At 36.3% G+C, this 71,442-nt stretch overlaps 5 protein-coding genes and 1 non-coding gene across 6 annotated transcripts; 2 read left to right on the plus strand and 4 right to left on the minus strand.

The window, feature by feature from the left end:
- Positions 1-12,778: 12,778 nt before the first annotated feature.
- LOC135147193 (uncharacterized) lies at positions 12,779-13,900 on the minus strand. The gene has a single exon (XM_064080045.1). The coding sequence runs from the start codon at positions 13,898-13,900 to the stop codon at positions 12,779-12,781; it is 1,122 nt and encodes a 373-aa protein (XP_063936115.1).
- Positions 13,901-20,086: 6,186 nt separating this feature from the next.
- LOC135147427 (small nucleolar RNA R71) lies at positions 20,087-20,193 on the plus strand. Its single transcript, XR_010285004.1, has one exon. It is a non-coding gene; the product is annotated as a small nucleolar RNA R71 (small nucleolar RNA).
- A 3,481-nt stretch (positions 20,194-23,674) lies between these two features.
- On the minus strand, positions 23,675-26,805 carry LOC108225887 (uncharacterized). The gene is made up of 8 exons (XM_064080521.1): positions 26,534-26,805; positions 26,178-26,457; positions 26,004-26,103; positions 24,671-24,779; positions 24,449-24,603; positions 24,269-24,380; positions 24,004-24,201; positions 23,675-23,923 (listed from the first exon to the last, which is right to left on the minus strand). The coding sequence occupies exons 1-8, from the start codon at positions 26,786-26,788 to the stop codon at positions 23,864-23,866; spliced, it is 1,269 nt and encodes a 422-aa protein (XP_063936591.1). The 5' UTR covers positions 26,789-26,805; the 3' UTR covers positions 23,675-23,863.
- A 311-nt stretch (positions 26,806-27,116) lies between these two features.
- Positions 27,117-29,278, minus strand: LOC108225888 (uncharacterized). The gene is made up of 9 exons (XM_064080046.1): positions 29,129-29,278; positions 28,747-29,033; positions 28,382-28,503; positions 28,224-28,305; positions 28,008-28,131; positions 27,760-27,931; positions 27,555-27,697; positions 27,274-27,480; positions 27,117-27,200 (listed from the first exon to the last, which is right to left on the minus strand). The coding sequence occupies exons 1-9, from the start codon at positions 29,276-29,278 to the stop codon at positions 27,117-27,119; spliced, it is 1,371 nt and encodes a 456-aa protein (XP_063936116.1).
- Positions 29,279-33,251: 3,973 nt separating this feature from the next.
- LOC135147022 (uncharacterized) lies at positions 33,252-39,415 on the plus strand. The gene is made up of 3 exons (XM_064079219.1): positions 33,252-34,231; positions 35,147-36,707; positions 37,188-39,415. Exons 1-3 carry the CDS (start codon positions 33,286-33,288, stop codon positions 37,819-37,821), a joined length of 3,141 nt encoding a protein of 1,046 aa, XP_063935289.1. The 5' UTR covers positions 33,252-33,285; the 3' UTR covers positions 37,822-39,415.
- Positions 39,416-65,405: 25,990 nt separating this feature from the next.
- On the minus strand, positions 65,406-67,021 carry LOC108192486 (uncharacterized). Its single transcript, XM_064080591.1, has 6 exons — positions 66,759-67,021; positions 66,600-66,681; positions 66,402-66,510; positions 66,000-66,334; positions 65,735-65,932; positions 65,406-65,654 (listed from the first exon to the last, which is right to left on the minus strand). Exons 1-4 carry the CDS (start codon positions 66,898-66,900, stop codon positions 66,143-66,145), a joined length of 525 nt encoding a protein of 174 aa, XP_063936661.1. The 5' UTR covers positions 66,901-67,021; the 3' UTR covers positions 65,406-65,654; positions 65,735-65,932; positions 66,000-66,142.
- Between the last annotated feature and the right edge of the window lie 4,421 nt (positions 67,022-71,442).

Raw genomic sequence — 71,442 nt, forward strand, 5'->3', positions numbered from 1 at the left:
GAACAAGCCACAGCTTAATTGTTTAAATGACAAGGAATATTTAATGGAGCTAGTTACAGATGAACCAGACAGTACATTTGTGTATCAGCTTATCAGATTAAATATTCTACGTCAAAAGAAGGTGATCGTTCAATCAAGTCGAAGATCTTAATTGTTTAAAGAAGACTGAAGACTCTCCGGAAGAAGAAAAGGGATAATTGATTATCTAATTATTTATTTCACTTCTCAAAATAATTATATAGGATGTGTAATTTATTTATTAAATTAATTCTATCTCGAATTAATTTAATTTATGAACTTATGCATTTAATATAATTAAATGAATATTAATTGGTTAATTAATTAAATATATAAAAGTATTGTCTTGTTCGACCACAAGGAAAGACAATCCATTTGATTGTCTAAGTTAAAACAACAAGGTAAGACAATCCAAAGGATTGTCTTACCTTCCCAAAGATTGTCTAAATCCTTAGCTTCCAAGACAAGCCATTAGATTGTCTAATCCTTAGCTTCCAAGACAAGCCATTTGATTGTCTTACCTTCCCTTTACATTGTCTTGCCTTGGCTCACATTGTCTTACCTTCCCTTTTCATTGTCTTGCCTTGGCTCACATTGTTTTACCTTCCCTTTTCATTGTCTTGCCTTAGCTTAGATTGTCTTGCCTTGCTTGTTTTGGCAAGACAATGCATTCTATTGTCTTAGCAAGCTTTGCATTGTCTTGTCAATCTTTGTCTTGCCTTGTTCATGGGATTTGCCTATGAATATGGTCTTCCCCCATTCATTTGTTCTTGTTCAAAGTCATTGTAAGCTTTCAAGTTGTGCTAAACTTGCTATTCGTTAAATCCACAATTTACTGTGCTTTGATCATTCGGTTGTTTTGTTCCGCTAAGTTAGAATACTTTCTGTCAAATTTATTCTACGAACTAGTGACATTAAAACGAAACATATTAATTATATAACGACTTTCACATTGTTATATTAATTAATTAAAATTTGATTAACAAATTTATATTCAATCAGATTATTCCGCCGCGATTATTTTTTAAGTGACGATTGTATTCAACCCCCCCTTCTACAATCGTTCCAGGACCTAACACAAACTTCTCAATCACAGAATAATTGAGCTCTGCTCCATGCAAAATCTTACTAACATAGTAGACGAGTTTCTGGATTTTTCGATCCTCTCGAACCAAGACCGCACTTAGTGCTTTCTCAGATAAATAGACATATAATGTTTCTCCATCTATGGGCTTTGACAAGAGTGGTGGCTCTGCCATATACTTCTTCAACTGCTCAAAGGCCTCCTGGCTCTCACTTGTCCATTCAAAATCTTTAACTTTCTTCAAAGCCTTAAAGGAGGGCAAACACTTATCCCCGGACTTCGAGATGAAACGTCCTAGTGTCGTGATTCTTCTTGTTAACTTTTGAACATCCTTTATAGACTTAGACAGTTCCATATCAAGAATGGCCTTTATCTTCTCGGGGTTGGCCTCAATCCCACCTTTTGAGACCATCAGACGCAAAAGTTTTCCAGACCCAACTCCAAAGGCACACTTGGCTGGATTCAACATCATCTTACGTGTCCTCAGGACTTAAAAGCCTCTCTCAGGTGCTCAAGGTGATCAGCTTTGTTCAAGCTCTTCATTAGCATATCATCAACATAGACCTCCATGGTTTTGCCAATCAGATGTTTAAACATCTTATTTGCTAGGCGTTGATACGTGGCTCCTGCATTCTTTAAACCAAACGCTGTTACATATTTGATGATGTCACAGGTATTTAACTTGTTTAGAGTGCAGATTCAAAGATCAGAGTTTATCTGGAAATCAGAGTTTAATGACTGCCAGCTGGACCAGAGTTTATATGAAGGTCAGAGTTTGCAGGCGGCTGATTTCTAGGAGAGGATCTGAATAAACAAGAAAGGAGAATATTAAGGAAGATACGCAAATCAGAACAAGAAAAGGATAGCTACTGATTAGATTATTTTAGGAAGCAGATAATTGTAAATCAATCAGTAGATATCATGAAACTGTGTATATAATCACATCTTAGGGTTTACTCTAGAAGAGTTATCAATTGAATATCATTCGTGTAACCTAGCAGCTCTTAGTGATAAAATATAAATCACTAAGAGATTATTTGTAAGCTACTGTGATTTGTGAATAAGAGTTTAGTGATTTATTCTCTTATACTTGTGTTTTGATATTGATTGTGTTCACTATATTATCTTATATAGTGAGTTTATTCGGCCTAACAAGTGGTATCAGAGCCAGCTCTGTTGATATACCTACAGTGAGATCTTATTCACACAATCATGTCTGAGAAATCACAAACTTCAAACAGTAGATATGAGTCACTTAGGGTTCCGGTCCTCAGGGCATCTGAATATCCTATCTGGAAGGTTAGAATGGCTATGTTTCTGGAATCTACAGATCCAGAGTACCTGGACAGGATTTATGATGGTCCACACATGCCAACAAAGCTCTCTGTTGCAGTTGGAGATGAACCTCAGAAGATGATCCCCAAAGAAAAGAAAGACTATACTCCTGAGGACATCTCATCAATCAGTAAAGATGCAAAAGTAAAACACTTGTTGCACAGTGCTCTGGATAATGCTATGTCAAATAGGGTGATTGGATGCAAAACTGCAAAAGAAATATGGGATGCTTTGGAAGTCAGATGTCAAGGAACCAAAGCCATCAAAAAGAACAGAAGAACCATACTTACTCAAGAGTATGAACACTTTGATTCAAAATCTGGTGAATCATTGACTGATCTTTATGACAGGTTTGTCAAGCTGCTGAATGACTTGTCTCTTGTGGATAAAGAATATGATTTAGAAGATTCAAATCTCAAATTTCTGCTTGCTCTTCCTGAAAAATGGGATATGAAGGTAACCACTATAAGAGACAATCATAATCTTGAAGAGATGTCTCTGGATGATATCTTTGGAAGATTGAAAACTTATGAACTTGAAATGGAGCAAACGACATGGTGGGAAACCCAAACCAGTTGCTCTAAAAGTTCAAGAAGAAATAGCTGTGAAAAGCAAAGGAAAAGCACATGTCAAAAAGTCTGATACTGAGTCATCAAACTCTGATGATGACTCAGACACTGATATACCATCAGACTCTGATGACAGTGATACTGAGATGTTGCAGCTGGCAGCACTGATGGTGAAAAGCTTCAAGAAGATGGCATACAAGAACTTCAACAAAGGGAAGAAGTTCTCAAGGAAAGACAGAAACTCTGATAAGAAGGCCTTCAAAAGGAATGAAGGCAAAGAAGAAAAATCTGGAAAAACTGATAAGTCTAAATACACCTGCTTCAATTGTGGTGAGAAAGGCCATTTTGCAACTGAGTGTAAGAAAGCCAAGAAAGAAAAGGAACAAGCCTTTATCACAAAGAAGGGAAGCTGGGCAGACTCATCAGAATCAGAGGAAGAAGTCAACTATGCCTTGATGGCAAATATGGACAACAGCACTGAGACTGTTGAAACTAAGGGCAACAGGAAAAATATCCTAGTCCTGGACAGTGGATGCTCAGGACATATGACAGGAAATAAAGCCCTGCTATCAGACTTTGTGGAGAAGGCTGGCCCAAATGTTTCTTATGGAGATGGCAACATAGGGAAGACTTTGGGATATGGCAATATCAATCTTGGAAATGTCATCATTCAATCTGTAGCTCTGGTCTCAGGACTTAAGCATAATCTGTTAAGCATAAGTCAGATCTGTGACAGAGGATATCATGTCGATTTCTTTGAAGAACATTGTGAAGTAGTTAGCAAAACCACTGGAAAAACTGTTCTGAAAGGATTTAGACATGGTAACATCTATGAAGCAAAGCTCTCTTTAAACTCTGAAAGCTCTGCAATCTGTCTACTTGGCAGAGCCAGTATTGAAGAAAGCTGGAACTGGCACAAGAAATTATCTCACCTGAACTTCAATAATATAAATGAGCTAGTGAAGAAAGATCTTGTGAAAGGACTTCCCAAATCAGTTTTTACTCCAGATGGACTCTGTGACTCCTGTCAGAAAGCAAAACAGAGAAAGACCTCATTCAAAAGTAAAACTGAGTCCTCAATTCTTGAGCCATATCATCTACTTCATGTTGATCTTTTTGGTCCAGTAAATATCATGTCAATTGCAAAGAAAAGATATACTCTGGTTATTGTTGATGAATTCACTAGATACACTTGGGTATATTTTCTACACAGCAAGGATGAAACATCAACTCTGCTAATTGAACATGTCAGACAACTGGACAAAAGTTCTAAAGATGCAGTCAAGATCATCAGGAGTGATAATGGCACTGAGTTCAAGAATTCAAAAATGGAAGAGTTCTGTAAAGCTAATGGTACTAAACAAGAATTCTCAACACCTGGAACACCACAGCAAAATGGTGTTGTAGAAAGAAAGAACAGAACTCTGATTGAAGCTGCTAGAACCATGTTGGAGGAAGCAAAGTTACCAACTTACTTCTGGGCTGAAGCTGTGCAAACTGCTTGTTTCACACAGAATGCAACTCTGATAAATAAGCATGGGAAAACTCCATTTGAAATGGTCAAAGGCAGTAAACCAAATCTCAAATACTTCCACATATTTGGGTGTAAATGTTTTGTTCTGAAAAATCATCCTGAACAGTTAACCAAATTTGATTTAAAAGCTGATGAAGGAATCTTTGTTGGTTATCCTCTATCAACAAAAGCCTTCAGAGTTTACAATCTGAGAACAAGGGTAATCATGGAATCCATTCATGTGTCCTTTGATGATAAGAAAATTACTGGAATGGAAGATTTTGCTGATCATGAGCAACTGAGATTTGAAGATGAAGATGCATTCTATGATTCCATAAACTCTGACTCTGAGATCATATCAGAGTATGTCACTCCAACACATCAACCTCAAGCACATGTTGAGGGGGAGCACTTTCACAATGAAAATCTGGATGAAAATGTTGCAGACTCGGCAGAAAACTCAAACTCTGATTCTGACTCCTCAAACTCTGATCATTCTACATCAAAGAATCATGAGAACACATCTTCAGGGGGAGCATCAGAAACTCAGAATGATCATGGAGATAGCATGAATAATGGGGGAGAGGCATCAGAGAATCAAAATCATACTGGCATGGATTATGGGGGAGGATCTAGTTCCAGAAGTCAACTGCCACATGAAAGGAAATGGACAAAGTCTCACACACCAGATCTGATAATTGGAGATCCAGATGCTGGAGTACAAACCAGAACTGCAACAGCAAATGAATGCTTATTTCACTCATTTTTATCTCAGACAGAACCAAAGAAAGTGGAAGAAGCCTTAAAAGATGCAGACTGGGTAACAGCATGCAGGAGGAGTTAAATGAATTTGAGAGAAACAAAGTCTGGACACTAGTACCAAGACCAAAGAACAGATCAATAGTTAGTACTAAATGGGTGTTCAGAAACAAAACAGACAGTGATGGTGTAATCACAAGAAATAAAGCCAGACTGGTAGCCAAGGGATATTCTCAACAGGAAAGAATTGACTATGATGAGACCTTTGCTCCAGTTGCCAGATTGGAAGCAATCAGAATTTTCTTGGCTTATGCAGCACACAAGAAATTCAGAGTTTATCAGATGGATGTAAAGAGTGCTTTTCTCAATGGGGAGCTGGAGGAAGAAGTATATGTTGAACAACCTCCAGGATTTGTGGACACAAAATTTCCAGATCATGTCTACAGACTGGATAAAGCACTGTATGGACTAAAGCAAGCACCAAGAGCATGGTATGAAACTCTGGCTCAATTTCTTTTGGACAGTGGTTTCAACAGAGGTACTATTGACAAAACTTTATTCTATCTCAACCATGGTAATGATCTGCTTTTAGTTCAAGTTTATGTAGATGATATTATTTTTGGATCTACTAATCCTAAACTCTGTGAGAGATTCTCAAAGCTTATGCAGTCCAGATATCAGATGAGCATGATGGGAGAGATGAGCTATTTTCTGGGACTTCAAGTCAAACAGACTGATGAGGGTATTTTCATTAATCAGTCTAAATATACCAGAAACTTGCTAAAGAAATTTGGCATGCAGGATAGCTCAGCTGCTACCACTCCAATGGCAACAGCCACTAAGTTAGATAAAGATACTGGATCACCAGTAGAAATTACTAACTACAGAGGTATGATAGGCTCACTGCTATATCTGACTGCTAGTAGACCTGATATCATGTTTGCAACCTGTCTCTGTGCAAGATTTCAAGCAGATCCAAGAGAGCCACATCTTGTAGCACTCAAAAGAATTTTCAAATATCTCAAAGGAACAGTTGAGATGGGACTCTGGTATCCCAGAGAATCAGACTTTACACTGATTGGTAACTCTGATGCAGATTTTGCAGGGTGCAAAATAGACACAAAAAGCACAAGTGGAAGCTGTCAATTTCTTGGAGGAAGACTGGTTTCCTGGTTCAGTAAGAAACAAAAATCAATTTCAACATCTACTGCAGAGGCAGAGTATATTGCTGCAGGAAGCTGCTGTGCTCAGATTTTATGGATGAAGAATCAACTACTGGACTATGGGTTAACTCTGACTCAAATTCCTATTTACTGTGATAACCAAAGTGCTATTGCTATGACAGGAAATCCAGTACAGCATTCCATGACCAAGCATATCAGCATAAGATATCATTTTATCAGAGAGCATGTGATGGAAGGGACAGTAGAACTTCACTTTGTCCCAACAGATCAGCAGTTGGTAGATATCTTCACCAAACCTCTAGCTGAAGCAACATTTACAAGACTTGTAAACGAATTAGGGATGATTTCTGGTCCTCTCTAAACTCTGACACATTGCATAATATTATATCTGTTAGTAATTGTTGTTTTAAACCTGATCTACAACTGCATCTGTTATTCTCTGATCTAAACTCTGATATTTAAACTCTGACCCGACAAACTCTGATGGTATAAATTTTCACTGATATGAGATATCCCTGTGTATAATATGTTGCAAATACTTGAATTAGAGTCTGACTTTTGAGACATTACATATGTGGAAATCCTTGCTACACAAAACATGATTAAAATTTGTTACTTAGACTGCCTTACTTCTTGAATATTAGATAAGTATTCAGTGAAGAATTTGCTTTACTCCCCTTATGAGCTAAGAGTAATTAGGTCTTAGATATGGATCACAAATATGTTTCCTCTCAGAAAAGAAAAAGAAAAGAAAAGACAAGAAAAGAAAAGAAAAGAAAGAAATTTCAGGTACTCCTTTGAGATCTTAGAAATTCTGTGAAAGGAAAGATCCATGTGCACTGCTGGTATTAAGCAAAATGCATCAGAAAACTGTATTTTTTCTTGGTGACCTTTCACATTCTCTGATTACTGGAGAAATACACTGAAACAAAAATCTGATGGAGGTTATGACTCACTTACCCTGAGAAGTTTCCTTTCAAGAGATACTTGTCTTACAAACGAGAGAAACTCTAAACTCTGATCCAATGTGTGAGACACTCGGCTTATGAGGTGGTTAAAACATCTTCTGTACATCTGATTCTTTCTAATTTTATTCAAGAAATTTGTCAATCTCTGTTGCAATTAGAATAATCATGACAACACACACCTCTCATTCCACATCTGTGATTAACAAAAATTTATGACATTGAGTGATTTTTGATTAATTTCAAATAATTGTTTGCAAACTCTGAGGAAAAATTGGCTGTCAGATTTTCCTTATTTATCTCTAATTAATGCAAGATTTTATAACTAATCGCTGTTTTGTCTCATAATCTGCAATTTATTTAAACTCTGGTCAATGGTCAAACTTCTGATTCAAGTCGGAGTTTAAATTAAATGAATATTGGTCAGGTGAATATTAGAATTTACTGTCAAACGGTACAAAATCCTTTTGAATTCCTGAGTGGAGAAAAACACGGTGAATAATTGTGTCTTCTCGGTAAATGTTACACAGTTGTACAGATTCACACGCTTACTCATAATTACTGCTCCACTACCATTTTTGTTACCGTTCAGAGTTTGCCACGTGTCCCACTAACACTGAGAGTCAGTACGTCGTGTATACACACATATATATCGATCTTGAAAATTATTTTCACTTTTTACACACGATTTCTACTCTCTCTCTCTCTCTCTCTCTCTCAAACTCTCATCTCATTTTCTCATCAGAAATTTGTCAAACACCTTACCTGCACTCTCATTTTTCAGAAAATGTCGACCACTGCATTTGAATTCGATGGTGCCAAGTTCGTGACCAACAACTATGCAGCTATTCTTGATAATACTGAAGCCCCGTCAGAGTTTCACTTGATTCAGGACTTCCTCGCTCATAGTGAGCTCATGTATGCTCTGACTCAGCCTGAGTCTTTCAGCCCTTCTCAAGTGCTCACTTTCTGGAGGACTGCCAGATATGATGATGGAGGTGATCATGGTTCACCATCTCTGACCTGTGAATATGAAGGTCAAGAATATTTTGTGTCCCCAGCAACAGTTAGGAAGGCTCTTCATCTTCCTAATCACAACAAGTTCAACTCCTCTGTATCCACTCAGACTTTAAGAGATATGATGATATTCTTTGGGTACTCAGGGAACACTGACAAAATGGGAGAGCTCAAAAGTCCACACCTATGCAAGGAGTGGAGTTTCTTTTATGACTGCATCACCAGAGCATTTGCCAACAAATACAGCAATTTCGATGCCATACCCATCTTCAGTCAACAAATTGGGTATTCTCTGATCCACAATCTCAAGTTTGATTTAGCAACTTCTATTTTGAGATCTATAGGTGATAGGAGAACAGAGAATATGAACATTGTTTACTATGCTAGATTTTGTCAGCTGATATTCTCTTATTGCTTCCCTACTGTTCCTATTCCTGAAACTGGTAATGAGTTGCCTTTTAAAATTACCAAGCGTGCATTTACTGATTTAATTAAAAAGGATTGTAAGAAGCCCAATGCTCCTGTATTTGCTATTCCTGTAACTGTACAGGACAAATTGAAGCTGGTAATGCCAGATAAATATGAACCCTTATTCTCTGATGAGAATATACCTTCTTCTTCCCAACAGCCACAAGATGTACCATCCTCTGGTCCTTCCCAAAAAGGGCCAGTTGTAAAATCTGACCATCAACCATCCTCTGGTCCTTCCCAAAAAGGGCCAGTTGTAACATCTTCACCAACCAGAGTGTTGAGATCTTCTAAATCCCCTTCTAAATCTTCTCCTCCACCCAGGAAGAGAAGATTCTTATAGAAAATCTCAGACTCTGACTCAGATCATGAAACTGTACCAACACCTCTTGTCTCCAGACCAAGGAAGAAGGTTAAGCCTACATCAATCACTGATCTAACTGTAGATCCACCTCTGAAGTCAGCGGTTAATTCTCTTGAAATGGTCACAGTCTCTGATCCTGTGATGGTGGAACCACTCTCTACAGTTCCTCTGACCACTTCATCTCCAGAAGCTGATATTCATATGTCAGACGCCATTCCTGATACTCTGGCTCAGTCAGAGGACACCTTGCCTCCTACATCACCAACAACTGCTGTGCCCTTATCAGAAGAAGCTCCAGAACAACCTGCACCTAAAATTCCAGAGTTTGATCAAGAACCTCTGATTCCAGTTGAGACACATGTTGCAGCTCCTGTTCAGGAGGTCTCAGACAAGGTAAACTCTGAAGAAGCTACAGGTACTCTGGGTTCTCACACAGTAAGCATCATAGCAGAAGATAATGATTATTATGATGATGATACAGAGATAACCTATGTTCCAACTGTTGACTTACCATCTCTGATAGCTGATATTTCTGCTCAACTCAGAGAAACCAAATCTGATAGAGAAATCTCTCCAGTCAGAGTATCTTCACCTGTTAAGACTCCTTCACCAGGTCCTGTCTCTTCAATTCCTCAATCTATGTCTGCACCGAACAAGGTCTGCACACTGACATATTCAAGGAGAATGTTCAGAGCTCCACCTTCATCAGTGGAAGCTAGACTATCATCTATTGAAGCTACTCAAAGCTCCATGCAGCAAACTCTGGCTAACTTGAGCTCCTCAGTAGCTCAGCTGGTTCAACTTCTCACCTCTGCTGATGTCAAAAAGGGGGAGAAAGTACCACAAGACAAATGCAAAATGGATCAGCAACAGAAGTCAGATGATGATGAAAAGCATGAAGAAAAGAAGAGAGATGGCAACACAAAGTCAAACCCTGAAAAGTCAAACTCTGAAATAGTGTTACACACTCAGGCTGAAGAAAATAGAAGAGAAAAGGTTGGAAGCAGCTCAAAACAGACTCAGACTACTCAGTCTAAATCTCAACCTCTGATTCTAGCTGACAATGAATCAAGAGCTCTTTCTGAGCAATTGATTGAGATTGGTGATCCTGAATCCAAGATCTTGAGCCATAATGTGAAGATTCAGGGAAAGGAAACTACATTATTCTACAAAGCTCCTACACAACTGGATTTTGATGAAGCAGTTGCAAAGAACTTATTTGAAGAAGAGAATCCTGGAGTATCAATTGAAGATATCAGAAAAGAAGAAGAAAGGTTGGCTGCAGAAAAGAAGAAGATCAGCAAAGCAAAGTCTGATGAAAAGAAACAGATCACTGATTCCTCAAAGAAATTACCATCTTCAAGAAGAAAAGGAATAGTGATAAGTGAAGTAAATTATGCTGACATCAATAAGCCCAGAGTTTACCAGAAAAATTCTGACTCTGATTCTAGTGGAAAAGGGAAGAATGTTATAGATGGTGTTCCATCTGAAAAGAAGGATGAGTCAGAAGCAACACAGACTCTTGCAACAATTTCTGAGTCTACTGATCAGAATTTAGCCTCTGACACTGCTCAAGCTGAAAACTTGAAGGAAATTCAGCTGAATCCAGCTGAAGTAAAAACCACCTGGATAAAGACAACCTCTGACAAGGCTCAAGTTGACACAGCTGAATCAAAGAAGAAGAGCTTGTTTGGAAGCCTTGGTACAGGACAGTACAAGGAAAGCTCTTTGTTCACACAGATCAGAGATAAAGGAACAAGAGGAAAGGAAGCAAGGGACACAACTGGTCTAGGTCACAAGAAAGAGAAGATTTAGACTAGTGCAGCAACTGTCTTCAAAGACCCATATCCTCTCACTGAGAAGACTGGAGAAGTTGTAACACAAAAAGACCTTGACAAAATAGAGTCAGTCCAAATTCTGATGGATACTCATGATGGGCCAGAAGATAAAGAGAAAATTGCTATATTTTTGGAATCTGGCAGAGTTTACAGAATTTCTGAAGCTGATCTATTGGTAAAATCTCTGAGGGAACTTGAGCATATTCACTATATACTTGAAATAAAGAATGAAGCAACCAAGAGATGGTCTGAGCTGTTGAAAAGAACTATCCGAGAGAAAAGAAGATTTTATGGGATAAGTTCTGATGCAGAGTATGTTCCTAAGATAACTCAAGAAGATGGTTCAGAGATTAATATGGAGAAAAATAGCTCTGTTATGGAGACTATAGCAGGAACCAGAATTTTGGGTTACAATAATGAAGCTGACAGACCAGGAGCTATTCAACTGGGAGAAGCCATGAAAAGATGCAAGGCAAGGGCCTTGAGATCAGCTATATACCAGACAGGAGAATACAATGAAGAATTGAAGACTATCAAAGCTCAGATGATACAGACTCTGAGACAAATTGAAGAAGATCTGATCACTCAGTTTGTCAAGGAAAGCTATGGATATAGACTGATTGGATAGTTAGCTTTTGCTGGTTCTGTAAGTTGTAATTAGTTCATGCATTTGTCCTTGATTATTTTTGACATCATCAGTAAATATATAGAATTTGTTCATTCTGTCTAATGTACAAGTTGGGGGAGATTGTTACATATTTGATGATGTCACAGGTATTTAACTTGTTTAGAGTGCAGATTCAAAGATCAGAGTTTATCTGGAAATCAGAGTTTAATGACTGCCAGCTGGACCAGAGTTTATATGAAGGTCATAGTTTGCAGGCGGCTGATTTCTAGGAGAGGATCTGGATAAACAAGAAAGGAGAATATTAAGGAAGATATGCAAATCAGAACAAGAAAAGGATAGCTACTGATTAGATTATTTTAGGAAGCAGATAATTGTAAATCAATCAGTAGATATCATGAAACTGTGTATATAATCACAGCTTAGGGTTTACTCTAGAAGAGTTATCAATTGAATATCATTCGTGTAACCTAGCAGCTCTTAGTGATAAAATATAAATCACTAAGAGATTATTTGTAAGCTACTGTGATTTGTGAATAAGAGTTTAGTGATTTATTCTCTTATACTTGTGTTTTGATATTGATTGTGCTCACTATATTATCTTATATAGTGAGTTTATTCGGCCTAACAAACGCCATAACCAAATAACAAAAGACACCAAAATCAGTGATGAATGATACCTTAGGAATGTCGTCCTTATTCATTCGGATCTGGTTGTATCCACTAAAGCCATCCATAAATCTTAACATCTTGTGCCCAGCTGTAGCATCAATCAGAGTATCTATTCTTGGGAGTGGAAAATAGTCCTTAGGACAAGCATCATTCAGATCTGTGAAGTTTACACACATCCTCCACTTTGCATTAGCTTTCTTGACAATGACTGGGTTGGATAGCCATTCTGGGACTTAGATTTCTTCTATAAAACCTGCTTCCAAAAGCATATTGACCTCTTGTTTTATGGCTTCTTGCCTCTCAGGGGCAAAATTTCTTTTCTTTTGTTTCACGAGTTTTCTATATGGGTTCACATTAAGCGTGTGTGTCATAAAGAGGGGATCAATCCCTGGGATATCAGCAGCGGTCCAAGTAAACACTTCCGGTTGTTCCTCAAGAATTTCACAAATTCGGATTTCACATCCTCATGGAGCGACGCCCCTACATAGGTCGCCTTCTCGGGCTCATCCGGATATAGGGAGATGAGAACCAAGTCCTCAGCAGGCTTCCCTCTTCTTTCCTCTTCCTCTCGGACATCCAAGTCCTCAATTGGGAGAACCTGCCCCCTAGTGCCTCCGGATTTCAGAGCCCCCACATAACAAATTCTAGCCATTTTTTGATCTCCTATTTCTTCTCCCACTCCGTTCTTGGTAGGGAATTTTATCTTCGAGTGGTAGGTGGATGGGATTGCTTTAAAAGCATGTATCCATGTCCTTCCGAGGATAGCATTGTAGGTTGATGAAGCCTTAACGACCAAAAAATTCAACATACATGTGGCCTGTCTAGGCTCGGTGCCCATTGTCACGGGTAGTTGGATCATTCCTTTAATCTTTGTCTCCACGTTATTAAAGCCGTATATAGGCATATCTGAAGGTGTCAATTGTGAATCAGAATATCCCATCTTTTCATATGCATCATGAAATAAGATCTCTACTGAGGCTCCACTATCGACGAGTACTCTATTTACACACGAGTTTCCAATCACTGGGGTAATTACCAAAGGATCATCATGGGGAAATTTCACCCTGTCAAGATCTAAATTGTCGATAGCTAGAGCAAACTCAATTTTTGCCCTTTTCGGGGGCTCTCCAACAATGCACATCACTTCACGAGCATAAGCTTTTCGTGAGTTACTAGACAAGCCTGTTGCGGTCGTTCCTCCAGAGATTACATTGATCACAGGCCCTCTAGGCTGGTTTATCATATCCCTATCACCGTTGTCTTTTCCACGATTATCATTGTCTCGGGGATTCCTATCCGCATCCCTAGTATACCTGGACAACTTGCCTTTCTGGATCAAGAACTCAATCTCATCCTTCAACTGCCGATAATCATCGGTCTTATGTCCCGTATCCTTATGAAACATGCAGTACAAGTCCTTGTTTCTCTTTTCAGGGTCAGTCCTAATAGGCTTCGGCCATTGAACACTTCCCTCTTTCTTAATTTCCATCCGGATCTGACTCGTAGGGGCATTCAGCCTTGCATACTCAGTGAACCTTGGTCCTGCTCTCTTTTTGGTGGGGGACTTATCCCCATCCCCTGTCTTTGAATACTTATTATCCGTGTTGTACTCGGTGTCGTTTCCACGTTTCTTTGGGTTCGGGGTCGGTCCCTAGTTATTTTTGGATTTCTTCAGGCTTTCCTCGGCCTTGATATACTTCCCGGCCCTCTCTTGGAGTTCATTCATGTTGTCAGGGGCCCTCTTGTCTAGTGATCGGCGGAAATTATCATCCGTGATTCCATGATGTGGGGCAATCATTGCTACTTTCTGGTCTAAATCCGAGACCTTGAGCGCCTCCCTAGTGAACCTATTCATATAGTCTCTACGGGATTCGTTCCTGCCTTGGTGAAGGTTCATCAAAGAGGCTGAACTCTTAGCATGTGTCTTACTCCCAATAAACTGGCCTATGAAAGCTCGGCTCAAATCTCCAAACGAGGATATAGAGTTAGGGGGTAGTCGACTATACCAGTGTTGTGCCATCCCGCTCAAGGTTTGGGGAAAAGCTCGACACTTGATGGCCTCCGTGACTAGTTGCAACAACAATGCATTCATGAAGGTTTGTACATGATTCGCGGGGTCACCCGTTCCATCATACGCCTTAATTATGGGCAATTTGAACTTTCGAGAAATCCTTGTTGCCATGATCTCTTCGGTGAATGGGGGGATCGGGTTATCTGGATCACATGCAGCCAACAAGTGAATCCTATTCATACCTGAGTTCTGAGGGTTTAAGATGGTTTAAGATGCTCCTGAAAATTTTTAAGCTCTGGTACTCCTTCATCTTCGAAATCAGAATCCCCTGTTAAGACTCTCTCTAAGGTACCTGGCTTTAGCTTTTGCTCCATCTCAGAATTTTCAACAGCTTCTAGTGGCTCCACCTTAAAGCATTCTTCTTCGTCGGTTGGAAATTTCATTGCGTTGAACACCTTAAAAGTGACACTCTGATCTTGAACTCTCCTTGTAAGCTCTCCTTTTTGCACATCGATCAAAGTTTGGCCTATAGCTAAGAACGGCCTTCCCAAGATAATGGGAATATTCTTATCCTCCTCAAAGTCTAGAATGACAAAATCAGCAGGGAAGATGAGCTTATCCACCTTTACTAAGACATCTTCCACGATACCTCTCGGGTATGTGATGGACCGATCAGCCAGTTGTAAGGACATGTTTGTACGTTTCGGCTCCGGCAGACCAAGTTGCTTGAAGACAGATAATGGCATCAGATTGATACTAGCTCCCAAGTCACACAAGCACTTGTCGAAAAATAACTTGCCAATAGTGTATGGTATCGTGAAACTTCCCGGATCCTTCAGCTTCGGGGGAAATTTCCGCTGCAACACCGCACTACACTTCTCGATCAAAGCTACAGTCTCCAATTCCTCAAGTTTGAGTTTTCGAGATAGAGTACCTTTCATATATTTAGCATAACTCGGCATTTGTTCTAGAGCCTATTCGAGATAGAGTACCTTTCATATATTTAGCATAACTCGGTATGTTGATTTGTAATTTCTTGAAAACCTCTAGAAATTTAGCGAATTGTTTGTCGAGTTTATGCTTCTGAAGTCTCTTCGGAAAAGGGGGAGGTGGATATACTTGCTTGACCCTATCATCAGACTTAGGACTAGCTTTTTCAGGTGCCTCCTTGCTTGCTTCCTCGTTGTTTTCTTTTAGATCAGCTTCAACAACAGTTTTTCCACTATTTGACGCAGATGAGAGCACGGGTATTTCAACCTGCTGATTGCTCTCTTCCTTGTTATGCTCTGTTGCCGACTCTTTTTTCTTCGTAACCTTTCCGGACCTCAAAGTGACTGCCTGTACCTGTTCTTTCACTTCCTTCTTACCCGGATTGGCCTCGGTATCACTAGGTAGAGTTCTTTGTGGTCTGTTAATCAACGGGTTAGCAATCTGCCCAATCTGGTTCAATAAAGTCTTGATTGACACCGTTTGGCTTTTAACCATTAGTATAATGACCCGGGTTTTTCTTTAATTAATAATTAGTTGTTATTCATTTTCTAAAAAGAGGAGGAATGAAATATTATATTTTATTCCAATTTTTGGTTTTCAAAAATAATTTTGTGAGTTAGTGTCATTATGTGATTATTTGACTTAATTGTGGTACATGTTAAATGAGCAATTTTATTTGCTTATTTTATGTCCGAGTGAGTAGTTTAGAAATCGTGTTTATTAGATTTTTATAAATCAGAGTTTTTTTTATTTAAAAATATTAAATCTCTGTTTATTTTATTACAAAATTTTGTCCAACTAGAATTACCAGAATGTTCCAATTTTGGTATTTTTATATTTTAAGGGATTTAAAAATAATTATAAATCTTGCAAATAATTATTTTAAAGTATTTAAAAACAAAACTTTTCACGGATTTATTCTAGTTTTGGGTATTTTTAGTTTGAGTTTTCGAAAAATATTTTGAACCCCAAAATTTTGGTTAATAATTAAATATAACTTTTTATATAAATTGGGGTGTAATATTAGTTTTATTAAAAGTAGAAATGAGAACTGCGTGGTATATACGTGTGTGCAACGTTGCTATTGCTTGTAAGTATATAAATCGGAAACTCTAAAAACACCCAGAAAAATAATAAAGAACAGGCGGTGCAAATTGGGGGAGATCGAGAAGAGAGAGAGAGCATGGATAGGGTTTTCTAATTCAGTCAGTTCAATCCTTTAAGCCGGGTGAGGATCTAACTACATATATTAAACTGTGCTTATGCATGTGTTGTACTCTGTGTGTATGTATATATATTGTGTTTGTTGGCTGGTGGTGATTGTTTGAGCTGGTGGTGGATGGCTGATTGGAGTTGGCACGCGGTGGGGGTTGACGGGGCGCGTTGGGGATAGCGGCAGCGCGGTGGTTGTTGCTGCGAGAGTGGTGCACGGAGATCGGGTGGAGGTGATTGGAAGCAGGTCGTGAGGCCGCGATTTTGATATTGAGAAACGAAGGGTGTGGTGTTGCAGCCGTGTTTTTGAGAGAGAGGGAGGAGAGAGATGGTGGCAGTGAGGTTCCGGCGGCGGCTGGCCGGAATCTGACGCGGGGAAGACTTAGAGGTGGTTGGGTTTTTCAAAGGGTAAGAAAACAGAGGGGGAGTTTAAGTTGCTGTCCAGTTTTCTGTGCACTATTTCGGAGGAGTTTTATTATTATTGGGTGATCGAATACTGAATGAAAATTGTAGTTTATCATTCCTAGTTTATTTGGGCGCTGGTTTTGCATCAATCGGAGTAATGAGCTAGGAGTTATGGCAGTTTTAGTATAGGTGGTTGGTAACCTGCGAATTCACTGAACACTGAACTTTGGAGCAATGTTTCACCTAGCTAAATACCTTAGTTCAAATTGAAATTTGTAGGGATGATAGTATACTGAGTATAGAAGATCCCAGAGGTGGTTTCATGTCAAAATAATAATCCTACGATTTACAGTGAATTTCGGAGAGTGGCTGTGATAATGATATAATTCTATTTTGCCTTGCTGAGATAAATTTGAGTACCATCTTTGCGCGAGTATTTGACCTAGCTATACTAATCGGTTTAAGCTGAAATTTTGAGGATGGCAAGATATCATGTCAAAGTTTAAAATGGAAAAGGTTTTATGTGAAGATGTGAAGTTATGGAATTTTGACAAATACCAGAAGATAGAGCATTGAGTTGAGATTTTATTGTTGATTTTTAGCTGCGATCCCGGGATAGTCCACTTTATAAAATGAATTAACTGATTAGGTTGAGGATTAATTCTCTAGTCCCGATGAATTATTTTTATTTCAAGAATTATTTTTCTATTGTAAGGATTAATTGTATATTTAATTGAATTAACGGAATAAATAAGACTATTTTGGACAGAGATTATTGTGCTGTTGTGTTTTGGGATCGCTCAATTTTAGAGGACGTGTGTTCCAAGTTTTATTATTTTATTTTGATTAAAGTCTGAATCGATTTGAGATGTGAATGAATTACAATTGGATTTGTGATTCAGATTGGTTTGGATTATTTTTCTAAATTGGATTTTAGCCAGGGATATATTGTCACTGTGCTAATTGTTTGTATACAATAAGATATAAGATTATATACATGATTACTAGATTATATTGTCACTGTGCTAATTGATACGTGCTGATGTGACTACGTGTTCAACTGTTTGACACTATTTGTATATACTCTATATATATTATTTGTTTATGTTACGAAGGGTAGTAATATAATTTCGATTCTGCAATTCGACGACACTCTGGAGTGTGCTGCAACTGAGTATCATTTTATTGTCATATATAGTTGATTGAGACACGTGCATCAAAGACTTTCAGAAGCCAGCAAATAGTGTTGCAAGGCAAGTCAGAAATAGCTCGATAAGGCCAGATTGTGCCGTAAGATAGTCCAGTAGAATATAATCATTGCAGAGTTTAGCAATTGAGGCCAATATAGAAATCTCGAGTAGAGTGACTGTGTGTCACTTGTTTTCTGTCAAAGGCAAGTATTCCTTATTCTTCTCTTATATTTTAAGAGCAAGTATTTCAACTCCCTCTTTTAATATTGCAGTTTTCTATCTATGCATGACCAGTATTTCCCGCAAGCATTCATACATTTATCCTGTGATTTAAAATATTTTATTGATTTTTCTCGAAACATACTTGTGGTACTGCACATAATATATATACCTAAGTTTAATAATTTATTAAAAATCCTTTTTCCTTCCTTATTTAAATAGATGAGCCGAAAAAGCTCATAAAATATTTGTTTTGAGAATTTCAACTACCCCATTTTCTTTGGCTTATATTTTATGAATCGCCTTAAAAGGTATCGAGCTTGCAAATTCTTGTTACTTACTACATCATTTTAAAATGTGTACACTTACACACTGTCTACGATATTTTATCAATTGTTGTTTTATAGAAATGTTTCCCTTGGAAAGAACTTCTATTTAAATATTTTAGAAATGCTGAACCGTTAATCTAACGGTTAGTATTATGATTTTGATATAAAATAAGATTGTCGATTATTTCGATACCTTTCTTATTTTGTGATTGGAAGTACCCTCGGGGACCGAACGCCGGTCTAGTTACAATTTAGGCCAAAGTGTGCCTTGGATCCCATAAAATTTGGTGACATGCTTGGTGCATGATCCGGTGCTATCTCGCGACTGATCATCGGCTATAGCATAGCGTTAAATTATTCCAATCCCTAAAAATGTTGTGGAAGGTTTATATATTAATGCTATTCTTTATTAGCATTAAGTTTCAGAAAAGTTTTACAAACTAATTCGAAGTTCATATTGCCGTTGAAGCATTTGTTGCTCGATGATAGTTAGAGCCAAGAATGAGTTGAGATCTTCTTATTTATTCAACTCATCATTGTCATGCCGGCTCGGCAACTAAATACATGGAAATTTAGTCGACAAGGGTGGATACTGAGTATTTAGGGATTTCTTAAACAGTGGTTTATGAATAGTTGATTATCAAAAGTTATTTTAAACAGTGATTTGAGGGATGTCACAATTAGTCTCAATTCTTCCAATTTAGATCTTTCGTTGGAAGATTGTCCAGCCACCCCATGATTTTGTTGCTGGAATCCGGATAGATGGAATTGCTGCTTCGGTGCAATTTGTTGTTGAAAACTGGAAGGGTTGAAAGGTCTAACTCTTTGCTGCTGAAACTGTTGCTGCAGGTGTGGCATGAAGTTCTGATTGTTGCTCCAGCTGAAATTCGGATGATTCCGATTATTGGGATGATAAGTGGTTGGAGCTGGCTGTTGAGACCTCTGGAAGTTGCTCACAAACTTAGCGGATTCACTAGATATAGCACACTGATCAGAAGAATGTGCACCGGCACAAAGCTCACAAATTAAAGGTGGCTGCTGAATTCCCAAATTTTCCAAAGAATCCACCTTCATAGTAAGAGCCTTAATCTGAGCAGCTATGGCTGAAAGTAGCATCAACATCCAGAATCCCTGCTGCTTTGCCCTGATGAAGACACTGAGTAGGATTCTGATATTCATTCGCAGCCATCATCTTGATCAACTCATAAGCCTCCGCATAGTTCTTATCCCATAGAGCTCCACCTGATGCTGCATCGAGCATTGGTCTCGATTGAGGTCCCAAACCATTATAGAAGTAGTTAATCACCATCCAATCAGGCATCCTATGATGTGGGCACTTTCGAAGCATCACCTTGTAGCGTTCCCACGCTTCACATAAAGTTTCACCAGATAGCTGAGAGAATTGAGTGATAGCATTCCTGATTGTAGCTGTTTTGGCCATAGGGAAGAACTTAGTAAGAAATTTCTGAGCCAGATCCTCCCATGTCGTAATAGATCCTGTAGGAAGAGAATGCAACCATCCCTTTGCTTTATCCCTCAAAGAAAATGGAAACAGCCTCAATTTGATGGCATCTTCAGTAACACCATTGAACTTGAAAGTGTCGCAGATCTCAATAAACTCCTGAATATGCATATTAGGATCCTCTATTAAAGAACCCCCCAAACTGCACTGAGTTCTGTACCATATGAATAGTGCTCGGTTTGATCTCAAAACTAGTGGTGGCCTGGATTGCTGGCCTGACAATGCTCGACTGAATATCATTGATTTTAGGCTCAGAGAAAGCCTTAAGAGACTACGTATCATCCGCCACTGGTGGTTGATCACCCATTGTAGTACTCACTATCGTTTCTGCTTTTGCCAATGCTTCCTTGTGAGCCTGAGAACATGTTCGCATACACGTCACTCAAGTACCTGAAACACACACAAACGAACTACGGTGAGAAAAGAATCCAAGTCAGTGAACTTTAATGACCACTAATGACAAGCAAATAAACTAAAATATAACACACTACACCATATATGACCTATTGTAACAAATTTTTTTAGTGTTACAAGATAAAATGTTACCATAAGTGTTTCAAAACTACTTTAGCATACATTTGCCTACACATTTTTTTAGTGTAACTATTGATATAATTTGGTGTAACGGTAGATATGATGAGACATCTATGGTAACATTATATTTGGTGTTACAGTTGATATTAAAAAAAATGTAACTAATAACTGAATTATTTAGATCGATGATGTGCGCGGGAGGTTGTCATTATTTCAAAACAAAGGGGGGAGATATAATACACACAAGTACACAACTATCTTGCCCCAAAACTAAAATAAACTAAAAACAGTCGCTCACCTCTCTCGGTTCACCGCTCAATCAAACTCACCTTCTCTCATTTCTCTGGAAATCACCTCTATCTTTCTTTCTCATCTCTCTGAAAATCACCACTCGCCACTCACTCACTCAAAACACTCACCCACTCACTCATTCACCGCTCACTCATTTATCTGAACTCTCATCAATTGAGTCTGCCATCGGGTCTGCACTCTCATTCGGAACTTCACTCTCAATTGGGTTTTAATTAGGTCTTGGATCGAGTCTTGTTTTGAATCGAGTTTTCTATCGGATCTTGAATTAGGGTTTTCAATCGGGTTTTCTACAGGTATGATTTTCTCTATTCATTAAGGTCTTGAAAAGTTTGGATTTTATGAGCTTAACCTGGTTTTCTTGTATTCGCTTGATTTTTTTGAGTAAATTTTATGTTTAGATAGTATATATGAGATGGTTTTGTTTTGAATTTAGTGGAATTGTGAATGAAGTTTGGATTTTTATGAGGTTTTTGTGGTTTTCTTGATTTTTCTTGAAAATTTGTTATTTTGAGTAAATTTACTGTTTGGCTGGTGTATTTCAGATTGGTTTGTTTGCATTTAGTGAGAAAGTGTTACCATAGCCCTTTTTTTCACTTTCAGCAACACTTTCTGGCCTTTATTCACATTTTTTTGACTGTTACAATAGGCCACATATGGTGTAGTGACACCGAGTCCCCGGCAGCGGCGCCAAAAACTTGTTCGCACAAAATCACACAAGCGTACGTGGTCACAAGTAATATAGAATTTGAATTAAGTTCGTTCCCACAGAGACTGGTGTATCAAGTAGTATGCACTTATGCAACAATGTATGTCTATTATTCAATGCTAGGACAAATAACAAGTTGGTTGGTTTTTATCTAACTTACTAATTAAACTCGAATTATTGAAACTAAGAATTATAACTAAGTGATGAAACTGGATTACTTATGAGAATAGAACATGGGATTCTAACTTTATTATATACTTCATTCAGAGTGATGCCTTTATCGATATGTGATGTTGATAACTAATCAGATAACACGAAACTGATACACGCTATCTTTCGATATACGTATACCATACTATTCCACATCCACAATTAAGATAGAAGTCGAATAGACACCAATTATGCTTACACCCTATATGTCTATAAGATTTGAAAACATAATGGTTGAAGAACAAGTTATCTATCAAGATTACATAGGGCGATGCAAGATGGTTAAAATCACACCACTAATCATGTATATCGAATACATAATCCTATGTTCGCATGGCAAGTTTTAAATCAATATATCCACTGTCGCTTCAATAAGGATTAACACACAACTTAGATGTTAGCTACGCATCCAAGAAGAATAAGCACAACCAATACGAAGAAATCAAACATTCATCACACAAATAATTAAGGCAAATCAACTACTGAAATCCATATATAAATCTGCTAGAATCCCACGATAATGATTAGTTCATGATCGAACTTCTCATCATCATGAGAATAAGGGTAAACTTGGTACTGAAGAGTCTAAACAATATCAAAAGAGTAAAACGAGAGTTGCGAAACAAATCCGAACGAGCATCCAATGTTCTGCCTACTTCGAAGAATTACAAAAGTAAAACTGTGAAATTCGATCCTCGATCTTCTCGGTAGCCGTCACTGCTCCTTAGAATGTTTCTAGGTTATGTTTTAGGTTTCCTAAGCCTTTCTTTAACTTCCCCAGCTAACGGGCCTTCAAACGGATCAAAAACGGGCAAAACGGGCCTTTTTTTCCGCACAGAGTGTGAGGCGGGCGCCCCAGGTGTGAGGCGGGCGCCGCACTGGCGCCCCCGCCTCACGAGTGAGGCGGACGCCTCAGCGCATCAGCCTTGCACAGCCACGCTTCCTTGTCCATAACTTTTGACTCGCACATCCGATTGCTTCGCCGTTTTTTTTCCACTTGAAGCTATGAATCTCCTCTCCATCCTCCTTCCAAGAAACCTACACAACACAACACTAGAACATATCAAAAACATCAAAATCTTGAGGCTAGATCATCAATTTAAGTCAAAACGAAGGTTTCCAAGTGGATATGAAACCCACTTATCAATTACAGAGATTATCCTCCGGAACAGTTGAACACAATTGAAACTGAGATTAAGGATTTTAAATGCTCTAGAAAGCAACACCATCGATGGAAAGATTAAAGTATCAAATTTTGAAATTAAGGGTGTAAAAATGAGACACGTCATTTTGTTAGGTGGAATTATTAAAGAGCTTACCAGGAGAATGGGTGTGTGTTGTTTGTAAAGGAAGTATTGGTAATTGTTCTTCACATACATGTATCTGTAAACTATATAAATTGATTAAATTGAGCATAAAACTCGTGTATGTATACGTGGTGAAGTGGCATTTGCACGTAAATATGGTTGGGAGTAGGAGGGCATTTCAATAAAAAGCCGTGTAAAGAGCCTTCAGGCAATATCTATTAACTAGTATTTAAGCCCGCCCTGCTGGGCTTTTTCAATTTAAACTTTGTTTTCTTCTTAATTTTTTATGGAACGAAGGTTGGAGCATTCAGCTTGGTTGTTACTTATATGTTACATTGCTGATAAGAAAGAGTTACATAGTTGAAAATATAGTTACATAGCTTGCTCAGTCAAAATGAACAAAAGTATTTCACAGTTGCTTTAGTTAGACCAAAAGAACATGAGTTGAGAGCTGTTGTTTAGGATAATAGCAAAATGTAGGTTTTCAAACACTGCGTCGCTTGTTTCAGTTGCTGGCTAAGTCGATGTCCGAGAGACCTCCAGCATTGTAGGTTGAAGTTGTTGGCTGTTACAAATGGAAAAATTATGCAAATTAGTAAAGGATAGTGAATAAAATTGATTGTTTTCTGGGCAACAGTGCAAGACCTGGGAAGTTTGTGCATCTTTGGCGTTAGCACTCTGATTTGTGGCACCTGGAAGGCCAACAAAGCCTTTGCATATGTTATTGGCCCAGTAAACATTGAAATTGTTTACGACATTCATTTCCCTGACTTGGATTACTAAGCTGTAGTCTTTGTCGACAATACTTAGCAAAGTTTTCGGCAATCCTTCCTCAGTGAACATCTGTACATGACTCTCTGTTAAGCACTGACAAATAAACATAAGAAAATATGTTGCCTAGTTAGAATACCTCATCAGCCAAATGTAAACATCTTTTTCCAATAATTGTACGTGCCTCCCTATCTCCCAAGACAACTTGAACCTTTCCGGTCATATCCTCAGCAATGACATGAAATCTGAACCTGGAAAGAGTAAATAATTCAGTTCAAATGTTCATATCCAATTAAAGTCGTTGAGGATAGAAAAGTACTTCTGATCTGGATAAGGGACATAGCGATTGCAGCTCTCACAAATTGGACATGGATTTTCCATCTTCGTTTCCTTCTCACAGCTTGTGCATGCATTGTAAAACCATCCAAAGGTTGGATCAATACTTTTGATTGTCACGTGTAGCTTGAATAATCCCTGCATATATTGTTCTGATTAAAAAAAACTTGAAAAAGACAAATCATGATTGAAAAGTTATGTTTACCTCAATAGCATTTTTTCCAAGTTTCTTCAGCTCATCGACATTGATCTTGTGTATGGTTTTAACATTATTTTTGCCTAATGCCTTTTTTGCAAACTCCTCATTCGCCAACCTATTTCAGTTAGTTAGTTTTGAACAGAAAGTGTATAGAAAAATGCATTTAACAGGAGATAAATTAGCAAAAAATATGATTTGACTAACAATTTCCGTAGGTGCACTACGCTGTGATTAGGGCTGAGCATTCGGTCGGTTCGGTCCAGAACCGAACCGAACCGAAAGAACCGAAAACCGAATTGGTATTTTTTTCTGGACCGAACCGAACCGAAATTATCTTCTGGACCGAACCGGAACCGAACCGAAATAATGCGGTTCGGTTCGGTTTTTTTCTCTGAGAACCGAATTTCTTTATGAAAAATGGAAAAGCAAGTTGAAACTCCTGAATCATCAATAACAAATGTTTGTAATCACCTCCGGGGAGAGGCACACACGATCCAACACAACAATAACATATGTTTGTTAATCAGAATCAAATATTTGAAATAAATACGAAATGATGTTGTTGGTTTAATGATCTGGAGGCATCTGTTCTCGGAGCATCAGTCTCCAAACATTAGTGAAATAAGATGCACCTGCGCAAGTTTGGAACTCAAAACTTAAAATAGGTGATCTGTGAATCTGGATTTAGGTACTAGGGTTTACGGATTGAAGATGAGCGGCTGAATCGCATTTGTGTCTCTCAACAGAATATACAATACGAAAAGATAATATGCAAGTTAGTACCCTATTAATATATATTATATTTAATATATTAATAAAATAATTCGGTCTATTCGGTCCAGAACCAAATTTTTTTTGAAAGGACCGGACCGAACCGAAATTTAATTCGGTCCGGACCGAAAAACCGAATGGACCGAAATTATGAAAAAATTGGAACCGAACCGAACCGAAATGACACAGTTCGGTTCGGTTTTTCGGTTCCGGTTCGGTTTTGCTCACCCCTAGCTGTGATGCTTGTAGTTGAGGTAAACTTTGGTTGCGTAACTGTTTGATAAATCGACCTCGCCTTAAAGCAAAAATTTTTGAGTTAGTTTCGCATAAATTGTATATTACATATGAATATTTTTGTAGCGAAAAAATTACCATTCCATTTCCCAACTTTGCATCCTGATAAAATTATAATAACTGGTTTGTCTGAAGGATTCTTCATTGACTTGTCAAAGGATTCACCAAACTTATCCCATAAGGTTACGTTAACATTTGAACTACAGCAAAAACAATTCATGGAATAAGTTTTTGGATGCTTCAAAGGATAAGGAGAGAATTCTTTTACTATTACCTCCCATCAGTGATAACCAACTTTGTTTTTTTCTGATCTTGACCATGCTTGTTCTTTAGATCTCTTATCTGATCATAATCTTTTATGATTCCTACAACATCTGCAGAAGTATTTTCTGTTTGTATAAATGTTTACAGAATGGTTATTACTATAAAACAACTAAATTGAAAATACCTTCCAGGTAAGTGGTTTGATTTGAAAGTTCTATCAGTTGGCTATGATCGTAGAAATCAAAAGCTTCCTGTGGGATGGTAACACCATCATATGCTTGCTCTTGGATGATGGTGTCTTTACTGAAAATCAGCTGACTCTCATTTCTCACCACTCTAAACTTCTCTGTCTGGCTGTATTTCTGCACCATAAATTGCTTGATGCTGAAGACTCTTCCAACAGTTATCTGGCTATAAATCTCCTCTGCACATTTTGTCGGAACAAAGGCATGAATCCTTTGACCCTGCATTACAAAATGATGTTCAAGTTGTTGCTTACTATTCTGATCTTATAAAAGAACTAAAACATGAGATACAAACCTTGTGGTCAAGGAGAATCAAGTTGAAATTTTTGAACTCCTCACCGGTTCTTGTTGAGCCTCTCCCTAAGCGAATAACTCGAACTTTGATCTTGTACTCATTAACTACAGCTTTAAGCTTGTCAAGTGTTTGATACTGTGCAGTGGCCATTGTATGTCCTCTTCTTGAAGAGTAAATTGTATTACAGTGTTTGTTTATATATAGTTGGTAATGTACAGAAAGTGAGTAAATGTTTCCAACAAACAATAATAGCATTTAATTAAGGAGTAAATTATCTTATTTAAATAGATAACAAATCAGTCAAGTACAGTGCACCATATCATAAAGCAAAAAACTGTTTAGTGCAGTTACAAATCTTAATATGCAAGCAGAAAATGAAATATTCAGAAATATTGTTTCAGCAACAAAGCTTGCAATAATAGTAATAATACAAAAGTCCTTGTCTGAATTAAAATGCTGTAAAAAATGATGCCATCTAAAAATGTTGAGCTAAGTTGTAGTTCAATTAAGCTTGCCTTTTCAATTTTTGATATTTTTCAGTGGAGGGATTGTTGCAGTTTCAGTTTGATTGTACTCCAACGCTTCAGTTATCTTGCGTGCTCTGGACTTCATGTTGGTTGAATTTCCGGTGTTCGGTGTTTGATTCAGTAGCATCCGTTTCAGTAACCTGGAGGAAAATAATTTTGTCATGCCATTGAATAGTTTGTAATGAACTATAGAATAACGGGAAAATAACATACGTTCTGCATTGAAACGTCTTCCACATCAACAACTGTGGCCTTGTTTGGATCAAAGCTGTCACCTTTTTCATGCGTGTCCACAATTTGTTTGGCATTATATACCGTACAACCTTTTTCAATATTCTCCTTGTTCAGATCAATGGTTATGGTATATTTCTGTTTGAGAAGGAAATTGAGTATTTCTGAAAATTTCTCCTCCTCCGCTTCCTGTAGTAAATATCAAAGAGTAGGTTAGGAAGCAAACATATTTTAGTGTCAAGTAAAAAAGCAAGATAACCTACATCAGCACATTCAGCATGCAGGTCGATAACAGTTTTGTCAATCATTCTCGTGATTTCGTTGTCTGGGAAGATAATAGCAATTGATCCAGTTTCATCAGAGCATAGAGTGCCTACTCGGAATCTAATTGCAAGTGGATTTGAGTCTGTTTAGCAAAGCAGCTTAGAGATTTCATATACACTAAACTTGTATAATAAATAATGAAACCATGAAACCTCTTCTCAGGATAAGGGTAAATCCTTTCGCAACCACCATCACGTAAGCATTTGAATTTTGCATCTTGAACTTCTAGCTCTAAATCACAACCTGTACATTTCCTGAAGTACCAACTTGATTTGTCCATGAATCTCTTCACTGTGACCTCACAATATATGATACCCTAACAGAAAAAATTCCAAAGTTAAATAAGTCCATTTTACATTACGTGGTATTTCCACAACAAAATGTGAAACTACCTCTTCAAAATCCTTCGGAAGATTTTTTATCTCTTTCACCTTCAGTAGTTTCTTAGTTAACTCAGCTGGTTTTGGTTGATTTGGCATGAACACCACATCTGGAACTTTTTTTTCTTCTGTCAAACTAATATTATTTTATAATTGATAGCAAGTTGGTTAGAGAAGGTTACCAAATTTTTACGGAAGAATAACCAAAGTATTTAATAAAAAACTGACCTCTTTTTTAGCCGATCGACACTATAGTGTTCTGGGTTGATAAAATCCCTTGCTGCAGGATAGTTTGATAAATGAGCAACACCTACAAAGAGTTGAGCTATTAGTAGACAGCAAATGTGTAGAAACTATTTGTAAAATATCAACACACGTATTTTCACCTTCGTATCTACCAACTTTTGCCCATGAAATTATCACAAAAATACTTGTGCCGTCCAACTTCCCAAACTCTGTTCCCAATTGCTCACCAAAGTAATCAAAGAACGTCACTTGCACACTTGACCTGTAATGTAGCAAACGGAATTATATATGTGCAATGTAAGATATTGTAAATATTACTAATTTAAGTTCCCAACAAAATACCTTCCATTTGTTATTTCAAACTTGAACAGCGTTTTCTCGTCCTCATTTTTTTTTAATCTTGATAAGCTCCTGTACATTTTTCACTTTCCCCACCATGTCTAATAAAGTATAATTGGAATTAGTTCGACATTGTAATTGGTCTGTATAAGAAAATAAAGTAGACTGCATACCAATAAGAAAGCGATTGTCATCTGCCAGTTTATCAATTTCGTCATAGTGAAAAAGGTCGAAAGCATATTTTTCAATGTTAAGTCCAATAGTATCAGCCTGCTGAAACTTAGTGTGAGGTGTAAAAAACAAATGCTTCTTGTTTCGCACAGCCCTAAATTTCTCATCACCCAAATAATCCTTTACTTTAAAGTTACATATCTCGTAAATTTGACCTTCTTTCATATCCTTTAGTAGGTCATCACAATACTTCGAGTTTGCAAAAGCATGTATCCTTGAATTCTAAGATAAAAAAAAATAAAATATCTTAAATGTTGGAGAATTGAACTATTGCCTTAGGAAATAGACAGAACAAACAAATAGTTAGGCTACCATACCGAATCGTCAATCAATATCATATTAACTCCCCAAAATTCCTGACTTTCTCTGTTCATTCCTTTCCAAAAGGACTGCACCCTTACACAGCATTTCCATTCATAAGTGCTAGTGTCCAAAGTGTTTATAGGGTTGTAGGGATTCAACTCCATGATAACAGACTGCAAATCAATTAAATGTCTCTCCCTTTAGATCAAATTGACAGGTGCAGAAGCAATGAAGGAACATTAAGTGAATAAATGAAGTAACAGAGTATATCAGAAGTGATTAGTCCATATTTTTGCATATTTAAGTGCCTATTTTTTGTTTATCTTCGTAGTATTAATCGCTTATTTATTTTATTTCAGGAAATTGTAGATAAATAAAGAAAGAAGAGAAAATGCAAGAAAAAAGGGAGAAAAAGAAAAGAAAAGAAGAAAATCAAAGAGAGTTGGCAAGAAAGGGGGCACATGGATGGCTATGATTTACCCAACACACATCACACATGGATGGATTAGATTTAGCCACCCTACCCCTAAACCCTACATTTCTAGCTATAAATACCCCACCCCCTTTACTTGTAATCATCATCTTTTTAACCTAGGATTTCCTATTTTTAGTAGCCTCTCTTTTATAGTCTAGATCTAGCTTTATTTTTTTGCTCTCTCATCCTTTTGTAAACACATTTTAATATTTTAATGCAAGATTTCATATTTGTTCTTACATTCTTGTTCTTTATGTCTACCTTGGCTATGAAATCTTCCTCTAACTACAAAAAAAATTTCAAAGATGTTTGTAGATTGGAAGGAGCCTTCTAATATAATTAATTTCTAGCTTTAAATTTACTTTTTGAGAGGTGTTTGAACCTTACACAAAATCAATTTGTGTGAGGGTTTATTTCTCAAAGCCCTGAGTTATTTGTGCTTCTAGATTAATTTAGTTTAATATGAAATGAACAACCAGTTCATCTGCTCTGTTTTCTTAAAACGCAAAAACACCCCTTCCCCTGTTTCCTTTTATGTATAAAAACAAAACGAAAACCCCCTTCCTTCTTCCCTTTTCGATTATCTCTTGTTCTATGTACCGAGTCAACTCACTGTTTTCGACCGAGTCGCCAATGGCTGTTTGTTTGTGGCAGTTGGGTTTTATTTAGCTTTGTTGCTGTTAGTTTGAATAGTTTACGCCCTGTTCTGGACCGAGTTTCTGTACTGAATCGCTGGGTTTGGTTTTGTTGAGTTTTATCTGTTTTCACCGAGTCCAGTTTCGAAGTTCTGCTGCAATTTGTTTAGCTGCTGCGTTTTAATCGAGTCTGGTTTCGAGTTCTACAAAGTAGTTGCTAGTCTTTGTGTTGCTGCGATTTTTCTTTGTTCCTTGGATAGCTGTTAGTTTTTGTCTTGTAAACGAGTTGTCGATTTGAGTTTGCTGATTCATTTAGCTGGGTTTGCTGCGTTTCCGAGTTGTTTTGCCGAGTTAGTTCAGTTGAGTCACATTGTTTAGAATTTTCTAAGTTCCGAGTCGCAGCCGAGTTGTGATTTGGGTTTGAGTTTGTAGTTTAGTTTGTTAGTCTGTGTTGTAGTCGAGTTGCCTTTCATTTCTGCTGGTTCCGTTTGGGCGTTATTTGGTTCGATTTCTGCTGCGTTTTTGCTTCGTTTTGTGCTGTTTTTCCTGCGTGATTCTGTAGTTCGAGTCGTCTTTGTTTATGCTGCTGTGTTTTGAGTCATTTCAACTGAGTAATATCTGGGTTTGTTGAGTTGTTTGGTTGCGGTTAAATCGAGTTTTGTAGTTGCGAGTTGCCATTTTTTTCAAGCTGAGGTCCAGTGTTCTGTTTCGTCTTTACTTCTCCGTTCTGTTTTCGTCTGCTGAGTCGAGTCAGTTCACCGAGTTGCTTGCCATGGTTTTGTTTAGTCATGTTTTGTACTGGTATTTCCAAGTTGTGTTTATAGTTTAATATTTTATTTCTGGTTCTGTTTTGATGTTGTTTCCTGCTAGTTTTGTCTTGCCAGCAATAGGTTACTAAATGTGTGACTTAATTATCGAGTTGTTTTTAAGATATTCTAAATAATTTTAGGTTTCTTTCTAGTGAGTTAATTAGCTTAATTAAAATGTTAAATTCACTTGATGTTTATTAATTAGATTATTCAATTCATAAATTTAGATTCAATTTCGAAAGCCCTTCTCACGAATTTGGTTCTAATTCGCCTAGGTTAATTAATAAAGGATTGCGAAAATAATTTAAATCCCTGTGGACGAATCTTAAAATATTAAAACGGTGATCGTGCGCTTGCGACTTAAAAGTATATTTCTAGCACATCAAGTTTTTTGGCGCCGCTGCCGGGGATTAAAATTAATTTTTCGCTCCTTTATTTTTAATCTTTCGGATTAGTTTGTTTCTCACTATTTTTGCTTTTATTTCAAGGAGAAATATTCGGGAATCATGGAGTAAAGTGGACAAATTTTACTCGGATTTGGAAGCTGCTTTGGTAACCCGTATCTCTCCACTTTTATCTTTTGTTTTTATTTAGAAAATCACAAACAAATTTGAAAATTGAAAATCACAAACAAATTAAAAATTTAAAATCCAAAAATAGTAGTTAGAATTAAATATGTGTTGCATCATGCATTTTAACACTTAGGGGCACATCATTTACATTTTAATTTTTTGTTTTTAAATTTTCGTACCTATTTGTGGTGATCGCTGGAGGACCCTAAGGTGCGTTAATTTCTTTCTTTTCTCTAGATTAAAACACGTAGTTTAGAGCATCCATAATTGTTTATAGTTTTTAATTATCTCATTGTGTGGAGCATCATTCTAAATAAATCTTAAGGGCAAAACCCACTCACAAGATAAGGGAAGGGATTTCATCACTCTTTCCTTGGCCCACAACGACTTAATCCTTCATTTTGCATTCCCTAGCCTTTAATAAAATTGAATTAGACATTAGCCCCTAGGTTTCGCGCTCAACTAGGAAGGTACTTAAAAGACGAGGTAATCTTTAATTATTCCGACTTTTCGGTGTCTAAGGCAAGCGAAAGCTTACCTGGCCGATTAAGGTTTGGTGTCTAAGCGCGGAGATTGGCCTCTTGGCAATGCCTGCTCCAAACTGGCCAGACCGGTCCGAATAATTTTGGATTTATCGAGTTTTTGGTGGTCCTTAACGTTAGGAGCAAGGTCTAGTTCATTTTTATTAGGGAACCCTAGAATTAAGTTTTTCTTTCACTTTTACACCCTTTCTTTTGTTTGTTTTATTTCTTCGCACTTATTTGCTACGTGTTTACTATCTAGTTTATGCGAACTACTTGGGTTAGGAGCGAATCGTCTAGATTAGTTAGACCGATCATCGAAATTCCTTCCTCGTCCTCTTCGGACTCCGAACCCATAGAAGCTAGCGAACCGATAGTAAACATGGCGTTGTCTCTTAAAGACCGCTGTTACCCGTCCCGTTCCGCTCAACCATCGTGTATCACCCTTCCTCCCGTTAATGGAAATAATTTCGAAATTAAGGCACATCACATTAGTATGTTGCCAAAGTTTTTAGGGAGTGAAGGTGAGGATCCCTATCTTTTCATTCAAGAATTTGAGGAGGTTTGCGGTTTGCAAAAACTCCAACAATTGAGCGAAGACTCCATTCGGCTTAGACTAATCAACTTTGCTTTAAAAGAAAACGCTAAAAAATGGTTGTATAGTCTACCCGTCAATTCTATTTCCACTTGGGAGGGGTTTGTGGTAATGTTTCTTAAAAAGTATTTTCCAAACCACAAAACGACTCGAATTACAAATGAAATAAATCAATTCCATCAAAGAGAAAATGAGTCTTTTTGGAAATTCTTTGATCATTTCAAAAATCTTTTATCACAATGCCCCCACCATGGAATAGAGAAATGGAGACTTTGTAAGATTGTGTACGAGGCCTTAGATAGTCAAACAACCGCTTTGTTAGAATCTATGTGCCAAGGCAAATTCATGGAAAAAGATGAGGACCAAGGGTGGGAATTTTTCGAGGACTTAGCCGAGAAAACAATGTTATGGGAGTCTACTAGGGAACCTAAAAAATCGATCGAGGCATCTAGCTCTAGGGGTTTACACTCGATAGGAAACAATGTGGCAACCGATGCCAAATTAGCATCCCTTACTAAGAGACTCGAGGCTTTAGAGTCTCATAGTGGCCCTTCATCTTTGCCTATGTTCCCGAACTATAATGCTCCCCATCCCGAGATCCAACAATCTCATGATTTTGAGCAAGTGAACGCGATGTTTCAACCTAAGTCTAGAAATGATCCTTTTGCACCAACGTACAACCCCGGGTGGAAGAATCACCCGAACTTCTCGTGGAACCAAGGGCAAAATTTTCAAGCCCCACAACCTAATTTTCCTAGGCCCAATCCCAATTCTTTTCCGAATTATCAAAACCCGAGCCAAGCTCCGATAAATCCTCCCGGTTTTAATGATTCGGATAAGAGACTCAATTCCTTAGAAAAGAGCATAGAGGCCTTAGTGAAATCGCAAACTAACTTTACCCAATCCCAACAAACCTTCATGCAAACTTTAACTCAAGATAGGCAACTTTTGCATTCTAATGTGCAAGCCGTCTCTAAGTTAGAGTCCCAATTGAGTCAATTAGCAAGCACATTGTGTGAGCGAGAAAAGAACAAATTCCCGAGCCAACCCGAGGTGAACCCGAAATTCCCTCTTAATCAAAGACCCCCGGATAATGTACATTCGGTCATTTCTCTTAGGTCGGGTAAACAAGTAGAGACCCACGTTGGTGAGAACCTTGGTAAGAAAGGGGATTCGACTTCTAATCCAAGTCCACCCATTACTACCATTAATCATGACAAACCCGAGTGTTCGAAAGCCCGTGAGGAGTCGAGTGACCCAAACCCGGAACCCGAGTTGCAAAGTGAAGTAGTATATAAACCGAGAGTCCCTTACCCACAAAGACTTATTTCACCTAAGCAATCGGCTCAAATGGAGAAGATTTTGGAAGTGTTTAAGCAAGTCAAGGTCAACATACCCCTTTTAGATGCAATTCAACAAATTCCCTCATATGCTAAGTGTCTTAAGGAGTTATGTACCCATAAGAGAACCAACCATGTCCCTAAGAAAGCTTTCCTTACATCTCATATAAGTTCGATTCTCTCAAACCAAATTCCCGTGAAATACAAGGACCCCGGTTGTCCTACAATTTCATGTGTCATAGGAGAAACTTTTGTGGATAAGGCGTTACTAGATTTAGGGGCTAGTGTTAATCTCCTTCCATATTCTGTCTACCAAGCCTTAGGTTTAGGGGAGCTCCGACAAACCAATGTCACACTTCAATTAGCCGATCGATCCGTGAAAATTCCTAAGGGAATGATCGAGGATGTGCTAATTAAAGTAGGTGATTTTGTGTTTCCCGTAGATTTTGTCGTCCTAAAGACCGAGCCGGTTAGGAACCCTAAGAATCAAATTCCCATTATCCTAGGACGACCGTTTTTAGCTACATCCAACGCGTTGATTAATTGTAGGAACGGATTAATGAAGTTAACATTTGGCAACATGACAATCGACCTCAACATATTTCATGTAGGGAAACAATTCGATGATTTCTATGATCAACCTATGGACGTTAATCTAATTGATGAAATAGTTGATCAAGATCTCATGAATCCTAAAGATGCCCTTGAATTTTGCTTAAAACATTTTGGAGAGGATTGGGATGTTTCCGACTACACACATGAGGTCAACCAAATGTTAGAATCCACCATTCCTACAACAAGTCAAGAGCGTGATGTTGAACCCGAACATTTGCCTTTACCTAAGAAACCCGTTGAGGCACAACCGCCGGAAGTAGAACTCAAACCTCTTCCCGATACTCTTAAGTATGCTTTTCTAGGCCCTAATGAGTCTTATCCCGTTATCGTTGCCTCTAATTTGACTACATCACAAGAGGAAGAACTTTTAGGAATCCTTAGAAAGCATAAGGGAGCGATAGGGTGGAGCATCTCGGACATTAAAGGAATTAGCCCGGCGATCGTCCAACATAGGATTCATTTGGTAGAAGATGCAAAGCCCGTGAGAGAACCCCAAAGGAGGTTGAATCCTCCCATGATGGAGGTAGTTAAGAAAGAGATTCTTAAGTGCTTAGACAATGGGATCATTTATCCCATCTCCGATAGTAAGTGGGTGAGTCCCGTCCATGTTGTGCCCAAGAAGTCGGGCATCACTTTAGTGACGAACGAGAACAATGAGCAAGTTCCAACACGTGTCCAATCCGGTTGGAGAATGTGTATAGACTTTAGGAAGCTCAACGCCGTCACTAGGAAAGATCATTTTCCTTTGCCTTTCATCGATCAAATGCTAGAGAGGTTAGCGGGTCATGCGTTTTATTGCTTCTTAGATGGTTACTCGGGATATTTTCAAATCCCGATTGCACCCGAAGACCAAGAAAAGACCACTTTCACTTGCCCTTTTGGAACCTTCGCTTATAGACGTCTAGCTTTTGGCCTAACCACGGGCCCGTCCACGTTCCAAAGGTGCATGACTAGCATCTTCTCGGAAATGATAGGTGACTTTCTAGAAGTCTTCATAGATGACTTCCCCATCTTTGGACCATCTTTTCACCAATGCCTTAACAATCTAGACTTAGTGTTGAAAAGATGTGAGGAAACGGATTTAGTGCTAAATTGGGAGAAATGTCATTTCATGGTTAAGGAGGGAATCGTTTTAGGACACAAAATTTCTGAAAAAGGGATCGAAGTAGACAAGGCTAAGGTCGACCTAATAGCTAATCTCCCACCTCCCAAGTCCGTTAAGGAAATTCGTTCTTTCCTTGGACATGCGGGATTTTATCGTAGATTCATCCAAGATTTTAGCAAAAAGGCCCGACCTTTGACCAACCTTCTAGCTAAGGATGTCAAATTCGAGTTCACAAGCGAGTGTGTTCATTCTTTCGAAGACCTTAAAAGAGAATTGACTTCAGCCCCGATCATGAAGTCTCCCGATTGGATTCAACCTTTTGAGCTTATGTGTGACGCATCCGATTATGCGATAGGAGCGGTTTTAGGACAACGAATAGATAAGAGGCCTCATGTCATTTACTACGCTAGTAAGACTTTAAATGATGCCCAACTCAATTACTCTACCACCGAGAAGGAGCTTCTAGCCGTAGTCTTTGCCTTAGAAAAATTTCGCTCTTATCTTATCGGGTCCAAAATCATTGTTTACACCGACCATGCCGCTCTTAAGTACCTTTTCTCTAAACAAGACTCAAAAGCCCGTTTGATTAGATGGGTATTGTTACTCCAAGAGTTTGACTTAGAGATTAGGGATAAGAAAGGTTGTGAGAATGTCATTGCCGATCACCTCTCTCGACTAGTGGTTGAATCCACTAACGACTTGCCCTTAAGCGAGTCATTTCCCGACGAACACCTTCTCTCGATTTCCACTCTCCCTTGGTTCGCCGACATAGTCAATTACCTAGCGACCGGTGACATTCCCTCGACTTGGTCCAAGAATGATAAATCCAAGTTCTTTTCTCAAGTGAAACATTTCTTTTGGGACGACCCGTATCTCTTTAAGCATTGTCCCGACCAAATCATTAGGAGGTGTGTCCCAAATAGTGAGTTTCATAGTATCCTCTCATTTTGTCACGATCAAGCATGTGGAGGACATTTTAGTGCAAAGAAGACCGCTGCTAAAGTCCTCCAATGCGGTTTTTATTGGCCTAGTTTGTTTAAGGATGCCGCCGAGTATTGTTCCGCATGTAGTAGGTGTCAACATCTAGGAAGAATCACTAGGAGGAACATGATGCCTATGAGCCCAATCCTTGTTATAGAGCTCTTTGATGTGTGGGGCATAGATTTCATGGGCCCATTCCCTAGTTCGTTTGGCCACCTTTACATCCTTCTAGCGGTAGATTACGTTTCTAAGTGGGTAGAAGCCATCCCGACCCGGTCCAATGACAACAAAGTTGTCCTTCGATTCCTTAAAGAGAATATCTTTTCTCGATTTGGTACACCTAGGGCTATCATTAGTGACCAAGGGACGCATTTTAAGAATCGTCAATTCGAGTCTCTTCTTAAGAAGTACTCCATCACTCATAGGCTTGCTACCCCTTATCATCCTCAAACTAGTGGCCAAGTAGAGGTTTCGAACCGGCAAATTAAGCAAATCTTAGAAAAGACGGTTAATTCGAATAGGAAGGATTGGTCCACCAAGTTGATAGACGCCTTATGGGCCTATCGGACCGCCTTTAAGACCGTCTTAGGAATGTCTCCTTATAGACTCGTGTATGGTAAAGCTTGCCATTTGCCGGTTGAGTTAGAGCATAGGGCCATGTGGGCCATTAGAGAATTGAACTTCGACTTACCCACCGCCGGTAGTCATCGGAAGTTGCAATTGACCGAGTTGGACGAACTTAGAAATGATGCCTACGAAAATGCTAAAATTTACAAAGAGAGAACTAAGGCCTTCCATGATAAGACCATTTTGAGAAAATCCTTTTCTCCCGGCCAAAAAGTTCTTCTCTACAACTCTAGGCTTCATTTGTTTCCCGGTAAGTTGCGTTCTAGATGGGACGGTCCTTACATTGTTCAAGTTGTGTTTCCTCACGGTGCTGTTGAAATTCAGGATCCTAAAAATGGTAATGTTTTCAAAGTTAATGGTCAACGTCTTAAACCATTTTTAGAATTGCCTGTTGATTCGGAGGAAGAGGTCATCCACCTCATCGAACCTTGATCATGTAAGTTGCTTCAGTAGTTAATAAAAATCCCCTTCATCTCCTATTCAGGTATTTTTCTTCTTTACTCTCTCATTTCAATTCTCTCTTTTGCATACATTGAGGACAATGCATGATTTAGGTATGGGGAGGGCTTTAGTGTAATTCTAAAAAAATGAAAAACCCTAAAAAATGAAAAAATTAGAAAATTCCAAAAATAGAGATACTTTTAGCTAAGTTGTCTTTCCCTCACTCGAACTTTAGGAGTAGTTGGTGTTTAGCATGTTTTCGAAAAATATATATATGTAGTGTCTTTTAGATAATTTGAACGTAGTCGAGTAAGGTTATCTTTTTGAAACTTGTATCGACCGATTTGTACTCTAAATTCCAAGATGGCACACACTTTTGCACGAGACCTTTGATGGAGAGATTGTCTAGTGATATTATTCGATACCTGAGAGAGAACCCACATGTTGAAACAATGTCGAATCGAACCTTTGCGAATAAAAAAAAGAGAGAAAAAGAAAAAAAAAATAGAAAAAAAAAGAGATAAAAAAAAAAGGAATAACTACTTCAATACCCATTGTTCTTTATAGATAAAATCTTTAGATAAATGGGCAAAAGTAGATTGGCTAGTCTCGTTTTGTGGCTTTTGTTACTCGAGCAATTAAGTCCGTAGGGGGATTTCAAAACCTAGTGCCCTAAGACCGTTTGGTTTGGGAGTCACTGACCTAAAGCTCGCTACATGGGTAACATTGTTTGCCTAAGAAAACGGACAAAATAAAGTCAATGCAAAAAAAAGAAAAAAAGAAAAAAAAGAATAAGAGTTTGTGAAGTTTGGCTAGATATTTGTTTCGATAGAGATTGGGTGAGTTCAAAATTGGTTGAAAAAGAGAAAATGTTCTTAGACAATTAGGATCCATCAAAGGCCTTAAATTACTTACACTCCTTGGATTTCTAGTAAATTTTTGTGTCGATGCAAGTAGATTAGAGACAACTGTATCTTGATTATTAGTAGATAAGTCTTTAAGTCGTATTTTCCTTAAAAACGCTTTTTGTTAACACCAACGAAATTAGAGTAGAGTCGAGTAGACACTTGCTAGAATGTCTCGAAGATTTTATGGGTATATCTTCTGTAAACCCTTAGGAGACAAAACTCCTCTTGTAGAGATCGTCTACGAGTTTAACGGGTTGGTGAACCTAAAATCACCCGTCACGCCTACGAAAAGGAGCCTAGGAATCGCATCTAGTTTTCTTAGTTTATTTTATTTTCTTTTGATTTTTACTCGAGGACGAGCAAAATATAGGTATGGGGAAGTTTGATTAGTCCATATTTTTGCATATTTAAGTGCCTATTTTTTGTTTATTTTCGTAGTATTAATCGCTTATTTATTTTATTTCAGGAAATTGTAGATAAATAAAGAAAGAAGAGAAAATGCAAGAAAAAAGGGAGAAAAAGAAAAGAAAAGAAGAAAATCAAAGAGAGTTGGCAAGAAAGGGGGCACATGGATGGCTATGATTTACCCAACACACATCACACATGGATGGATTAGATTTAGCCACCCTACCCCTAAACCCTACATTTCTAGCTATAAATACCCCACCCCCTTTACTTGTAATCATCATCTTTTTAACCTAGGATTTCCTATTTTTAGTAGCCTCTCTTTTATAGTCTAGATCTAGCTTTATTTTTTTGCTCTCTCATCCTTTTGTAAACACATTTTAATATTTTAATGCAAGATTTCATATTTGTTCTTACATTCTTGTTCTTTATGTCTACCTTGGCTATGAAATCTTCCTCTAACTACAAAAAAAATTTCAAAGATGTTTGTAGATTGGAAGGAGCCTTCTAATATAATTAATTTCTAGCTTTAAATTTACTTTTTGAGAGGTGTTTGAACCTTACATAAAATCAATTTGTGTGAGGGTTTATTTCTCAAAGCCCTGAGTTATTTGTGCTTCTAGATTAATTTAGTTTAATATGAAATGAACAACCAGTTCATCTGCTCTGTTTTCTTAAAACGCAAAAACACCCCTTCCCCTGTTTCCTTTTATGTATAAAAACAAAACGAAAACCCCCTTCCTTCTTCCCTTTTCGATTATCTCTTGTTCTATGTACCGAGTCAACTCACTGTTTTCGACCGAGTCGCCAATGGCTGTTTGTTTGTGGCAGTTGGGTTTTATTTAGCTTTGTTGCTGTTAGTTTGAATAGTTTACGCCCTGTTCTGGACCGAGTTTCTGTACTGAATCGCTGGGTTTGGTTTTGTTGAGTTTTATCTGTTTTCACCGAGTCCAGTTTCGAAGTTCTGCTGCAATTTGTTTAGCTGCTGCGTTTTAATCGAGTCTGGTTTCGAGTTCTACAAAGTAGTTGCTAGTCTTTGTGTTGCTGCGATTTTTGTTTGTTCCTTGGATAGCTGTTAGTTTTTGTCTTGTAAACGAGTTGTCGATTTGAGTTTGCTGATTCATTTAGCTGGGTTTGCTGCGTTTCCGAGTTGTTTTGTCGAGTTAGTTCAGTTGAGTCACATTGTTTAAAATTTTCTGAGTTCCGAGTCGCAGCCGAGTTGCGATTTGGGTTTGAGTTTGTAGTTTAGTTTGTTAGTCTGTGTTGTAGTCGAGTTGCCTTTCATTTCTGCTGGTTCCGTTTGGGCGTTATTTGGTTCGATTTCTGCTGCGTTTTTGCTTCGTTTTGTGCTGTTGTTTCCTGCGTGATTCTGTAGTTCGAGTCGTCTTTGTTTATGCTGCTGTGTTTTGAGTCATTTCAACTGAGTAATATCTGGGTTTGTTGAGTTGTTTGGTTGCGGTTAAATCGAGTTTTGTAGTTGCGAGTTGCCATTTTTTTCAAGCTGAGGTCCAGTGTTCTGTTTCGTCTTTACTTCTCCGTTCTGTTTTCGTCTGCTGAGTCGAGTCAGTTCACCGAGTTGCTTGCCATGGTTTTGTTTAGTCATGTTTTGTACTGGTATTTCCAAGTTGTGTTTATAGTTTAATATTTTATTTCTGGTTCTGTTTTGATGTTGTTTCCTGCTAGTTTTGTCTTGCCAGCAATAGGTTACTAAATGTGTGACTTAATTATCGAGTTGTTTTTAAGATATTCTAAATAATTTTAGTTTTCTTTCTAGTGAGTTAATTAGCTTAATTAAAATGTTAAATTCACTTGGTGTTTATTAATTAGATTATTCAATTCATAAATTTAGATTCAATTTCGAAAGCCCTTCTCACGAATTTGGTTCTAATTCGCCTAGGTTAATTAATAAAGGATTGCGAAAATAATTTAAATCCCTGTGGACGAATCTTAAAATATTAAAACGGTGATCGTGCGCTTGCGACTTAAAAGTATATTTCTAGCACATCAAGAAGGAACTTACAGAAGATGCAGTCGAGGTTCGGCGCGCCTTCAATTCTAGGTTTGTTGGTGGTTGTAAAGTGTTCGTGAGTTGTATGAAGTGTAATAAGGCTGGGATGTGCAAATCTTCCCCTGGAGATATGTGTTCTCTCTCCGACAGCTGACACGTACCGGAGGCAAACGGCTCGGATGAAACTGACCCAATTGTCTCAGCTTACTCCTTTAAGTTTTATTACATAGAAAGAGTATATTATATATTTAATTAATTCTAAAATTGGAAATAATATTTTGTGTAACAATAACCCAACAAAATTAAAAAATTTCCTTGTTCAAATAAATATTAGTTACCTATCACTTAAACACTAATACTTTCTCCGTCCTCTTTTAGTTGTCACATTTGCTTGTGTGCAGCTCAAATTGACCAAAGGTTGACTTCAAGTTATAAATATTTTATCATTTGAAAAAATAAAAAACCATATGTGACCGGAAATAACTTTTACTCTATGTTAAGATGTAAATTTCAAATTTTAAAAATAATGAAAGGGTGACTTCTAAGTTTTGGTCAAAAAATTGTCAATTTGACAAACAAAAAAGAAAATGTGACAAATAATATGGGACGGAGGGAGTCCTTGATAACACGACTGTTATGTTATCAATTTTGCTACTCCCTTTCGGTTTTTTATTATAAGGCATGAAGATTTATTGCACACAATTCTAGGGACTTTGATCACCCACTTAAAATAATTGTTTGGAATTTTTTCTTTTTTATAAGAAAAAATATTTGAGAGATATTTAAATTTAGAAAAAGAAAATTTTTAAAAAAGAATTTTCAATTCAGTAAACACACATTAGTAGTTGGCTGATTGAAATTTAATTTATATGATGACATTTTCAAAGAAATGTAATACTAATTGTACTAATGTTGAAGGCAGATATATATCCTTTATCAGTTTTGGTATTATTTAATATAAGTAAACATAAAATAGTAGCTGGCTGATAAAAGTATGTTATGAAAATTGTTTCAAAAAATATAACTTCCAAGAGAAATGAACTTTAATTAATATAATGACATTTGAGCAGAAATATAATATATATAGTTAACTTGCTTGACTAATAATAATTATTATGAATTAAATTTTATTATTTTTAGTTTGCTCAATGGTGTAACACTTCCGTACTAAATTTAATACTATACAGAAAGCAACATAAAATTGAATACAACATTATATTATACATATCTTGAAGGAAGATAAGTCTCCTTTTGAAAAAATAAACATTAGAAAAATTATTAGGTCAATATCTTTCGGCCAACTGTTTTTTGATCAAAAGCATAGAATTTCAATAAATCGAGATTGTTCAAAACTACCAATTATTTTTTTGACCATAAATTAGTGACACGGATTGTAAAAAATCATTTTACAAATTTATATTAAATTGCACACGTATCAGTAAAGGTTAATTTACTTGTATTGATTTGGTAGAAGGCTTTAATTTTAATTCACATTTTCTTGGAAAACAAAGTTCAGTAAATGAATCATAATTTTTAAAGACTTGTTGACAATAGAGTATTGGATACGTTAGTGTAATATAACTGTTAACAATGCCATATCAATAGCTGATTAGCAGGGCTTAAATATATTTTAACTATGGTAATAGATGTGTGACAGTTAGCAGACTTTAACACACTCATATAAGAAAACTCCTCCTCTTCCTCACAAAAACAGTTTGACGCCATTGTTTGATCTCTACGAAAACCCTTACCATTGTCGTCGATCAGGTCTTTACTTTAACAATTTAAGTTTCCAAATATCATGCATGGTTCAAATCTTTAACTCTTCATCTTGTTATTTCTACAGGATGTCTGCAAGAACAAAAAAAGGTATGCACGAAGGGGTTTTTGATCGGTTTTACTAATTAGCTTATCTTGTGGAACTAATACTTGGTTGTACTTTTTTGTAAGCAGCCAAGCTCCCGATGAGGAAATCAATGGGTGAGAAGCTGTTTCTATGTCGCATTGTCGAAGGCCAAAATCAGAATGCTGTACTGGTAATCGAGGAATTAAACACACTTCCCTTTTTATAATATTTGTGATGGCCTATATTTTGGTTTGTTTACATGCTATTTGCCTAATTGTCAGAAATTTCCCTCCGAATTTGCTGCTTCATTTGGATCAATGGGTTTGAATAATATTGGTTTGCATTTGCCTATGACAAATTCTTGGCTTACTCGTTATGTTAGTTCGTCTGAAACAGTAGAAGGTCTTGAAAAATTATTCAAAACTTACAATGTCAATCCGTGGTATATGTTTGTTTTTAAGTATATTGGTGGTACGGAATTTCAAGTAGAGATTTTTAATGAGTACGCAGTGGAAATAGATTACTCAAAAAGGGTTGCCTGTTCAAATCAAACTGTTAGAGCAACTGATAAAGGAAGAATCGGTAGCAACCCTGTTTTTGATCTTACTGACATAGAGAAAGATAAGCTGTCCTCAACATTTTCATACAACGCTTGCTCAGTGTTTGATTTGGAGTTTGAAATTGACATCAATAATGGGCACTTGGAAGGAAAGAAGTACACAAAGGTAGACAATGTTATCTAATAATAGTTATATGTAAAAAATGTATGGTCAGTGTGCTAATGGGACTAAATTTGGTGTAGGTAATGTCAACAGAAGAAGCTATGGATATTGGTCTTGTACCACCAATGGATTCTGTAGAATTGGGTTTTAAAAACTTTCTGTGGAGAGTGAAGATGCAGTGGGCCTTCTACTGAACTATTAGAAAATGGCTTCACCAACATCATGCATAAGAAGCAAGTTGACGGATTTAACCTTGCTATGAAGAAAAAGACGAACAAATCAAAAATGAGATTGATGGATATCACGGAAGCCTTTAGCTATCGACACGATGGACATCCAGGACCATACCGAAGTCCTGAACCCCCTGAAAAAACTAAACCAGGTAAGAAGTCTCGGCCACAAGATTGCCTACACTGGTGCATGCCTGGACCAGTTGACACATGGAACGAGCTGATGCTGGAAGTTATTATCAGAGAATATGAAGGTACCGCAGGCCTTTCATGAAATATTTACGGTGAAACATTATACCATACACTTGAGCAGAGTACTTTGGCTTAATTTGATCTTGTCAATTAGCTTGAATGAGGGAAGAACAGCCTACATTAATATATTCATTTGTAGAAGCTTACAGATGTGGTGTTGTAAACAAGATTATATTATTTTTCTTGTATTGACTTAATGTTTATTGAAATGGATAACGTTAGAGTTAAAAAGTGTTACAAGATTTGTATTTGTATTGGACTAAAATACGTTAAAGTTAGGCCCGACAATTTGACACATAACACGCTAACACAAAACGAAATGGCATGTAAAAAATTGATATGAGTTTTGATTTTCCATATACGAAACACGAAAGTACACAAATACGAAATTACATGATAGATTTTGTGTCGGATATGAGTTTTCAATTTGTGTACACAAAGTACACGAAATATTTGTTCATAATTTCTATTATATATATTTTATAATATATAAATATGTAAAAATATATATTTATATGTATATGTAAATATATTTTATAGATATACTAAAAATTTGTAGAGAATTATATGCAAGCATAAATATATCATTCATATTTAGTAAAATTATACAGGAATATATATATATATATATATATATATTAAAGCTATTTTTTGATTAAAATTATATTGATATTTTTATATATAATGTACACCAAAAATACACGAAACTTTTCGGATCGGATGCTGGTTTCAAATATACAGATCGTTTATTATTATCAGTTCTTTATTGATTTTCTTGTGTATCTTTAAAACGTTCTTCATGAATATGTATGATTGCTTTTGATCTGTCTCCAACATTCATATTTTGATGGTAACAAAATTTTATATGATGATTTTTACGGAGATCAGAGGAAAAGCTGGTGAGCATGATGTGGAATGATTTATGTTCTCTTGGCCAGTTTTATATTTGAAAGATTTTGGTGTTGTAGAGTGGCGGACCTAGAAATTTTTGCTAGTGGGTGCCTTATATAAATGTTAACCAAGACCAGGAGAAGATTTAGAGTACTGAGAGGCAGGGAGGCGGTTAACGTTTTCTTTTTCACTTTTATTTCTGTGTTGTTTGCCTTGTGGCTGCGGTAAGATTGTTTTATATAGACTCTATTATAATTTACTATGTTATACTTAATGGGCTAGTAGTGGGTTGTTTTATATAGACTCTATTTTAATTTACTATGCTATACTTAATGGGCTAGTAGTGGGTTACTGTGAATTATCAAATGGTTTTTGCAAAATTTTTTATTGTATATAATAGACTTGGAAGCAGTCAAGTGGGTTCCTTGGCACTCAGTACCAAGGCTGTAGGTCCGTCCATGGTTGTAGCGGATGTTGAAGATTCTACTCTGTGTAATATTTTGGTTAATTTGTATTCGTATGGGAGGATTTTACATGTAATATCAATTTCTATTACGATATTTTCACGTCTTTATCTTAATTTTTTGTTGATGTATTTGTGTAGTAGGGTGTGACGCCAACTTTTATTAGATTATATTTATAAATGTGTTATATATACTTTTAAATATTAGTAGGTAATATTTGTTTTGGATTTATATGTTTCTACAATTAAAATTAGTAGGCAATATTTGTTTTAGATTAAAAAAAAAAAAGAAATCATAAACATGTGAAAGTCAAAATTTGCTTTGGATTAAGAAAAGGAATCATAAATATGCAAGTAGATATCAGTTTGACTTGTAAAATAGAACATAATTTTTTTCTAATCTGACGGTGCTTATTATTCTTTGTATGAGCAACGCGGAAAAGGATTGTGTGACAAAATTTTCCTCCTTACGCCTATTATATATAAGTATATAATAGTATAGATTATCAACATTTAACCCTTGAGACGCATGAGACAGTATATATTTCGAAAGTTATTATTTAAAATTTAAATTTTAACATCATTTTATTAGTGTTTTAGTATTAATGAATTGAAATTTGATTAAATTATATTAATTGAAGGAATATATTTTCTTTTGAATACGTAAAATTAATAAAATAATTTGAATTCATAATTGAATACACCAGAACTTAAATAACACAAAATAATCCTTCGATTATATGTAAATAATATAGAAAAACTTCGATTGACTTGGTACGCATACTAGAAAAATCCTTCAATTGATTAGGAGCGTGTTTGTTTGTGCTTTTATGCCGGGTTTTAAGACATTTTCAGCTTTCTAAATTTAGAAATGTTATGTTTGTGTGATAAGTCAGAAGTCAACTTAAAATTAGAATTAAGTCAGAAATTGACTTAAAATCAGAAGTTAGTATGATATACTTTTCTAATCAGCTTATTTTATTTTTTATGATTTTTTAATAAAAATCAATTTCAACTCTAAAATAAATAAACTATCAAATTTTTTTATATTATTATAAAATTATTTAAACACACAATTTAAATTGAGCATTTATCAATTAAGTCACTGTAATCCATAAATCGTTTTAAGTATATCCGGATGAGTGCTTGATGTAAGTACCAGAAAATCTTTCAATTAATCAGGTGCATATCATGGAAAGATTTTTAATTAATTGGCAGTATAATTTGATAATTATCGTGTACGGTTTTTTTTACTATCCCGTCAATCAGTTACATGCGTGTATTAAAAATTCTCCAACAGATAAGGTACACGTTGCAAGAAAATTACTTAATTTGTTAGATAATATAATCTGTAACCAGACGGTTTTACAGGCTTATTCATTAAAGATGAATTTATAATAAAAATCATGTTATGAGTGCCTACAAGAAAAATATTTCAATTAATTATTATTTATTAATTGTTTAGTTTTATTTTAATCTCCATCCTTTCCTGCAAAAACCCTGATTATTTATAATTATTTATTATAAATAATCAGTAAATAGTCAATAATCAACACAGTTTTATTTACATCGTCTAGCAATTTCAAGACTTTTCTCCCGCGAGGTTAAAAATTTATTGTAAGAATTTTACTGTAGATTGTATTACTTTTGTATTCAGTTCTTGATCTTATTATGTAAACCTTTATAATTTTGTACTCTTTTGTTGTAAATAACAAGCCTAGTCTAAGAATTGTATTCAATTTTTTTCTTAAGCGTAGGGTTGAGGAGTTTGGTAGATCGTAAGGCTTATAACCCCGAGGTCTAGTGTTCAAATCCCGTCATTTTATCATTCAAATGAGTCTCATTTACATGTCACATGCTGGGTCTAAAGCGATATGATGTCGTAACAGTTGGGGTGTTCGAAAATTAGATCAAATATAAGTACACAATTTTAAAATCCAATAAATCTAATGAGTGTTTTGATCTCGAATCTGAAATATCTTTTGAGATTGTTTAAATTAAAAATATTAAGATTTAAAAATATTCTAATAAAATGTTATTGGATTATTAAAGTTAGTTGGTGATATAATTTGTTAATTATCGTGGACGGTTTTTTTACTATTCCGTCAATCAAGATGCGCATATCAAAAATTCTCTAACAAATAAGGTACACATTGTATGAAAATTATTTAATTGATTTAGATAATATAACCTGTAACTGGACGGTTTTACAGGTTTATTTTACTGAATATGCATGTACCAAAAAAATCATGTTATGAGTGCGTACAAGAAAAATCTTTCAATGTATTAATATTTATTAATTATTTAGTTTTATTTTAATCTCCATCCTTTCCTGCCAAAACTTTAATTATCTATTATAAAAACACAGTAAATATTCAGTAATCAACAGAATTTATTTACTTCGTCTTGCAATTACAAGACTTTTCAGTTACGAGCAAAAATAGTTAAAAGTTTGCCGTAAGAATTTCACTCTAGATTGTATTACTTTGGTATTCAGTTTTTAATCTTGTTACGTAAATATTTATGATTTTGTGGTCTGTTGTAATTTGTAAATAACAAGCCTAGTATAAGAATTGTATTCATTTTTTTCTTCAGCGTAGGGTTCAGGATTTTAACATGTGACAAGGCTTATCATGGGTTTAATTTCCGTTGAAATTCAGATTATTGAGATTTAAAATTATTCTCCTAAAAGTTTTTAATTAAAAACAATATGTATCCATTTGAGATTTAAAAAATTTCATTAAAACTTTCTGTTACTCGTATTAAGATTAAAAAATGTATTTTATGCTCATTTGGATACTCAATTATGATTTGGTATTTTTTTTTTTAAAAGCATGGTAGTCAATCGAGATTGTGTAAAGTATTTAAATTTTATATATAATTATATATAAAATATCATATTGTCATTAATTTGTTAGTATATGTTATCTATTAAAAAAAATGTTCTAAATCTATTAGATATAAAGAATTTAGGCTTAAGACTTATGTAACATATAAAATAAATTTATGACAATTCAATATTTTATAATATATGAAAAATGAACCATGTTTGAATATTAAATTTTCAAATATTTTATACAATATCAATTTCATTTTTAATATTATTTTCAAATCATAATTAAGTGTTCAAGGTTTTAAATACATAAAATTAATAAAATAATTTAAATTCATAATTGAATACACCAGAACTTAAATAATACAAAATAATACTCTGATTATGTGTAAATAATTGTTATTTTACACCAACTATTAGAAAGATTGTAGAAGGGGGGGGGGGGTTGAATACAATCTTTTACAAATTAAAAGATTCAAGAAGCAATACACTTAATCACAATAAAACAGAAAACACCAAGTATTTAAAAATACGGGTGGATTGAAAGATCCACCCGTGAGATTTTATATAGAAGAATCTGTGGATTGATTACAATTCGCACAGCTGCTGGTTCATCACTTAAACAAGTTCTAACTCTCAGATTTTTCTCTCAAGTAATTTGAACAAGTTCAACTGATGCTTCTAACTTGGTTATATACTCCAAGTTTTACAAAGCTTTTAGCTAGATAACAAAATGCACTCTAATCTAAAAACAATGCTGCACAACTTTGTCTTATGCATGCTTTCTGAGATGTCTTCATCTTTGACCATCATCTTGATTTGATCCAGATTGCACTGCATGAGATAAGTATGTTTCTGCTTCTTCTTTATTTTCCTAATTAGGCTTCCATGTCTATTTTAGTGTAATTCGATCCATGTGATTTGTCAGACTTAAGCTCTAGTCACTTTCAACTGCTCTTTGCTTCATCAGTTGAAGGTTCTGGTTGCTTTCAACTGCTCTTGACTTTATCAGTTGAATGCTAGGCTCATCAGTTGAATGAATCACAAACTTCATCAGTTGAATGCTGTTCCAGTCTCATCAGTTGAATTCCTCAGCATCATCAGTTGAATACTTTGTCTTCAGTTGAATGCTTGATATTCATCAGTTGAAACATCATCCAGTCTTCATCAGTTGAATAGTTACATCTCATCAGTTGAATATCCTTCACTTAGATAAAATTACATGGCATTGGATATTTACAATTAGCCATCCTATTCTACTCATCCGTTGATAATTCCCAAAGATAAGAAATATAACAATTACAACTGAAATTTGATAAAGATTCTAAGTAAGACATGTTACAAAATGTTTATGTTATCATCAAAAATTATTGATTCCTAACAATCTCCCCCAATTTATGACTGGAGAAGATGCAGACATAAATTCTACACTTGATGATAACAAAACATTAATAAAATAAAATGCAGAATTTAAATACAAGAGTTAGAAAAGTTTACAGATGATTATGCTCCTCTAGACTGAGCAGTTACTTGTTCCTAGAAGATCTTCTTCTTCTGGACTTAAGTTTTTCTTCAAGAATATTAATCTGTTTCTGAAAGATCCTGTAGAACCATTCTTCATCACTATCTTGTCTGTTGAGCTTGGATTGGAGAGTCTTCAGAGTATTCAAGCTAGCAACCTTGAGTTGATCTTTAGGTCTGAAAAATCTCCTAACACCTTGATTGTCCCTAAATTCCATGACTGGAGTAGGTTCATGATGAATTTTCTTTCCAGTGTAGGGAATTTTCAGCCTTCTTTGCAGACTAGCATCTGAGTTCCATTCCTTCCTGATCTCAAGGATTCTCTTTAGTACCATTTGCTTTGCAGGTGGTGTAAATCCTCCAGTCCTCTTCATAGATCCATATATTTTTGTTAGAGAACTGAATCCCTCAGAATTCAGAATTCTGTGAAGAGGCCAGATGACATCACCCTTGTTTTTGTAAGAGAATACCAATCTTTCAGGTACTTTTGAAGTTGCTTCTATTCCTCTTACTTCTTGAAGATCATCCAGCTCCAGCTCCAACTCAGAAATTTCTTCAATGTTAGCAATAATGAGATAGTCATCAGGATTTTCAGGTTCTTTTGGAGGTTTAGGAGGGTTAGCCATCCTCTTGGCCACAGACTTGACTTTCTTCTTAGGCTTGGAAGTTTCTTGAACAAGAAAAGCTGGAATTGGGATATCTTCCAAGTCAATTGGCTCCTCCTTTGGCATTATTGGCTCATCATGGAAGTTGACATCTGGATGTACCACTGTGGAGTCCTTGATTGGATAGGAAGGCTTTGAGATAGGCTTTTCTGGCACTTCTTCTCTTCTCTTGGCTGCCTCAGGCATCTTAGTTTTAGATTTGACTCTCTTTTTCTTTGGAGAAGATTCAAGAGGCAATCTTTTCTCATTTAGAAGCTCAGCTGCCAACTCCTCTTCCAGCTCAATAGCATACCTTTCATCAACCTCTATTTCTTGATTTAAAGAGAGTTGAGATTCAAGCTCCTCTTTTTCACATTCTCTGGCCACCTCTTCAGCTTTTGCAAATGAGTAGTAAGGATGGCCAGTTCCAATAAACAGCTTTTGGCCTTCTCTGTAGATGATGGCAAAATGAGCTTTTAAAGCCACATCTGTACAGTCTTTGTAACTTTTGATCTCTTGGCCCAAAAGCTTGTATTCATTTTTGTCAGGCCTGGCTAGTGGAAAGTAGATTGAGCTTGAGTCTTTTCCAGGCTTGGAGTAACCACAATTGCTTGGAGATAGAATGGCCTTAAACTCATTCACAAATGATGGCTCACCCTTTTCTGTCTTGGAAGGAATAACAATCTCAGGTGTAATTACCCTGAGAATTGTAGTTGTGGTTGGAAAAGAAATTTGAGCTGTGGTGGCTGTAGAAGATTTCTTGCCCAGTTGAGCCACTCTCTTTGCAATAGAGTCCAATTCTTTCATCCTTTCAATCTTTTGCTTTTCCCTTTCAGTATGGAAAGGAGGAGGAATTTGGCTGATCAATTCTGCAGGAGTTGGTAATTCTTTCTCCCCCTTTTTGTTAGCAGCAAGTGTAGGGGATGGACTGGGAAGTGAAACACCAGAGGCAAGAAGAAGATGTTGAAGAAGTCCAGTCTGAATTCTTTGATGCTGCAACATCTCTTCCATTCTAGAGTTTAAGATATGGACATTTCCTTCCAGAACTTCCACTTGCTTTTCCAATTGGAGTTGCTTTTGTTCAGATGCAGAAAGAGCTGATTTGACTTTAGCTGGAAGCTTTTCATCAATTTGCTTAGTCAAATCAGTTTTAACAGAGGCAATGAGAGAATTTAGATGCTCTATCTCATGCTGAAAATGGAGAGATTGATATTTGTGAAGCTTGAGATTGTCTAGAGCCTGACTGGCAATAGTGGCAGAGATGGCTGGAGAGGGGGATGAGCTTGCAGATTGTGGTTGAAGAATGGTGGAAGCTTGCCTTTGCAGCTCCATGCTAACAACAATGGCATTGGCAGACTGCATGGAGAGCCGTGAAGGTAGAGAAGTTGTAGGTTGTTCAACAAGAGATTCCTCAAGAGCATCATTGAGGTCTTCATCACTATCATCATAATGAAAATCATCTCCAGCATTGGCAGGCAGAGCTGTAAGTGCCTCCTTTGCTCTAAGCATAGAAGATGTAGTGTGAATCAGATTGAGGTGCCTCTCAGCTGCTTGATTATCCAATCTGGCAAAGTCTTGAATAGAAGACATCCCATGAGTAAAAGTCTCAGGGTCTAGTGAAACACTATCCAATATGGATCTGTATTCAGCTTGAAACTCTTGTTCACCAAACCCTTCATTGACACCTGCATTTCTCTCAATTTCTCTCTTTTCTTGCATCAAGGGCTCCCCTTTGCTCACCACACCACTTACCTCTCCCTCACTTACCCTTACTAAAGGGTCACTCTTATCCTCTCCTTTTTCCTGGCTAGAAGAAAATGCCAGACTCTCCACACCCTCTCCTTTTGCCAGCTCACTAGGCTGCCTCTCCACTCCATAGCTCACTCCACTCAATCCTAGAAGTGTTTGTGCTACCATGTGATCAACTGCTGTAGAAAAAGGTAAATTAATTGAAGTAGCAGCAGTTGTCAACTGATGAGGGACATCAGTTGAAACATAAGTAGAGGAGGCATTCAACTGATGAGAGCTGTTAAGCAGATCAGTTGAAGGACAAACACTTGTCAACTGATGAGGGAGATCAGTTGAAGAAAATGAAGAAATAGGTTTAGAGGCTGTGATAGTTGAGTATGTGGTGATTGATTTTAAAGGAAAATCCACAGAACACACTGTCACAGAAGAAGGAAGTGGAAGAGAAAGATCCAACAAATCATCAAAATGATGATGATCAATCTCAGATGGGGGCTTCTCCATGAAATCCAAAGATGGAGAATTTACAAGTGTGGTGTGAATTAATTCCACATCCACAGAGGAGGTTGGGGATTGTGTTTGAGTAGTAGAGATGGTAAGATCATAAATATGGGTGATTTGTTGAGATGAAGAAGGGGGCTGTGACTCCACATTTATTGGAGTCACATCAATCTGACTTTGAGAAGTTAAAGGCATAAAATCCAGAATGGATGCCTGTGTGTGTGCAGAGTGCTTAACTTTGTCACTTCTCATCTTCTTTCTCCCATAAGCTTTTATTGGTGAAAAAGTGGTGTCCCTCCCCCTTTTAAACTGTGTCCCTGGTTGAGGACTATTTTCAATAGCAACATCCTTTTGGGAGGATGCTGCTAGGGATGAGTTTAATTCCATATTAACATCTACAGTCTTTTGGGAGACTGCAGAGTGGCCAGGATGGTCAGCACACACCTTTCCATCCTTATTCTTAGGGCTTCTTGTATGTTCACCCTTTCCCTCCCCCTCACAACCTCCAATCACACTCCCCTCAGGTTTGTGTTTCTTGGATTTTACAACAGATGTCTTTTGGGAGGCATCTGAGGTTGTTTTAGAAGATTTGGTTTTAGAAGGTTTTGCCACTTGTGTGGGCTGTTGATGGGCCTCTTCAACAGCTCTGATGGCAGAAAGCAAAGAAGGTGAGGGTTGAGAAAGAGTAGTAGGAAAGCCATGTACCTCTTTTTCCTTTCCAACCTCCATTATTGGCAGGTACACCACCTCCGAGGAGGGGTATAGATTCATCCTAAAGAGGTCTTTAAAGACTCTCTTTTCCTGCACAAAACTGGGAAGCTTGGCTTCCTTGTTAGTAATAACTAGCTTTTCATTGAGATGATTAGCTAGCATCATAAGAAATCTGACATAATAAATATTCCTAGGTCTATCAGTTTTATCACCTAGTTTCTCCCCAATTTCTTGGATCATCAAACCACCAAAGTTGAAATATTCATTAGTCAGGTACATATAAAGCATTTGTAGAATCTGGGAAGTAAGAGCATTGAAGTTACTAATTTTACCAGAAAATGCCTTAATAAAAGCATCACACAGATAACTCCATTCTCTCCTAAGACCTCTTCTTTCTATTTTACCTAAGGCATCAGTTGGCAAAACATAATTCATGGCATAAAGTAAATTAACCAACTGAACATCACTAGGCAAAGATAAAACAGTGTCTTCAGGTATTTTAAAGCATGCTTTCATAACATCAGCATTAACAGAATGAGTTTCATTATTAATAGAGAAAGTTAGAGTTTCATTCTCACTATTAAACTCTGCAGAGGTCCACATCTCCTCCACTATTTCATGGTAGATGGTAGGAGCTTCAAGCATAGCATAAGAGAGCTGGCTTGACTTGATCAACTCCATCATCTTGTGATACTCCTTCTCCTCTACAACCTTGGTATCCACAAATGATGCGAAGTTGTTCTTCTCATAAATGAACCCACTTGGTGCAGTATACTTCTTCATTGGTGCCATTGCAGTTACAGAGAAAACTTGAAGAAAAATTAGAGCTTGCTTTTGCACAGAGAGAGAAGAGAGCTTTAAGAATTCGAAAGAGTGAGATGAAAAGAGATGAAAATAAATTAAAACACTTAAATACTTTCTCAGAAAATTGCTGTGATTGGCTGAGAAATTACCGTTGAGAAGAAATTACTCTTATTTAACTCTACAAAAATTACACACACGATCGTGTGTATAAAGTAGGAGAGAGACAAAAGAAATTTCAACGGCTCAGATCTGATAATTCTTTCAACGGATGGAATAAGCGCCTCTTTAAACTTCCTATTCAACTGATGAAGATCAGTTGAAAGCGTCTTCAACTGGTGTCATCAGTTGAATGAAAAACAAAACAAGAGGATATTGTTTCAAACATCAGTTGAAACAATTTCACTAGTTCATCAGTTGAAATATTATAGACTTTATCCAGAATTATAACTAATTCAATTTTGATAAATCAAAATTAATCACATTCTGGCTGCCAAAATACAGAAAAATTCACTCTAAATTAGGAGAAATTTAACATACCTAATTTACTTACCAACCTTGTGAATGTGGATTCATCAAGAGGCTTTGTGAAAATATCTGCAATCTGTTCTTCACTTGGAACAAAATGCATTTCAACAGTACCAGCCATCACATGTTCTCTTATGAAGTGGTATTTGATGTCAATGTGCTTGGTTCTTGAGTGTTGTACTGGATTTTCAGTTATAGCAATGGCACTGGTGTTGTCACAAAATATTGGGATTTTTGAGAGATTTAATCCATAATCAAGTAATTGATTTCTCATCCACAATAATTGTGCACAACAGCTTCCAGCTGCAATGTACTCAGCCTCAGCTGTAGAGGTTGATACAGAATTTTGCTTTTTGCTAAACCAAGAAATCAATCTGTCACCAAGAAATTGACAGGTGCCTGTTGTACTTTTTCTATCAATTTTGCATCCTGCAAAATCAGCATCTGAATATCCAATTAGATCAAATCCAGAGTCTTTAGGGTACCAAATACCAAGATTTGGTGTTCCCTTAAGATATCTGAATATTCTTTTTATAGCAATAAGATGTGATTCTTTAGGATCAGATTGAAATCTAGCACAGAGGCATGTAGAAAACATAATATCTGGTTTACTAGCTGTCAAATATAAAAGAGAACCAACCATGCCTCTATAATTAGAGATGTCCACAGATTTCTCATTAGGACTTAACTCTAATTTGGTGGCTGTTGGCATGGGAGTCTTAGCTTCTTTGCAATCCAATAAATCAAACTTTTTAAGTAGATCATAAATGTACTTAGTTTGATTTATGAATATACCTTCCTTTACTTGTTTAACTTGTAAACCAAGAAAGTAGGTGAGCTCTCCCATCATGCTCATTTCATACTGACTTTTCATTAGATTAGCAAACTTCTTGCAAAGTTTCTCATCTGTAGAACCAAAAATTATATCATCTACATAAATTTGAACTAGAATAAAGGCACCATTTACATTTCTGTAGAATAGTGTTTTATCCACAGTTCCTCTGGAAAAATGATTATCTAACAAGAATTGAGACAGAGTGTCATACCATGCCCTTGGTGCTTGCTTTAGTCCATAGAGTGCTTTTAATAAAAAGTAAACATACTCTGGAAATTCTGGATCTTCAAAACCAGGAGGCTGACTGACATATACCTCCTCTTCCAGTTCACCATTTAGAAAAGCACTCTTGACATCCATTTGATAAACTTTAAAGTTTGCATGAGCAGCATAGGCCAGGAAGATTCTTATTGCTTCCAGTCTTGCAACTGGTGCAAAGGTCTCATCAAAATCAATTCCTTCAGATTGAGAGTATCCTTTAGCAACAAGCCTTGCCTTGTTTCTGGTGACAACTCCATTTTCATCCACCTTGTTTCTGAATACCCATCTTGTTCCTACAATTGTTCTGTTTTTAGGTTTGGGTACCAGCTTCCATACATTGTTTCTCTCAAATTGATTTAATTTTTCTTGCATAGCAAGAACCCAATCAGCATCTTTGAGAGCATCTTCTATGACTTTAGGTTCATCCTGTGAAAGGAATGCACTGTACAAACACTCATCTTGAGTTGTTCTTCTTGTTTGTACAGATGCATTTGCATCTCCAATAATTAGCTCAAAAGGGTGATCCCTTGTCCACTTTCTTTGTGGTGGAAGTGATTGTCTTGATGACGTGGCTTCATTATTGAAGTTCAGGTTTCCATGTTGGAAAGCTCCCCCTAAATTTGACATCTCATTATTTCTAGACTGATTGAAACTTTGAGACATTCTTTCAACTGATGATCCTTGAGGTGTTTCAACTGATCCCTCCAATGTAGTTTCAACTGATGCTTCAGTTGAATTTCCAATAACAGTTGTTTCTTGCACTAGAGGGTCATCAGTTGGAACATTAGTTCCAGGATTAATTCCAACATTCTGAATAATGTCATCACAGTCATCATCACTATCATACAGATCACCTTCACCTTCATTCTCAAATCTGAGATTATCATGAAATCCTTCATCTGAGAATCCTTGAATCTTCTTATCATCAAAAACTACATGGATTGATTCCATAACAATGTTGGTTCTCAGATTATACTCTCTAAATGATTTTCCATCAGAGTATCCAACAAAAATAGCTTCATCTGCCTTGGCCTCAAATTTTCCAAGATTTTCACCTTGATTTCTTAGAACATAACACTTGCATCCAAATACATGAAGAAAGCTAATTGTTGGCTTCTTTCCTTTGAAGAGTTGGAAGGGAGTTAGATTATGAGGTTTGGTAATTAGTGAAATGTTTTGAGTGAAGCAAGCAGTGTTCACAGCTTCAGCCCAAAAATAGGTTGGAAGTTGAGCTTCATTAATCATGGTTCTTGCAGCCTCAATAAGAGTTCTATTCTTCCTTTCAACAACACCATTTTGTTGTGGAGTTCTTGGTGCAGAAAACTCATGAATAATTCCCTCTTCTTCACAAAATTCTTTCATCACAGAGTTCTTGAATTCTGTTCCATTGTCACTTCTTATCCTTCCAACTTTGACATCTGGATTGTTGTTTAATGCCTTGATATGATTGATGATGATTTTCCCAGCTTCATCCTTAGAATGCAGGAAGAAAGTCCAAGTAAATTTTGAAAAATCATCAACAATCACTAAGCAATATTTCTTCTTTGAAATGGACATTATGTTGACTGGTCCAAATAAATCCATATGCAAGAGCTGAAGGGGCTTCACAATTGATGAAAGAGATTTGCTTTTGAAAGAGCTTCTCTTTTGCTTTCCTAGCTGACAGGCTCCACATAATCCATCTTTGGAGAATTCCAGCTTGGGTAGACCTCTTACCAAGTCCTTCTTCACTAACTCATTCAAGGTTTTGAAATTTAGATGAGACAATCTCTTATGCCATAGCCAACTGTCATCTGAGCTTGCTTTGCTGAGAAGGCAAGTGATAGATTCAGACTTTACAGAATTAAAGTCAGCTACATACACATTTCCTTTCCTTTGTCCAATCAGAACCACATTGTTGTCATCTCCTTTAGTGACAACACAGGCTGCAGGAGTGAAATTAACTTTGTAACCTTTGTCACAGAGCTGACTGATGCTAAGCAAGTTGTGCTTAAGACCAGACACCAATGCAACTTCATCAATGATGACATTCTCTTTTGCAATCAAGCCATATCCCATAGTATATCCTTTGCTGTCATCTCCAAAGGTAATGCTAGGGCCAGCTTTCTCCACAAACTTTGTGAGCAGGGAGGAATCACCAGTCATGTGCCTGGAGCATCCACTATCCAAGTACCACAAATTCTTCTTGTGGTTTCCCTGCACACATTTTACAAACAGATCAAGTTGATTTTGGTACCCAAATTGCTTTGGGTCCAGATTTGTTAGTCTTAGCAGTCTTTTCCACTTTTTCAACCTTTACCTTGGATTGAATTGATTCAATCTTTGGTTTTGGTTGAGAAATTGGAATGTCAACTCTGTTTTCAAACACAGGCCTTTGAGGTATGCATACATTGTTCATTCCATGCAAATTTGAATGAAATTGAGGCATGTTAAAGGCATTAAAATAAGGATTGAACATATATGGCATGTTAGGCTGAGAATAAGGATTGTGAGGCAATAAACCAGGCATCATATTCATAGCAGATAAATTCATGTGAGGAACAGATGTCATAGGGATAGGCAACGATAAATTAGGAGCAATCACAGTTTTACAATTAGCAGATAAATGATTTACACTACCACACTTACTGCAGGTTTTCCTAAGAGCACTAGCATTGGGAGTGTAATTGGTGTGCTTGTTAACTCCTATTTTGCCATTTCTATTTCCTTTCTTCTTTTTAGTCTCCTCAGATTTATGCTCACTAGTATCCAACTTCTTCTTGTTCTTGTTACTGGAATTAAGAGTGTTATTAACACTATCACTGGTCTCAGAAGAACTATTCTCACCTTTAACAAAATTCTTTTTAACAGGACCATATTTCTTGTTAAGTTTCTTGAGAACATTCTTGTCAACTGATGAGTTTTTGTTCAACTGATGACTCTCATCAGTTGAGACTTTGCTTTTCAACTGATGATCATCATCAGTATTCTCATCACTTGAACTGTTCTCAGATACCTCAAGCACTTTCTTATTCCTCTTCCATTCATTCTCTACAAAAGTCTCTCTACCTTGCATGTTAATGATATTGGTGGAAGCATCTCTTCCAGATTTCCATTTGGCAATAATCTCTTGTTCCTTATCAAGCTGCTTTCTTATGATCTCTTCTCTCTTCAGAACAACCAAGAGATCATCCTTGGCTGTCTGACACTCAATTTTCAGCTTCTCAAACTCAATAAATTGAGCTTCTAAGGCACTGTTTCTATCACTAAGAAAGGTGTTAGCTTCCTTAATTCTACTGTTTTCCTTAGTGAGAGATTTTAAAGAAACATGCAAATGATACAATTCTGTAGACATTTCATTAATGGTAGCATTGCATTCATCTTTAGTTAACTCAACTAGGTTTGTAGTGAATACCTGACTACTGCTTCCAGTGTTTTCTTCTTGATCTGTGGAGTTGGCCATTAGAGCAAGATTGACAAACTCCTCCTCTTCATCAGAATCATCTCCAGCTGCCCAATCATCCTTTGTGATGAATGCTCTTTCCTTTTGTTTGAGAAGTTCATAATATTTCTTTTTGTAGTCAATGTTTTCACTTGACTTCTTCTCAACTTTAGGCTTTCTGCATTCATTTGCAAAGTGACCTGCATTCCCACAGTTGAAGCACTTGAATTTTGATCTGTCTACCATGCTTCTATCAGACTTGGGATTGCCTTTAAATGATTTTGCAGAATTAAAATTCTTTTTGAATTTCAGTTTGGAGAATCTTCTTGACAGGAAGGCTAGATGCTCATCAATTCCATCACTTTCTTCACCAGAATCAGCTACATCTTTCTCTTTTCTTTTCCCTTTGCTTGACTCTGAGCTCTCCTCTTTGACCAACTTCTCAGTTTCTTCAACTTGAGACTTTCCCTTGTCCTTGACAGTATCCTCTAGAGATGCAACTAGAGCCACAGATGAATGCCCTTTCTTTTGGCTTTTCTCAATCTCTTCATCTTGTTCCATTTCAAGCTCATAAGTCTTTAAGGTTCCATACAGTCTCTCTAGAGTATAGTCTTTAAATTCTTGTGTATTTCTGAGAGAGACTGTCATGGGTTTCCATTCTTTGGGAAGAGCTCTTAAGAATTTCAAGTTTGAATCCTTAACTTGATATACTCTTCCAAAGAGCTTTAGACCATTTAACAGTTTTTGAAATCTGTTAAATGTATCACTCAAACTTTCACCAGCCTTGAAATGGAATGACTCATATTGTTGAATCAGAAGCTGCATTTTGTTCTCTCTTACTTGCTCATTCCCTTCACAGATGGTCCTGATGGTGTCCCAAACTTCTTTGGCACTTGTGCAGCTAATAACACTATCAATCATTTCTTGATCCAAACCATTGAACAGAAGGTTCATGGTTTTCTTGTCCTTGTGCACTTCTTCAGTATCTTCTTGAGAATATTCATGGATAGGTTTTGGAATCATCTTACCTACCATGTCTTCACCATCAGCTCCCATACTTGTGCAGACCTTCATGGGGACATGAGGTCCTTTTTCAATGCAGTTCACATAGCTTTCATCAATGGACAACAGATGCAGATGCATTCTCACTTTCCAGTGAAAATAGTTGTCTTTGTCAAGAACAGGAATCTTCACTCCAGCATCCTTCTTTCCCATCTTTCTCTAGCAGTGTTGATCTTTTTCCCTGTTTGTTGGGAACCTGGCTCTGATACCAATTGTTATTTTACACCAACTATTAGAAAGATTGTAGAAGGGGGGGGGGGTTGAATACAATCTTTTACAAATTAAAAGATTCAAGAAGCAATACACTTAATCACAGTAAAACAGAAAACACCAAGTATTTAAAAATACGGGTGGATTGAAAGATCCACCAGTGAGATTTTATATAGAAGAATCTGTGGATTGATTACAATTCGCACAGCTGCTGGTTCATCACTTAAGCAAGTTCTAACTCTCAGATTTTTCTCTCAAGTAATTTGAACAAGTTCAACTGATGCTTCTAACTTGGTTATATACTCCAAGTTTTAAAAAGCTTTTAGCTAGATAACAAAATGCACTCTAATCTAAAAACAATGCTGCACAACTTTGTCTTATGCATGCTTTCTGAGATGTCTTCATCTTTGACCATCATCTTGATTTGATCCAGATTGCACTGCATGAGATAAGTATGTTTCTGCTTCTTCTTTATTTTCCTAATTAGGCTTCCATGTCTATTTTAGTGTAATTCGATCCATGTGATTTGTCAGACTTAAGCTCTAGTCACTTTCAACTGCTCTTTGCTTCATCAGTTGAAGGTTCTGGTTGCTTTCAACTGCTCTTGACTTTATCAGTTGAATGCTAGGCTCATCAGTTGAATGAATCACAAACTTCATCAGTTGAATGTTGTTCCAGTCTCATCAGTTGAATTCCTCAGCATCATCAGTTGAATACTTTGTCTTCAGTTGAATGCTTGATATTCATCAGTTGAAACATCATCCAGTCTTCATCAGTTGAATAGTTACATCTCATCAGTTGAATATCCTTCACTTAGATAAAATTATATGGCATTGGATATTTACAATTAGCCATCCTATTCTACCCATCCGTTGATAATTCCCAAAGATAAGAAATATAACAATTACAACTGAAATTTGATAAAGATTCTAAGTAAGACATGTTACAAAATGTTTATGTTATCATCAAAAATTATTGATTCCTAACAATAATAGAGAAAAACTTCAATTCACTCGGTACGCGTACCAGAAAAGTCCTTCAATTGATTAAGAGCGTGTTTGTTTGTGCTTTTATGCCCGGGTTTTAAGACATTTTCAACTTTAAGTTTAAATATGTATGTTTATGTAATAAGTCACAAGTTGACTTAAAGTTAGAAATAAGTCAGAAGTTAATATGATGTACTTTTTTAATCAGCTTATTCTTTTTTATGACCCTTTAATAAAAATCGATTTCAACACTAAAACAAATAAAGTATCAAAATTATTTTTATTGCTATAAAATTATCCAAACAGACAATTTAAACTGAACATTTATCATATTAAATCACCATAATTTTAAGTTTACGTGCCCAAATGGACGTTAGGTGTAAGTACCAGAAAATCTTTCAATTAATCAGTCGTGTATCATGGAAAGATTTTTAATTAATTGGTAGATATAATCTGTTTATTATCGTTGACGGTTTTTTTATTATCCGACCAATCAATTAGATGCGCGCATCAAAAGTTCTCCAACATTTAAGATACACGTTGCATAAAAATTATTTAATTAATTATAAAATATAATCTGTAACCGGACGGTTTTACGGGGAAGATACATCTACGAGAAAAATCCATATTTCGTGTCAAACCTACTAATTATTTATTATAAATAGGCAGTAATTAGCATAATTTTATTTACTTCTTCTTGCAATTTTCGAGACTTTTCTCCGGCGAGTAAGAATAGTTAAAAATTTAATGTAAGAATTTTAGTCTAGATTGTATTACTTTGGATTCAGTTCTTGATCTTGTTATATAAATCTTTATGATTTTGTACTCTGTTTTTGTAAAGATTAAATCTTCTTGGTTTTTCTTGAGAAATGTTAATTATCAGGGTTGAACTTGTAACTTGTAGGTGCATAAAATCACAAAAGAAGATATAAATACATTATTTGTAAGTATTGATCATGTGAATGTGTTTGATTGTTTGTAGAATGGAGGGAGAAGGAGTAATTCATTATGGTCCAGGGGCGGCGACAGAGGGAGTGACTCCGGTGAATGCGGAAGGGAAGAAGAAGAGGAGGAGGCCAAAAAAGCATGGACCAGAGAGTCCCCGGGGTTAGTTTTTATATCTTCTTATTACTGGTAATTGATTGATTCCACGAGTCGAACTCCTGTCCTCCCGCAAGGGGGGGCAAGAGCTCAACCACTGCACCAACCCTTTGTTGGTGTTGGTGTTTTTATACGTGTGTTTTCGTTGTGTTTAATTGTTATGTTATATGGTATGAGATGCTGTTGCAAAAATAATGTTACTAAAATTGGATTTATCAAGTCAGCAGTTTTGATGTATGAGATTCTGTTTTTTGTCGAATTTATATGCAATAATTGTGTGTCTCGATATATCTTAAATCTTGTGTCATTCTGATTGTACGATCAATGTTGGAAGATTCTTTACTAGTACTAGTTGAACAATATGGAATCAGTGGGACTGAGACACTGTCTAATCTGAATAAAAGGTTTGAGAGATAAATCTTTCTGATTCTTCTCAAGACAAGATGTTTTACCACATATTTTGTTTTTTTAGGTGGCCAGGTGGCATTTTCTGTTGATGCCGCCAACTTTGATTCTCGTGTGGTGACGGTAGATCCCGGCGAGGTATCATTTGGCATTCTTAATTATGACCAAAATATCTAATATTCACCTTTTTAATCTTAGATCTATGCTTGCTTGCAGGATGTCGCAGTCAAGTTAATGTCAATTTCAAGAAGAGAGGCTAGGACCGTACGTGTTCTTGGTGGAAGTGGTGCGGTGTCTGTTGTGACTCTTCGTCATTCAAATCCGTACGGGGACACTATGATTTACGAGGTGTGGATGTGTTGTAGAAGGATATTGAATTCCTTTGATGAATTTAAATTCATAATATTATGATTTTTGCAGGGGAGCTATGGGATGTTTTTTTTGTCTGGATACTTCACTCCTAAAGATATTGGTGGAAAAAAAGCCATAGTTGGGAGCATGACTGTCTCGTTGGCAGGTCCAGATGGACGTGTCCTGGGTGGTGTACTTGCTGGTTCGTTAATTGCTGCTGCTCCTGTTCAGGTTAGATAATCCTCTAAACTATAATAGAAAAAAGTGAAAAGTGATAATAGTTGTACCAGATTCTTTTATTCATGAGATCTTAATAATTGGTCACATATTATTTTTTACTAAAATTGACCTATGGTTTAACCTGTAGTAGGGACAGTTAGGAATCATTACTGATCAAAACTTTGTGCACATCAGGTCGTGATTACAAGCTTTCGTCCTAGCAATGAGGAGCCAAAACAGTTTGCGCCAACTTCCTCCCTTGTCCCTGCTACAGGAGAAGGCGAGACTCGGGGAGCCAAAACAGTTTGAACAGGGAACACTTTTTCTCATATTTTTCAATCTACTGATGTTTTAAGTGATCAGTAACCTGACTTCCAAATATAGAAAGATAGACTGTTGGATATCAAGTCTATCACAAAATCAATATACTTATATAAACGAGAAGCGGGGGGCGTCTAGGTGGCGCCTCTTGCATAGCTCCGTTCTATTTTTCTAATTTTTTGGAATTTTCGGATGAAAAATATCAAATAATTGAACTATCTTTTTTAGTTTCGGGTATATTAAAAGCAAGTTTCAGAATCTGATTTTGTTTCAGACTATTTATGGAATATAGTAGTTTGAAAGTTTTAATCTGATTTTGTTTCAGATTATTTAATTATGAGAAAGACGGAAGCTTGAAAATTTTAATCTGATTTTGTTCAGATTATTTAATTATGGGAAAGAGTAGCAAACAAGTCTCTTTGCAACTATAAATACCCGTATAGATCGTAGGGTTTTGGATAATCTAAACACAACCTCCTCTATCAATATCATAAACCTACTTATTTTCGGTGATAGATCTCTTACTTGATTTTTAAAGGAGAAGCGAGGGGCGTGTACACCTCTCACATCGCTCCGCTCTATTTTTTTTAATTTTCTGAAATTTTTGGATGAAAAATATCAAAAATTAGAACTATCTTTCTCTTGCTCGATTTCTAACTCGGAGGTGCCGTTTTTCTGCAACGATAAGTAAAGGATGTTTATACAGTATTAAAAAAACAAAGGTTGTTGCAAGTAAAGGTAGTTATAAACCGTTATATTGGAGTTCCACTTGAAGCTATGAATCTCCTCTCCATCCTCCTTCCAAGAAACTTACACAACACAACACTAGAACATATCAAAAACATCAAAATCTTGAGGCTAGATCATCAATTTAAGTCAAAACGAAGGTTTCCAAGTGGATATGAAACCCACTTATCAATTACAGAGATTATCCTCCGGAACAGTTGAACCCAATTGAAACTGAGATTAAGGATTTTAAATGCTTTAGAAAGTAACACCATCGATGGAAAGATTAAAGTATCAAATTTTGAAATTAAGGGTGTAAAAATGAGACACGTCATTTTGTTAGGTGGAATTATTAAAGAGCTTACCAGGAGAATGGGTGTGTTGTTTGTAAAGGAAGTATAGGTAATTGTTCTTCACATACATGTATCTGTAAACTATATAAATTGATTAAATTGAGTATAAAACTCATGTAAGTATACGTGGTGAAGTGGCATTTGCACGTAAATATGGTTGGGAGTAGGAGGGCATTTCAATAAAAAGCCGTGTAAAGAGCCTTCAGGCAATATCTATTAACTAGTATTTAAGCCCGCCATGCTGGGCTTTTTCAATTTAAACTTTGTTTTCTTCTTAATTTTTTATGGAACGAAGGTTGGAGCATTCAGCTTGGTTGTTACTTATATGTTACATTGCTGATAAGAAAGAGTTACATAGTTGAAAATATAGTTACATAGCTTGCTCAGTCAAAATGAACAAAAGTATTTCACAGTTGCTTTAGTTAGACCAAAAGAACATGAGTTGAGAGCTGTTGTTTAGGATAATAGCAAAATGTAGGTTTTCAAACACTGCGTCGCTTGTTTCAGTTGCTGGCTAAGTCGATGTCCGAGAGACCTCCAGCATTGTAGGTTGAAGTTGTTGGCTGTTACAAATGGAAAAATTATGCAAATTAGTAAAGGATAGTGAATAAAATTGATTGTTTTCTGGGCAACAGTGCAAGACCTGGGAAGTTTGTGCATCTTTGGCGTTAGCACTCTGATTTGTGGCACCTGGAAGGCCAACAAAGCCTTTGCATATGTTATTGGCCCAGTAAACATTGAAATTGTTTACGACATTCATTTCCCTGACTTGGATTACTAAGCTGTAGTCTTTGTCGACAATACTTAGCAAAGTTTTCGGCAATCCTTCCTCAGTGAACATCTGTACATGACTCTCTGTTAAGCACTGACAAATAAACATAAGAAAATATGCTGCCTAGTTAGAATACCTCATCAGCCAAATGTAAACATCTTTTTCCAATAATTGTACGTGCCTCCGTATCTCCCAAGACAACTTGAACCTTTCCGGTCATATCCTCAGCAATGACATGAAATCTGAACCTGGAAAGAGTAAATAATTCAGTTCAAATGTTCATATCCAATTAAAGTCGTTGAGGATAGAAAAGTACTTCTGATCTGGATAAGGGACATAGCGATTGCAGCTCTCACAAATTGGACATGGATTTTCCATCTTCGTTTCCTTCTCACAGCTTGTGCATGCATTGTAAAACCATCCAAAGGTTGGATCATAACTTTTGATTGTCACGTGTAGCATGAATAATCCCTGCATATATTGTTCTGATTAAAAAAAACTTGAAAAAGACAAATCATGATTGAAAAGTTATGTTTACCTCAATAGCATTTTTTCCAAGTTTCTTCAGCTCATCCACATTGATCTTGTGTATGGTTTTAACATTATTTTTGCCTAATGCCTTTTTTGCAAACTCCTCATTCGCCAACCTATTTCAGTTAGTTAGTTTTGAACAGAAAGTGTACAGAAAAATGCATTTAACAGGAGATAAATTAGCAAAAAATATGATTTGACTAACAATTTCCGTAGGTGCACTACGCTGTGATGCTTGTAGTTGAGGTAAACTTTGGTTGCGTAACTGTTTGATAAATCGACCTCGCCTTAAAGCAAAAATTTTTGAGTTAGTTTCGCATAAATTGTATATTACATATGAATATTTTTGTAGCCAAAAAATTACCATTCCATTTCCCAACTTTGCATCCTGATAAAATTATAATAAATGGTTTGTCTAAAGGATTCTTCATTGACTTGTCAAAGGATTCACCAAACTTATCCCAGAAGGTTACGTTAACATTTGAACTACAGCAAAAACAATTCATGGAATAAGTTTTTGGATGCTTCAAAGGATAAGGAGAGAATTCTTTTACTATTACCTCCCATTAGTGATAACCAACTTTGTTTTTTTCTGATCTTGACCATGCTTGTTCTTTAATTCTCTTATCTGATCATAATCTTTTATGATTCCTATAACATCTGCAGAAGTATTTTCTGTTTGTATAAATGTTTACAGAATGGTTATTACTATAAAACAACTAAATTGAAAATACCTTCCAGGTAAGTGGTTTGATTTGAAAGTTCTATCAGTTGGCTATGATCGTAGAAATCAAAAGCTTCCTGTGGGATGGTAACACCATCATCTGCTTGCTCTTGGATGATGGTGTCTTTACTGAAAATCAGCTGACTCTCATTTCTCACCACTCTAAACTTCTCTGTCTGGCTGTATTTCTGCACCATAAATTGCTTGATGCTGAAGACTCTTCCAACAGTTATCTGGCTATAAATCTCCTCTGCACATTTTGTCGGAACAAAGGCATGAATCCTTTGACCCTGCATTACAAAATGATGTTCAAGTTGTTGCTTACTATTCTGATCTTATAAAAGAACTAAAACATGAGATACAAACCTTGTGGTCAAGGAGAATCAAGTTGAAATTTTTGAACTCCTCACCGGTTCTTGTTGAGCCTCTCCATAAGCGAATAACTCGAACTTTGATCTTGTACTCATCAACTACAGCTTTAAGCTTGTCAAGTGTTTAATACTGTGCAGTGGCCATTGTATGTCCTCTTCTTGAAGAGTAAATTGTATTACAGTGTTTGTTTATATATAGTTGGTAATGTACAGAAAGTGAGTAAATGTTTCCAACAAACAATAATAGCATTTAATTAAGGAGTAAATTATCTTATTTAAATAGATAACAAATCAGTCAAGTACAGTGCAGCATATCATAAAGCAAAAAACTGTTTAGTGCAGTTACAAATCTTAATATGCAAGCAGAAAATGAAATGTTCAGAAATATTGTTTCAGCAACAAAGCTTGCAATAATAGTAATAATACAAAAGTCCTTGTCTGAATTAAAATGCTGCAATGCCAGTTGGCAACCGAGTCATTCACTTAGAGACCTGCATTATAAGTTGACAAATGTAAAAAATGATGCCATCTAAAAATGTTGAGCTAAGTTGTAGTTCAATCAAGCTTGCCTTTTCAATTTTTGATATTTTTCAGTGGAGGGATTGTTGCAGTTTCAGTTTGATTGTACTCCAACGCTTCAGTTATCTTGCGTGCTCTGGACTTCATGTTGGTTGAATTTCCGGTGTTCGGTGTTTGATTGGCAGTAGCATCCGTTTCAGTAACCTGGAGGAAAATAATTTTGTCATGCCATTGAATATTTTGTAATGAACTATAGAATAACGGGAAAATAACATACGTTCTGCATTGAAACGTCTTCCACATCAACAACTGTGGCCTTGTTTGGATCAAAGCTGTCACCTTTTTCATGCTTGTCCACAATTTGTTTGGCATTATATACCGTACAACCTTTTTCAATATTCTCCTTGTTCAGATCAAGGGTTATGGTATATTTCTGTTTGAGAAGGAAATTGAGTATTTCTGAAAATTTCTCCTCCTCCGCTTCCTGTAGTAAATATCAAAGAGTAGGTTAGGAAGCAAACATATTTTAGTGTCAAGTAAAAAAGCAAGATAACCTACATCAGCACATTCAGCATGCAGGTCGATAACAGTTTTGTCAATCATTCTCGTGATTTCGTTGTCTGGGAAGATAATAGCAATTGATCCAGTTTCATCAGAGCATAGAGTGCCTACTCAGAATCTAATTGCAAGTGGATTTGAGTCTGTTTAGCAAAGCAGCTTAGAGATTTCATATACACTAAACTTGTATAATAAATAATGAAACCATGAAACCTCTTCTCAGGATAAGGGTAAATCCTTCCGCAACCACCATCACGTAAGCATTTGAATTTTGCATCTTGAACTTCTAGCTCTAAATCACAACCTGTACATTTCCTGAAGTACCAACTTGATTTGTCCATGAATCTCTTCACTGTGACCTCACAATATATGATACCCTAACAGAAAAAATTCCAAAGTTAAATAAGTCCATTTTACATTACGTGGTATTTCCACAACAAAATGTGAAACTACCTCTTCAAAATCCTTCGGAAGATTTTTTATCTCTTTCACCTTCAGTAGTTTCTTAGTTAACTCAGCTGGTTTTGGTTGATTTGGCATGAACACCACATCTGGAACTTTTTTTTCTTCTGTCAAACTAATATTATTTTATAATTGATAGCAAGTTGGTTAGAGAAGGTTACCAAATTTTTACGGAAGAATAACCAAAGTATTTAATAAAAAATTGACCTCTTTTTTAGCCGATCGACACTATAGTGTTCTGGGTTGATAAAATCCCTTGCTGCAGGATAGTTTGATAAATGAGCAACACCTACAAAGAGTTGAGCTATTAGTAGACAGCAAATGTGTAGAAACTATTTGTAAAATATCAACACACGTATTTTCACCTTCGTATCTACCAACTTTTGCCCATGAAATTATCACAAAAATACTTGTGCCGTCCAACTTCCCAAACTCTGTTCCCAATTGCTCACCAAAGTAATCAAAGAACGTCACTTGCACACTTGACCTGTAATGTAGCAAACGGAATTATATAAATGTTAAGTCCAATAGTATCAGCCTGCTGAAACTTAGTGTGAGGTGTAAAAAACAAATGCTTCTTGTTTCGCACAGCCCTAAATTTCTCATCACCCAAATAATCCTTTCCTTTAAAGTTACATATCTCGTAAATTTGACCTTCTTTCATATCCTTTAGTAGGTCATCACAATACTTCGAGTTTGCAAAAGCATGTATCCTTGAATTCTAAGATAAAAAAAAATAAAATATCTTAAATGTTGGAGAATTGAACTATTGCCTTAGGAAATAGACAGAACAAACAAATAGTTAGGCTACCATACCGAATCGTCAATCAATATCATATTAACTCCCCAAAATTCCTGACTTTCTCTGTTCATTCCTTTCCAAAATGACTACACCCTTACACAGCATTTCCATTCATAAGTGCTAGTGTCCAAAGTGTTTATAGGGTTGTAGGGATTCAACTCCATGATAACAGACTGCAAATCAATTAAATGTCTCTCCCTTTAGATCAAATTGACAGGTGCAGAAGCAATGAAGGAACATTAAGTGAATAAATGAAGTAACAAAGTATATCAGAAGGAACTTACAGAAGATGCAGTCGAGGTTCGGCGCGCCTTCAATTCTAGGTTTGTTGGTGGTTGTAAAGTGTTCGTGAGTTGTATGAAGTGTAATAAGGCTGGGATGTGCAAATCTTCCCCTGGAGATATGTGTTCTCTCTCCGACAGCTGACACGTACTGGAGGCAAACGGCTCGGATGAAACTGACCCAATTGTCTCAGCTTACTCCTTTAAGTTTTATTACATAGAAAGAGTATATTATATATTTAATTAGTTCTAAAATTGGAAATAATATTTTGTGTAACAATAACCCAACAAAATTAAAAAATTTCCTTGTTCAAATAAATATTAGTTACCTATCACTTAAACACTAATACTTTCTCCGTCCCCTTTTAGTTGTCACATTTGCTTGTGTGCAGCTCAAATTGACCAAAGGTTGACTTCAAGTTATAAATATTTTATCATTTGAAAAAATAAAAAACCATATGTGACCGGAAATAACTTTTACTCTATGTTAAGATGTAAATTTCAAATTTTAAAAATAATGAAAGGGTGACTTCTAAGTTTTGGTCAAAAAATTGTCAATTTGACAAACAAAAAAGAAAATGTGACAAATAAAATGGGACGGAGGGAGTCCTTGATAACACGACTGTTATGTTATCAATTTTGCTACTCCCTTTCGGTTTTTTATTATAAGGCATGAAGATTTATTGCACACAATTCTAGGGACTTTGATCACCCACTTAAAATAATTGTTTGGAATTTTTTCTTTTTATAAGAAAAAATATTTGAGAGATATTTAAATTTAGAAAAAGAAAATTTTTAAAAAAGAATTTTCAATTCAGTAAACACACATTAGTAGTTGGCTGATTGAAATTTAATTTATATGATGACATTTTCAAAGAAATGTAATACTAATTGTACTAATGTTGAAGGCAGATATATATCCTTTATCAGTTTTGGTATTATTTAATATAAGTAAACATAAAATAGTAGCTGGCTGATAAAAGTATGTTATGAAAATTGTTTGAAAAAATATAACTTCGAAGAGAAATGAACTTTAATTAATATAATGACATTTGAGCAGAAATATAATATATATAGTTAACTTGCTTGACTAATAATAATTATTATGAATTAAATTTTATTATTTTTAGTTTGCTCAATGGTGTAACACTTCCGTACTAAATTTAATACTATACAGAAAGCAACATAAAATTGAATACAACATTATATTATACATATCTTGAAGGAAGATAAGTCTCCTTTTGAAAAAATAAACATTAGAAAAATTATTAGGTCAATATCTTTCGGCCAACTGTTTTTTGATCAAAAGCATAGAATTTCAATAAATCGAG

The sequence above is a fragment of the Daucus carota genome, chromosome 6 (assembly GCF_001625215.2).
Source record: "Daucus carota subsp. sativus chromosome 6, DH1 v3.0, whole genome shotgun sequence".
In the NCBI taxonomy this organism is placed as follows: Eukaryota; Viridiplantae; Streptophyta; class Magnoliopsida; order Apiales; family Apiaceae; genus Daucus; species Daucus carota.

What these genes read in the sequence shown, in the direction of transcription:
- LOC135147022 (XM_064079219.1), top strand. Translation starts at nt 33,286, where the DNA reads ATGTTCCCGAACTATAATGCTCCCCATCCCGAGATCCAACAATCTCAT. An exon ending in TTTCCTTACATCTCATATAA is followed by an intron (nt 34,232 to 35,146) that starts GTTCGATTCTCT and finishes ATTTGGTAGAAG; the next exon opens with ATGCAAAGCCCGTGAGAGAA. An exon ending in AGGTGTGTCCCAAATAGTGA is followed by an intron (nt 36,708 to 37,187) that starts GTTTCATAGTAT and finishes CATCACTCATAG; the next exon opens with GCTTGCTACCCCTTATCATC.
- LOC108225888 (XM_064080046.1), bottom strand. Translation starts at nt 29,278, where the DNA reads ATGGAGTTGAATCCCTACAACCCTATAAACACTTTGGACACTAGCACT. An exon ending in CGCTTTCTTATTGGTATGCA is followed by an intron (nt 28,504 to 28,746) that starts GTCTACTTTATT and finishes GCTACATTACAG; the next exon opens with GTCAAGTGTGCAAGTGACGT. An exon ending in GTCGATCGGCTAAAAAAGAG is followed by an intron (nt 28,132 to 28,223) that starts GTCAGTTTTTTA and finishes AAATAATATTAG; the next exon opens with TTTGACAGAAGAAAAAAAAG.
- LOC108192486 (XM_064080591.1), bottom strand. Translation starts at nt 66,900, where the DNA reads ATGAATTGTTTTTGCTGTAGTTCAAATGTTAACGTAACCTTCTGGGAT. An exon ending in CAAAGTTGGGAAATGGAATG is followed by an intron (nt 66,682 to 66,758) that starts GTAATTTTTTGG and finishes TTTTGCTTTAAG; the next exon opens with GCGAGGTCGATTTATCAAAC. An exon ending in TTGGAAAAAATGCTATTGAG is followed by an intron (nt 66,335 to 66,401) that starts GTAAACATAACT and finishes CAATATATGCAG; the next exon opens with GGATTATTCATGCTACACGT.
- LOC135147193 (XM_064080045.1), bottom strand. Translation starts at nt 13,900, where the DNA reads ATGGAAATTAAGAAAGAGGGAAGTGTTCAATGGCCGAAGCCTATTAGG.
- LOC108225887 (XM_064080521.1), bottom strand. Translation starts at nt 26,788, where the DNA reads ATGCTATTATTGTTTGTTGGAAACATTTACTCACTTTCTGTACATTAC. An exon ending in TCAAACCACTTACCTGGAAG is followed by an intron (nt 26,104 to 26,177) that starts GTATTTTCAATT and finishes ATACTTCTGCAG; the next exon opens with ATGTTGTAGGAATCATAAAA. An exon ending in AAGATGCACAAACTTCCCAG is followed by an intron (nt 23,924 to 24,003) that starts GTCTTGCACTGT and finishes CATTTGTAACAG; the next exon opens with CCAACAACTTCAACCTACAA.